At 35.7% G+C, this 72,089-nt stretch overlaps 1 protein-coding gene across 1 annotated transcript; it reads right to left on the bottom strand.

Annotated features, from left to right (window-relative positions):
- Positions 1 to 45,256: 45,256 nt before the first annotated feature.
- On the bottom strand, positions 45,257 to 70,466 carry LOC131162005 (GCN5-related N-acetyltransferase 10, chloroplastic). The gene is made up of 4 exons (XM_058118096.1): positions 69,886 to 70,466; positions 47,290 to 47,342; positions 46,929 to 47,102; positions 45,257 to 45,635 (listed from the first exon to the last, which is right to left on the bottom strand). The coding sequence occupies exons 1-4, from the start codon at positions 70,255 to 70,257 to the stop codon at positions 45,395 to 45,397; spliced, it is 840 nt and encodes a 279-aa protein (XP_057974079.1). The 5' UTR covers positions 70,258 to 70,466; the 3' UTR covers positions 45,257 to 45,394.
- Positions 70,467 to 72,089: the final 1,623 nt, after the last annotated feature.

The following is a 72,089-nucleotide window of genomic DNA, read 5'->3' as shown; positions in this document are numbered from 1 at the left end:
ACTTATTTTAACTAAATGAATTCAAGTGTCTAAACTATGATGGTGCTATTAACTTCATCTTTACTGTATGAAATGGTAACCCTAGCTTAGCCGGGTTTAGCTCCTCTCCCCTACCAAGTGCAGAGGATCATCTTACTCTGCACACCCTCAGATTCTTGACACCTGTTTAATTAGACCCTACAGATAAAAATTTAAGCTTGTCATTATTCACCAAAACAACAATTTCTTGTAAAAAATGTCATTTGCCAAGAGAAAGTATATCATCCACGTATCAACTACTGCTGCCAACAAGATCTAACCTTCATGCACATTCACAATAATATTTTTTTAGGAGAAATTCCATTAGAGCTTGCAATGCAGCAAAATTGAAGTTCCAAATATTAGGCTTGGAACCCAATTGTTGAAAAATATACGGAGTGCGAGTCTACAAATTTTATTTGAAACAAACTTACAGAGAAAATTCCAGAATGAAATTTTCCTTTTGGAAATCAAGGATTGTCGCAGGAAATTCTCTACAAATTTTCGTTCCGGAAAGTTTTCTGCAAATTGTCCTTCTAGAAAGGTTTCTCTGCAAATTCTCCACTAACAGCAACTTCATCCTCGTTGCCAGAAGTTGGTGCTTCCAGGTGAACCACACGGCGCTTCGCCAAAGAAGCCGGATTTTGCAATAATGACCTATTGGTCTCTAACAAATGGAACAAAGAGTCTAGAGAAACCCTTCCTAAAAACACACACGTTATAATACTGTTTTCATTAAAATATTATTTGCTCCCATCAGATCAGTATGTATTGAATCAATAAATACATTTTCAAGATACAATGAAACTCAGAATATAATCTAATATCAGTTTACGTTATACACAAACGAAAACTAATCACAAACACCCTTAAAAGAATCTGAACAAATTTTTGGAATTCTATTTCTATAGAAAATAGAACTCAGGATTGAAGAAAATATAATTTGTGAAAGAAAAGAGAGAGAGAATGATTGAATATTTCTATATATTCATGGAATAAATTATGTCTTTAAATAGACAGATTTATGCCATTTCCAAAAGGTTTTATATGTTCAAATCTGTGTCATTAACAACCATTCGCGAAGCAGATTTCTGAAAACGCACGGGCGTCGACCTTGTTGCGCCCTAGTTGAGCCTTGGTTGACACATCCTGAAAAATCATTTATTTCTCCATGTTCAGACGATGGCACCGTCAACCAGGTCACACTTCCAAGGTCTCCTCGTTGCGCCCTGGTCGAGATATTCTGGAAAATCAATTATTCTGACTATTAGATTATTTATATAGTTCAGATTGCATCACTTGATCTTATAAAAAAATTATAAGATTAATTTTAAGTCATCCGATCATGATCAACGGTCACGATCTCGCAACAATGCTAAGTGTTAAGTGCTTATGCGCCAACTAAATGCGACACTAGTGCCCTACAGCTCACGTCACGCGCGCGTGCGTGCTTGTGCATGTGCAGATGGTGCGAAGCACTGTCCTTGTTAAAATCAGAGCAAAACAGACCAAAGGAATAAAAGAAATATAAAATTAGAGGAAGAAGAAGAAAAAAAAAAAAAACTCTATTCAATTATATATATTTTACAACAACTTACAACCCCTATTTAGACTTGTAATTTGGGAACGATGGAGTAAATACAAAATCAATCCTAAATCAATTTCCATGCTTCTTTCTATAATAAGAAGATTTACTTACTTTTCTTAAAGGAAATATCACGTAATTGGAGCCTTATGTTTGCTCCTTGATTTGTGGTCTTCCTCAACACTTCCCCTCAAGTTAGTGTGGATATTTATAATACCCAACTTGCCGAGTAGGTAGTTAAATTGTGTAAGTCCAAGAGCTTTGGTAAATAAATTAGCTGGTTGCTGGCTTGTCTGTATATGGATTGTTTGAATGATCCCATTTTCGACTTTTTTTCGAACCACATGACAATCTATCTCGATATGCTTTGTTTATTCATGAAACACTAGATTTGAGGCTATATGTATAGCAGATTTATTATCACAGTACAATCTGACTGGTTGAGAATATGTCACTGCAAGATCTGAGAGTAAAGATTTTAACCAATTGACCTCACAGTATGTAAAGGCCATAGATCTATACTTTACTTCAACTGAGGATCGAGAGACCGTTGTTTGCTTCTTAGTCTTCCAGGAAATGAGAGTGATTTTCCGAGCAAGATGCAATACTCGGTGACTGATCGTTTAGCGTCCATGCAGCATGCCCAATCTACATCACAGTATGCACAAAGTTGGATTTCACTAGAAGTTGACAAGAAAAGCCCTTGGCCTGAAGATTTCTTAATGTAACGCAAGACTCTGTGTGTTGTATTCAAGTGTGGTATACATTGCTTGTCCATAAACTGGCTGGGTACATGTACTGAATAGGCTAAGTCTAGTCTTGTGACAGCCAAATAAATCGGTCTTCCAACAAGTCGTCTATATGATGAAGGATCTGTAATGAGTTCACCTTCACTCTCTCTGAGTGTGAGGTTTTGTTCCATGGGGAAGTTGCTAGGCTTAGCTCTAAGGAAGCTAGCGTCTTCCAGTATCTTAAGGGCATACTTCCTTTAAGATAGAAATATTGCCTTGGTTGAATGAGCCACTTCAATTCCCAAGAAATACTTGAGAATTCCCAGATCTTTGAGCTTGAAGTGGTCGCTTAGAAATTTCTTGACCACATTGATCTGCTCCAAATTGTTTCCTGTAACGATAATGTCATCCACGTATACTAAATGGTAGGGAAATTGTTCTTATGGGATCAAACGAAAAGTTAGTAATCTGCCTTGGAATGTGAATATCTTGCCTCAATAAGGGTGGATGAGAGCTTGGCATACAATTGTCTCGAGGCTTATTTAAGGCCATAGAGAGACTTAAAGAGCTTGCATACTCTAGTCTCCCCTTTTTGTCCGAATCTCGGTGAAAGTTACATGTATACTTCTTCTTCTAGATCTCCATAGAGGAAAGCGTTGTTGACATCAAGTTGATGAAGATGCCAGTTATGCATAGAAGCAAGAGCTAGAATGGTGCGAACAGTGGTCATCTTGGCGATCGAAGCAAATGCCTCGGTATAGTCAATGCCTTTTTGTTGACTGTAACCCTTGGCAACAAGGTGAGTCTTGTATCGTTCGATGGATCCATCTAGATTGTATTTTATCTTATTGACCCATTTACATCCAGTAGGCTTCTTACTAGGAGGGAAATGAGTGAGGATCCAGGTATTGTTGAGCTCGAGAGCATCAATCTCAACGCGCATAGTAGTACACCAGTTTAGATCGATCATGGCCTACAAGAAAGATTGTGGTTCTTTGGCAAGAGAGATAGCTGTGGGGAAGGCATGGTGAGAATAAGAAAGGTAATCAGTGAGAGGATAAGGAGTACCTGATGAACGGACCAACACATATTTAGATGATTGAGTGAGCCGAGATGGTATAACCTGTTCCATATGAAAATCCTTCAAGTATGTCGGTGGCTGAGTGGGACGACTAGATCATCAGGGCACTGGAGAAGGAGATGTTGATTGTGATAGTGATGATGACATAATGGGAGATGGGTCATCTAGAAAGGGAAAGTACAGGACAAGGTAGGACATGTTCTATAGGTTTAGGTTTAAAAGAGGCAAAAGGAAAGATATCTTCATGAAAAATGACATCTTGGGAAACAAAGACTTTGTGTGTGCTAAGATTATAGAGCCGGTACCCCTTTTGACCATATGAGTAACCAAGGAAGACACATTGGATGGCCCGTGGGTCGAATTTGGTTGGGTTTTGAGAGTGAGTAGAAGCAAAACACAAGCATCCAAATACTTTCAAGTGATTATATGTGGGTTTGACATCATGCAATCTTTCATAGGGAGATAAACCACCCAAAACGGGAGAAGGTGTGCGGTTAATGAGATCTATGGCAGTAAGAATAGCATCCCCCCAGAATACTGTATAGCCATGACACTATAATAACTATATATCTGTCTGTTTATATATTCTGTAATTGTAATTCTGTATTCTGTATGTCATTGTAGAGACCCAAACCTGTATAAGCTGGATTCGTTGACGAAGAGTCACGTTTGTTGACAAAGTCTTTCAGAGCCTCGTCGACGAGCAAATACCTAGCTGATCAGAGAAATATCCGGAACTTGAACTCGGCGACGAAGGGATAGCCTTGTCGACGAGCTGTGTGGCGGATTCGTCGACGAAGATGCTGCCTCGTCGACAAGTTGGACTTGGTCAAAGGCCTTATAAATATCCGTCTTGAGTTGCTTAAGAGCTAAGTTTCTCCCAAAAGCTCTCTCCCTCTCACTACCAACGAAATCTCTCTCTCTCTCTCTCTCTCTCTCTCTCTCTCTAAGATTCTTCGTCGTTCGTTGTCCGTTTCTGAAAACGGAGGGGACTGCGTGGATTAGAAGAGGAAACTCTACAATTTTAGAGGATTGGATCGTCGTTTTAAGGATTTTTGGGTTTTCCTAAAAATCGAGGTAGGCATCTGATTTCAATTTTTTTTGGATATTTGGATAGTAGTCGAAAATATAGTAAGGTTATGTTCTGTGGTTTTAGGTTTCCAGGATCCCGAGTTGTCGGTTTGGATTGTTTTCGTACGAAGTTTCGTTTTGAGTTTAAGGTAAGGGGAATTTGATTACAACAGTCATTTTTGGAAAACTAAACCGCTGAAAAACTAGTTTATACTTATATGTATGATTTAACTACTTAGTTGCTAAATTCTACTGAGTAGAAATGCTGGTTTTACGATTTTACGATTTTTGGTAAAAACAAAGATTTTGGCATATGATCTCCAAACCTTACGAAAATCACTTATTTGCATTTATATTGTAATAAGATATGCTTGAATCCTTTACTTTTCCTTTCACATGATGTTTACTACATTTATATCATTTAGTGAATTTTTGAACTAAACTCGTGTGATATATGTTGAAATGGAAATGTATGAATTTTCTATACTATTGATATAGATTATGGGAACGGAGTTCCAATTTGTTATACTGAGTATGTGGAAAACAGAGGCCGGTGATACACTGAGCTATATTTGTGAAAAGGGGTAAACTGAGTGGATAAGCGTCGGTTTGAACCCAATGTGATTATTTGAATTTGTGAAAATACTAGAATTGCACACGTTACTTTATTTTGTTATAAATTATATATATGATAAATGAAACCACATCTTGCTACTAAAGGAGTTGAAAGATACTCCAGTAATAGGGGTTGAAAGATACTCCAATGTAAGAGGTTGAAAAAGCTTTAGTAATAGGGGTTGACAGATACTCCAAATGGCAGAGAATATTCCTCACCTGGAAGGGTACAGTGCAACCATTCATGTTTAAAATCAGTTTGGGTACATAGATAGTCGGCTAGCAGGTGTAAAGAAACCACTGGTAAAATAATAAACCAGATGGGGGCAGTCGGACTATATATAGATACTTGACATATGTCTGCACGAACAGGGCATTGTTGGAGATATCAGTGCATAACCCGTGCCATGGGGTAAATAGGCAATACATGTATGACAAGCTGGTTGTTGTTCTAATATTTATATGCATCATTTAAATACTTAATGTGTAGATAAATGTTATACGAAACAGTATTATAAACAAATGTTTCAAACGTATGAGTTTGTATGAAAATGTGCATATATGCAGTCACACACTGTTGTAACACTTTCTTCCTTACTGACATGTGTCTCACCCTATTATACAACCTTTATTTTCAGGTCCATTAGTACGTTGGTCCTAGTAGCTAAAGGAACTGGGGAGATTAGTTTTGGTTAGGTTACATAAGAATTTGAATCTTGTATTAAACTTCGACGAAGTTCCTTTTTGGAGGGTTGTAATAGCAGGATTTATTCTATGTATGAATTTATGTAAATGGTGTGGATGTATAAGAAAACTCTGGTATAAGACTGATAGAAATCCCAATGGTTGTTTATGTTTTTCCGCAACATTTACATCGTAATCATGCATGATTCATACCCGTATGTCCTTGATTAGGGTGGGTTGTTTACGTATCTTGAAAAGGTACAGGTATTTTGTATGAGTGAGTGACACCTGGGTCTGTATAAAGGGCCGGACCGTTACAATCATGACTCTATATTCTATATAATCCATATTTCTGTATATCATGGTTCTATATTCTGTATAATCATGGTTCTGTATATTTCTATATAATCATGGTAAATGAAAATACTGTATAATCACTTTGTAAAATATTGTACAATCTTGTACTAGAATATACTACGTAATCATAATTTTGTAAAATATTGTATAAGCATGATTCTGTAAAATACTGTATATCATATAAACTATATTTCTGTATAATTCTGTATAGTCATAGCTCTATATGTAAAACTGTATAAGCTATGTTTCATAACTCTGTAGGCTATATAATCATGCTTCTGTAAAACTGTACAACATATTTTATAATATTCTAGTATTTCTCAAGCCACACAATTCAATAAAACTCTATATATATGTTCTGTAAAACTGTATAATTTTCATGCTTTGATCAAATACTATACCATACTGATAAAATATCTAATAAAGTTGGTATAACATGTATTCCCCTTACCTGGCTATCTAGCTCTAAATACTACTCATAAATTTACGAATGCGGCGTTCATAATTTTCAACTCCCTGAAACAACACTCTTATAATTTCGAGTCACACAACTAAATTTACCAAAATAATTATCACATTCATATTTTCCCCAACTCCACATATTCAACATTTCTAAACTATAATTTACCCAAGTTCCTGGAAATATATCCGTTGGGGTCCTCAACCCATATCCGTAGGGTCCCAAAAACACCTTAATCCTGAAAACACAATACCCCAGTTTTACTCCATAAAACACCAGTATATTCCTATACAACACACAATCTAAACTCAAATGAGCTTGGTAATACTAAAAATGCCCAAAAAATCAACTTACCATGGTTTTGGGATGGTGTCCAAGTTGGCTCAACCAACAATCTACTCCAACAAACTTGAAGAGAATCTTCCCAAGAGTAGTGTGGCGGCTTCTGATCGTCAAACCGACAAAGACTGAATCCAGAATCGTAGAGAGAAGGGGAGAGAGATGGGTTTTAGAGAGAGAAGGGGTTTCCTACATAAATTTCTCGCTGAAAAACCTAAATTAAGCATATTTATAAACCTGGATTCGTCTACGAGACATCACCTCGTCGATGAGTCCATGAAGGGAGTTCATCAATGAACTCGTAAGCCTCGTCGACGAACTTCAAGCCCTGCTAAACCCTTCTCGGTAAGTTCTCATCGACAAGACATGTATCCATGTTGACGATCCCAAGAAGGATTCTCGTCAATGAGAACCTTGCGTTCGTCGATGAGACCCTGTGATGCCCTTTTTTTTATCAAAAATTTCCTTTTCCTCTTTTTTCTTTTATTATTTAATTACTATAATTCTTTGAGTCTCTACAGACCTGGTCAGCTGTCTTTCCATGGTGGATAATTGGAGGTGGCCAAACCAATGCCTTCAATGGATGGTGGAGTCAAGATGCTTTGGTGGTGTTCTTCTTGCATGAGCAGGGCATAGGTATGACTTACAGTTGGAAACAGATCCATCAATAGTATTTGTTCACGAGTTGCGGCGTAGGATTCATTGAGGCCTATAAGGAAGGGCAACACATTGTCAGATTCTCGTTGGGCTAGATTGTTCTTACGGGCACCACAAGTGTAGGTACCATAGGTGCAAATGTGCGGGGATTGAGTTTTGGCCAACTCATCCTATAAGCCCTTCAACTTTGCAAAATATGCTATAATTGAAAGAGAACCTTGAACAAGATTACTGATATCTTGTTTAAGTTTGTAAAGACATGGCCCATTGACTTGAGAATCCCGATATTTTACGGTTCCAATGGCATAAGCTGATTTTCAATAGATTACGCTGGAGGAAGTATCTTTAGATATGGAATTGAGAAGCCAGGATATTACCATGATGTTGCATCATTTCCATTGTCGTGCCTCAGGTGAGGAACTAGAAGCTAGTGGAGGAACCGTGCCATCGATGAAGCTGAGCTTGTTTTTGGCCTTAAGAGCGAGAATCATTGCTTGACTCCATGAGACATAGTTGTCTTCAGTAAGTGGAGTGGTAACCAAAACCATGCTGGGGTGATTCGAAGGGTGAAGGTACAAGTGATGGGTAGGGTTATCAAATTTCTCTTCGTTTTCAACTATGAGGAAAAAGGAAACCTTTTTTTTTTTGAAGTACGGACCGGGTCAGGATCAGACCGGACCGGGGCACAGTTTGAACTGGGACTTGCATCATAGGGATCCGAGCTTCCTAGTGTGGGTCTTCTGGGCTTGGATCTGCAGCTATGGAAAGAAGGTCGTCTTCAACCTCTAATTCAGACGAACCAATGTGTTCTCTGATTTGCTGAAGACGACGATGAAGACAATCAGGAGATGATGTCAAATTGGATGGCAGAGCGGAAGGAGAATGGTTTCACGATCCCATTGCTCGAGATGCATCACTAATTCGCGAAGGCGCGGATCTAAAAGAGCAATGAGCTGATTGAGGAAGACGACATCAGAGAATGAAGTCGATGGAGACGTCGATGATGGAGATGACGATGTCGAAGACTTTAGCAAAGAATGATGATAGAGACAATGACGTCAAAGGTTGTTGATAGCAGAGATGAAGATCAGATAGGGAAGGCTTTGTTAGCACCAACGATCAGAAGTGAAGGAGTCACGGTTCCTTCATTGTCGTTGATGGCGGAGCTGGTGGTGAGCTCACCGAACAATCAGAGTAGAGGTTTGACAAACCCGCTCTGATACCATGTTAAAATTAGAGCTAAACGAACGAGAGGAATAAAAGAAATATAGAATTAGAGGAAGAAGAAAAAAAATAACACTATTCAATTATATATTTTACAACAACTTACAACCTTTATTTATACTTGTAATTGGGGAACGATAGAGTAAATACAAAATCAATCCTAAATCAATTTCCACTGCTCCTTTCTATAATAAGAAGATTTGCCTACTTTTCTCAAAAGGAAATATCACGTAATTAGGGCCTCATGTTTGCTTCTTGATTTGTGGTCTCCCTCAACAGTCATAGGGTGCACTACAGTGCACACTAGCACTATCTCTTAACCAACTTTAAGAGATTATTCCACCTTATCATTTATTAATGGCTTTTTCTTTTCCACTTTTTCCAATGTGAGACAAACCAGCATAACATTAAATACTTTTCAAGAATGCTTTAGAGAATTAATAACTAGAAGATTTTGAAAACCCATTAAATCAATTATTTTAGAAAATATTTCAATAATTACTTATTCAGAAGCATCTCATAAATGTAAATTCAAAATTTTCCCAAATTAAGGCCAAAAAAGAAGTTTACCCCATGTCAAAGCTGTTTCACACCCTCCAAACCCACCCAAAGAAAAACCCAAAAGGTCCTAACTATGGACATAAAATTCATGTTGGGTAGAAAGGTCCAAATGTGAGTATGGTGCAGAAGGAGCAACAAATCATTGCTCGATGACAAATAATTACATACACAATGTAGCCTGAATTAGTGGATCTTCCGTACACCCAAGATGGTGATGCATTAACTGGGAATTTTGCAAAGGGGTGTTTGCATATCGCTAATGGCTTGAATTACCTTGGAGTTGCATAGATTGTTTCTTGTGCAGAAGAATTTTTCTCTCACATAGGAGGGAAATGAGAAATAGAGTATGTTTAGTAGCAATAGTTATTTCCGGGAGGGTTCAAAACAAAATTGTTTGGGTAAGTGAAAGGAGTTATTTTTTGAGTAAGTCATCTGTCAAGAGTTTGCAGGGTGCAGAGAAGGATGGTCCTTTGCACCTAGTACAGAAGTAGATTAGAGTCTAACCTTAGCTATTATAAATTAAATCTAAAACTTTGAATTCATGAGTAGTATTATGGTTTTCAAGTTATTTAAGCTAGCCAAATCTTGGTTATGAAGAGAAAGGAGAATTTTATTCTCATGAGAAGCAACCTTGTTTTTGTTCTCTTTTAGTATATGCCAATTTTTTATTATTATCCCTTGGAACATTTTAATTAGGTAATTCAATAAATATATTTATTCATCTTTGAATTTTAGACTACTTGTGTAACGACCTGCTACTTATATCTTTTTTTTCCTTAATATATATATAAAACATATAGTCATTATATCTATAATACTACTAAAAACATCTCAGGCCCAAAGGAGCACTGAGGAAACTTTATACGTAGTACACTCTTAAGTAGCGGTAAAGATGCAATTGTAAACAACTATATACAATACCAGTAATCTAAGAGTCCTAAAGTATACATCAAAATCTTGGGATCTACCCCAACCCACTGACGTCATAGTAAACACCTACCCTTCTAGTAAGGGTAGCGCAAGGAATCCTCTACCTGCGAACCTGATTTGCTCACCTAGTTGGATTACCTGAAAAATGATAAGTCACTGGGATGAGACAACGTTCAGTAAGAGAAAATATGCTATTACTAGTGTGTGGCCCCTGAGTTACACATTTAATATACAGATATAATACTGATATTGTAAAATAGGTAGGCTAGTATACTGTATAAATCACATGTATTGTAATTTAAAGTACAACTGTATATTTGAGTTTTCTAATAACATATACTTCTAATATCATAATAAAACTGCTACTGTTTGGTATATCTGTATATATATATATATATATATATATATATATATATATATATATATATATGAACTCCTGTGATAATACCCTGGGAGCTGAATGTTATGATTTAACCCCTTATGACAGGGTTGTGTGGCCCGTAGGCGGGATTTACTCTAGTTGGCATACTAGGCAAGTCAATCCATATCTCTATCAACCATCTGGCCTACTGCAATCTCTCCGGGCATCTCCTACTCTATCTTGTCTAACTGGCCACCTCAACCAAGCTTTCTAGGGAAATTGCAATCTCTCCTAAAGCGATTAAACGAAATCCACATACTATCTGAGATATGTGGTTGCACTCTAATATGAAATGGCAACAGTATCGTGCTTTGCTCTTTGAATCTGACTGAATATCTCCGTAGGGTCTGATACTAATATATATATATATATAATTATCTTACTATTTTTACCATGATATTGAAATAACTAATATTTTTAACCTGCTCTGCATAATCTGAATTTCTAACTAAATAAATGAATAAACTGAATAACTGAGTGTTATGGATTTGAAATCATGGCATACTGAATAATACTTTAAATCATATTCCTGAAAACTGATATCAATATTTTCCTACTAATAAGCTGTAAAACATGATATCTGCAAAACTGCATAAATATACTAAACTGTAATAAACTCATGCCACATAATAGAGTAATTAAATCCCATGCTTTAAAATTTGCATCTCCTGATATAATAATAATAAAATTTTGGAAAAATGAATAATAATACTGATACATGTAAAATTTTTTGATAAATTTTCTAAAATTCTTAGCATAGCATATTTCCCTTACCTGATTACTGAAAATCTCATACTGTGTCTGGTCCTATACCCACAGGGTTCCCCACTCAACCCCTTGAAAACAAAATCTCCCAAAACAAAATTTCAGTATTTCTCCACGTACTACATTTCTTATAACAATGGAAAAGCCAAATATTGAATAAAAAAAGTCTTACCTTGAATTTGGGATGAAATCCAAGGCAGCCCCACCAACGATCCACTCCAGCAGACTTGAAGAGAACTTTCACAGGAGTGTCGTGATAGCCTCAGATCGTTGAACTGGTAAGAATTCGGACCGAAATCTTTGAGAAAAGATGGAAGGGACGAACATGAGAGAGAGAGAGAGAGAGGAGGAGGAGGAGGAGGAAGGTTTGCGTGTGAGAATTCTGCAGAAAAATTGAGTTTAGGCTATTTATACACTAGCCCTTGTCAATGAGACACGTCACTTCGTTGACGAGGTCAAGAAGGAAATTCGTCGACAAATGCTTACGCCTCATCGACGAAATTTAGAACTAAAATATAGCCTCTCGGTATCTTCTCGTCGATGAGACATATGTCCTTATCGACGATCCCCTCAAGCGTGTTTGTTGACGAAAGTTCTGTGTTCGTCGACGAGGTCCTGTTTAAATTCCAATTTTTGATTCCTTTTTCTCTCCTTTTCCTATCATTAAATTACGATAACTATCCGGGTCTCTACATTCTCCCCTCCTTATAAAATTTCCTCCTCGAAATTTATTATCCGTATCATACACCATTCTTTGAAGAAAATTGTCTACTTATTTTATTACTTACCCTTACTTATGGCGGAGGAATACCGTGGTTACATTCAAGGTCTTGGAAGATTACAAACATACTCAAAAATAAAATTCTCCCAAAACCAAAACATTACCTATCCTATAATCTAAAGTACAACATATAAATATCACTTTACACTAAACAAACTTTATCTTTATTTACCATACTAACTAATACTATACTTCATTAAATAAGTGTGGGTATTTCTATTTAATTTCTTCTTCAAGTTCTCACGAAGCTTCTTCTATAATATGGTTTCTCCACAAACTTTCACTAGCTGAATTTCTTTGCTGCGCAATTCTTGTGTCTTTTGGTCTAATATCTGTACTGGTGTTTCCTCATAGACTAATGAATTGTTAAGCTCTATTTCTGCATAATTGATTATTTGGGACTGGTCTGGGACATATTTCCTTAGCATGGCTACATGGAATACATTATGTATTCTAGACAAAGCTGGTGGCAGAGCTAACCCGTAATCTCTAATATCTCAAAAGGACCAATATATCTAGGGCTTATCTTGCTCTTCTTCCCAAACCTCATAATCCCTCTCAAAGGAGATACCTTCAAGAATACCTGATTCCTAACATCAAATTCTAACTCTCGGCAGTGAGTATCTGCGTAGCTTTTCTGCCGACTCTGAGCGGTATTGATTCTTTCTTTAATTAGCCGGACTTTATCATATGCCTGCTATACCATCTCTAGACCCAAAACTCATCTCTCACCTATTTCATTCCAGAAAAGAGGAAAATGACACCTCCTACCATACAGTGCCTTGTAAGGTGCCATGCCTATGCTGGCCTAATAGCTGTTATTGTAAGCAAACTCAACCAACGACATAAACTGGGTCTAGCTACCCCCAAAATCTAGCACACATGCCCAAAGCATATCTTCTAATGTCTAAATCATCCTCTCAGTCTGACCATCCATCTGGGGGTGAAAAGTAGTGCTGAATGCTAACTGTGTGCCCATAGCTTCCTGAAAACTTTTCCAAAATCATGAAGTAAATCGAGGGTCTCGGTCTGAGACTATGGATACCTGTACACCATGGACACGAACTATTTCCTAAACATATAATTTCTGCCAATCGATCCATGGAATAGCCGACTTTAATAGGGATGAAATGGGCGGCCTTCGTCAGACGATCAACGATCACCCAGATAGCATTCAACCTCTGTCGCACCGGTGGTAACCCAGTAACAAAATCCATAGAGACGTGATCCCATTTCCACTCTGGAATGAAGAGTGGCTGCAACTGTCCCGCGGGTCTCTAGTGCTCAGCCTTTATCTGCTAGCATGTCAAACACTGCTTTACAAATTCAGCAATATCCCTCTTCATACCGCTCCACATGAAGGATTCTTGTAGATCCCGATACGCTTTAGTACTATATGGATGTACAGTGTATAGGGATCTGTGAGCCTCCTCCAATATAGTTCTCCTGATCTCGGCATCTACAGGAACACATAGTCTAGTACGAAATCTCAGGGCTTCGTCATCTGATATGCTGAAATCCTCCTTTTGTCCATCTCGCACTTTCTCTATCAACTATACTAATTTTGAATCAACATTTTGCCTAACTTTAATCTTTTCTTGTAATGTAGGCTAAATCACCAAGTTAGCAATGAATGCCTGGTGATCACCCTCTATCAGCTCTATGCCTAATCTCTCCAAATCCATCAGAATAGGGTGCTGAATCTCCACTGTTGATAATACTTCTCCCACTAACTTTAGGCTCAATGCATCAGCCACCATATTTTCTTTCCCTAGATGGTAGCCAATCGTGTAGTCATAATCTTTAATAAGTTCCAGCCATCTTCTTTGTCTCATATTTAGCTCTTTCTGAGTGAAGAAATATTTTAAACTTTTTTGGTCCGTAAAGATTTCACATTTTCCTCCATATAGATAATGCCTCCAAATCTTGAGAGCATACACCACTACAGCTAGTTCCAAATCATGCATAGGATAATTTTTCTCATATTCTTTAAGCTGCCTGGAAGCATATGCAATAACCCTGCAATGTCGCATCAATACGCACCCAAGTCCCTTTAGGGTCACATCACTATATATCACAAACCCATTCTCTCCTGATGGAATAGCTAACATTGGGGTAGTGACTAACCTCTGCTTTAATTCTTGAAAGCTCTGTTCATAATCATCAGTCTATTCAAACCTCACACTTTTCCTCGTGAGTCGTGTCAGCGAACCCGATAGTCTAGAGAAACCATCAACAAAATGTTGGTAGTAGCCTACCAAACCCAGAAAACTTCTAACCTCTTGAACATTCCCTGGTCTCACCTAATTCACCACTGCCTCTATCTTACTCAGGTAAACTAATACACCTGCCTCAGAGATCACATGGCTGAGAAAAGAAACTTGTCTTAGCAAGAATTCACATTTCTTGAATTTTGCGTATAGCTTTCTCTCTCTCTCAATGTTTGCAATACAAGCCTCAAATAATGCTCGTGCTCCTCAAAACTCCTCGAGTAGACCAGTATATCGTCAATGAATACAACAACAAACTGGTCCAAGTACTGATGGAACACCCGATTTATTAAATCCATAAATACTACTGGCGCGTTCGTCAACCCAAATGGCATCACCAGAAACTTGTAATGCCCATATCTAGTACAAAATGCTGTCTTTGAAATATCTTCTACCCTAACTTTCACCTGATGGTAACCCGACCGAAGGTCAATTTTAGAATAGACCTGGGTCCCCTAAAGCTGATCAAACAAGTTGTCGATCTTGGGAAGAGGATATTTATTCTTAACTGTCAGTTTATTTATTTCACTGTAATCTATACACATCCTCATGGTCTCATATTTCTTCTTCACAAATAGAACTGGTGCTCCCAGGGCGACAGAATGGGCCTAATAAATCCTTTATCTAGAAATTCCTGCAATTGATCTCTCTGTTCTTTTAATTCAGCTGGAGCCATTCGATAAGGTGCTTTAGATACTGGTGTTGACCCTAGTAGAAGATCCACGGTAAATTCAAGTTCACGATCTGGGGGTAAACCAGGTAATTCTTCTGGAAAAATGTTTGAGAATTCTCTGACCATAGGAATATCGACTTGTTTTAATTCTTCTTTTGTCAATTCTTTTATGTAGGCGACAAATCCCTGACAACCATCTTGAATCAATTTCCTCAGTTGAATAGTTGACGCAAGCTGTGGTGAACAATGCACACGTGTACCAAGAAATCTATATTCTTGCCCACCTGGAGGTTCGAAAATTACTTCTTTTAAATGACAGTCAACACTAGCATGATTAACTACTAACCAATCCATACCTAGAATTATATCAAACCCCTGCATGTCTAATATCACAAGATCAGCTAACAGTACTTTTCGCTGAATGGCCACTAGAAAATCCCTGAGTATCCTCCTACATCTCACCACTAATCTAGTCAGCGTAGCTATAGCCAACCCAACATCCAACAACCGTGCCTCACACGCCGTCAATTTAGCATACTTCGATGAAATAAAAGAATGGATGACACCTGTATTAAATAAAACAAAGGCTATATACGAAAAAGTAATTACCTATAACTACGTCTCCAGTTGCCTCGGCATCACCTGGCGTCAACGCATAGACCCTTGCTGGTGCAGTGTTCCTTTGCTAGCCTCCATAGGGCGCCTGCTAACCACCTCGAAATGGCTTGGGAGTTGGTCCCTGTGCCAGCAATCCCTGACATGACCAAGATCTGTGCCTAGGTCTCCCACAACGATAGCAAATGTCCTCTCCTATTCTACATTCACCTGGATGCCTCTGGCCACATTTAGGACAAGTAGGAATAGCCTGTCTGACCTGAGGACCACTACGCCCCATCGCCCGTCCCTAACTACCTCCATATTGGTTTCCTCTCCATAGGCCCCAACCAGAACTTGCCTGAAAATCCTGAGGTGCAGGCCTCTTCCTTTGACTCTGAGTTGCAGTACCTCTTTGCATACCGCTCTCTATAACAACAACTCTATCCACCACCTCCAAGAACGTCTGAGCCTGAAAACCGATGACTTGCTCAAACAAATTCTGCCTTAGAACTTCCTCAAATTTCTGTGCCTTCTTCTCCTCGTCTGGTGCCAAATGTGGGGCAAATTAAGACTACTCTATAAATTGTGCTACATGCTGTGACACCTTCATCTGCCCTTGAACTAAATACAGGAATTATGCTACCTTCATACTCTGAGCGATAGTAGGGAAATATTGCTCGAAGAACAACTTCTTGAATCGACTCCATGTCACTGGCACGGGATCAGGCCTCTATTCCTCAATCAATCATGTTGATCTCCACCAACACTTTGCCTCTCGTGTCAGTTTAAATGATGTAAATGACACCTTCTTCTCGTATGTACATGCAAGCACTGCCAAAATCTCCTTGATGTCCTAAACCCACTTTTCAGCTACAATTGGGTCAACTCCTCTAGCAAAAGATGGAGGCTTCATCCATGTAAACTGCCCGATCGTGTAGTGACGCGCTCCCCTGCTCCTAGCCATCTCAGTCATCACCTACTGGGTGATGTTGCGCAATACTACATATGTATCTCCACCTCCCATACTGGAGGGTCCTGGTCTATCACCTCCTATATCCATACCACTGCTCAATGGATCCATCCTGAAAATAAAAAGAACACTATTTCAGGATCCTATCTCCTGTATAGATCTAATTTATTTCATTCAACTAAAACTTCAGATTCACTATTAACTACCCTTTGTTCCTAACCCCAAAACCCAATCCTGCAACCTAAACACACAACTCGTCAATAGTATACTATGACTTTCCTGAAATCATCACCCCAGGAAAGACATAGAAACCACCACGAAAGTCTTGTACCCAGACCATAGAACAAAACTTCAAATCCTTTTCCTATATTCTAGTATTGTTTTCACAGCACTCTAGGGTCTACAGAACCTAGCAACCTAGGCTCTGATACCAAACTATAACGACCTGGTACTTATGTCTTTTTTCTTTCCTTAATATATATAAAACATATAGCCAATCTATGTATAATACTACTGAAAACATCTCAAGCCCAACGGAGCACTGAGGAAACTTTATACACAGTACACTCCTAAGCAGCGGTAAACATAAAACTGTAAACAACTATATGAAAATACCAGTAATCTATAGAGTCCCAAAATATACATCAAAATCTTGGGATCTACCCCAACCCACTAACGTCACAGTAAACACCTACCCTTTTAGTAAAGGCAGTGCAAGGAATCCTCTACCCATGAGCTTGATCTGCTCGTCTAGATGGATCACTTGAAAATTGATAAGTTGCTGAGATGAGACAACGCTCAGTAAGAGGAAATATACTATTACTAGTATGTGGTGGCTGAGTTACACATTTAATATACAGATATAATACTGATATTGTAAAACAGGTAGGTTAGTATACTGTATAAATCACATATATTGTAATTTAAAAAAGAACTATATATCTGAGTTTTCTAATAACATATACTTCTAATATCATAATAAAACTACTACTATATGGTATATTTGTATATATATATATATATATGAACTTCTGTGATAATACCCTGGGAACTGAATGTTATGATTTAACCCCTCATGACAGGGTTGTGCGGCCCGTAGGTGGGACTTACTTTGGTTGGCCTACCAGGCAAGTCAATCCATATCTCTATCAACCATCTGGCCCACTATAGCTGTCTGAGCATCTCCTACTCTATCTCGTCTAACCGGCTACATTAACCCAGCTTTCTAAGGAGACTACAATCTCTCCTAGCGCGGTTAGACGAAATCCACATACTATCTAAGATATGTGGTTGCACTTTAATTTGAAATAGCAACGGTACCGTGCTCTGCTGTCTGAATTTGACTGAAAATCTCTCCAAGGTATGATACTTATCTATATATATATATATATATATATATATATATATATATATATATATATAATTATCTTACTATTCTTACCATGATATTGAAATAACCATAACATTTTTAACCCGCTTTGCATAATCTAAATTTCTGACTGAATAGCTGAATAAACTGAGTAATTGAGTGTTATGGATTTGAAGTCATGGCATTCTGAATAATACTATAAATCATATTTCTAAAAATTGATGTCAATATAATAAGTTGTAAAACATGATATTTGCAAAAATGCATAAATACTATACTAAACTGTAATAAACTCATGCCACACAATAGAGTAATTAAATCTCATGCTTTAAAATTTGCATCTCCTGATATAATAATAATAAAATTTTGGAAAGCTGAAGAATAATACTGATACATATAAAATTTTTTGATAAATTTTCTAAAATTCCTAGTATAGCATATTTCCCTTACCTGATTACTGAAAATCTTCTATTGTGTTTGGTCCTACACCCGCAGGGTTCCCCACTCAACCCCATAAAAACAACATTTTTCAGAACAAAATTTCAGTATTTCTCCATGTATTACATTTCTTATAACTATGGAAAAACCAAATATTGAATAAAAAGTCTTACCTTGAATTTGGGATGAAATCTAAGGCAGCCCCACCAACGATCCACCTTAGTAGACTTGAAGAAAACTTTTTCAGGAGTGTCGTGGTGGCCTCAGATCGTCGAACTGGCAAGAATCTGGCCCAAAATCTTAGAGAGAAGATGGAAGGGATGAATAGGAGAGAGAGAGAGAGAGAGAGAGAGAGAGAGAGAGAGAGAGAGATGAGGGCTTGTGCATGAGAATTCTGTAGAAAAATCGAGTTTAGACTATTTATACACTGGCCTTCATTGACGAGACATGTCACTTCATCGATGAGGTCAAGAAGAAAATTCGTCGACGAATGCTTACTCCTTGTCGACAAAATTCAGAACTGAAATATAGCCTTTTGGTATTTTCTCGTTGATGAGACACATGTCCCCGTCAACAATCCCCTCAAGCGTGTTCATCGAGGAATGTCCTATGTTCATTGACGAGGCCCTATTTAAATTCTAATTTTTAATTCATTTTCTCTCCTTCTTCTATTATTAAATTACGATAACTATCCGGATCTCTACAACTTGCTTTTGAAAACATCTAGATATTTTATTTAGTAGAACCTTTGTGAGAGGATTCATTACAATTCTATATATCGGACACTTGTATTATTATTATTGATGTGAGCTCCCACAATAACACCATTTTTGGGATAGAAATAAATTTTTTCTGGTAAAATTATTATTTACTCTATTAATTGCTATTCGATTATCACAAGGTCTTAAATATGTGATACTAATTGATATATTCCACATGTTTTTGACGATAAATATGGTATACTCAACCTTTATTGTTGAATTAGCTATTAATTAAATTTTTTTTAGCTTTTAACTAATAGAAATACCTCTTTGGGTCAAAGTATAGTTAATGATGGACATGAATGATTAGATAATGTGTTAAACTTAGTATCACTTTATTGTTCAAGCACGATAGGATACTCTTATAATATATTAGACATTAACATCCACTAATATTATTTCTTAGTGCAACATAGTAAATGTAATAACATAAAAAATAACTACAAATTTTTAACCATGTGATACTGTTCAAATACAAGTTATTAGAAAACAAATCTAACAGTAGCATTGGCTTGTTTTATGGAAGAAATGACTATTAGGTAAAATAAGGATAAACTTATTTATCTTTTTAAAGCTAATACAATTCATTTAGGCATTTTAATAAATTGCAAGTAGATAAAGTAAGGCCAAGCTCACCAACCCCACAATCCCATAATCAATATCCAATTACCATAAGTCATAATAAGCAATTGATATCGAACAAAATATTATACCTAATGCAATGGGTTCGTTTGTCACATACCTTCTGATATAATATTGAAAATCTTCAAATTGTTAGGTGTTGTGAAAATAACGCCTCTTCAAACAATGCACAGTGGAATAAACATTGTCAAAGATCAAACAATACCATATGCAACAATCTAAAATGGTGAAATATAGAATTATTCTACAACCATAGCAATATAAAGAAAGTAAAGATAATAGCAGCGACACTAGGAATTACGTGGGTCGGCAAAGCCTACATCCACGAAAGTAATCGGCAAGAGATTTCACTATGAAAATCAAAGATACACACTCAATGATCTTCTCTCCTTCTCTCACCCCTCTTTTACTCTCTTACATGTCAAAATATGCCCAAAAGAACATATATAACAAGCTTTTGGAAGCTTCCCTCTGAATTCCCAACTATCACACCATTTACATTCAAAATTCAAATATTTTCTCACAGCCCAGAAGCACTCGTCGATGAGAATAAGGCACTCATCGACAAGATAGAGAAGACCCCTCGTCGACTAGTCTATCCACTCATCGATGAGTATTTAAACTGAGATTTTCTAGCTCTGGGTATCTCTTTGTTGACGAGCACTTTGTGCTCGTCGATGAGTCTTTGCTGTTTTCCTACTCCAAGAACACATCCATATGTTTTTCTCCCTTTGTTTATAAATTTCCAAAGTATAAGAGCTACACCATAAACAACAATCTCCATCTTGGTGATTATACGCCCCTTAGGAGAACTCGAAAAAACATATCTAACTACTCCACCTTAAACTCGGAACACTCAGTTGGGATTGTCTCCCTTTTAGCACTTGGCGACATGCACCAAGTTCAAACAATACCGCTTGAACTTGTCGATGGCAGTTTTAGCTTCTATCATCAACCCCGATACAGTTGTAAATGTAATACCCAAAGACTTCACCTTAGGCTTCCAATAAGACCATCGCATAATAGTAAACACAAAAGATGCTGCAAGTCTTATATCACCAAAATCCTCTACATAGTCTTCAACAAAACTAACAACTGATGGTTCACTCTATTTCCTGTTGAAATACCCCATTACACAATCATGGGAGACTTTTGACATATTCCAGACATCACAGTTCATCCTTGGGTATTGAGCGGTAGAAATTTCACAACGATTCTCCACAGAACCCCATTGAGACGGCAAACAAAGTCTCCCTGCAGTTCCGTCCATAAAGCCACACTAAGATAATACCAATCTCCTTGTACCCTTGTCCACAAACCACCCTGAGATAATACTAATCTCCTTGCAATTTTGCAGTTTTGTCCATGAAAATCAACAAACCAAGACCCATCGTGGCCGTATCCAATACATTCATATCAAAACCTTTCAACAAAGTATCCAATTGATTAGCCTTAGTCAAAGCCTATCCAACCAATAACATGTTATTCAAACACAACTGATACATCAATCCACGACATCCTATCACCCTCTTCCAAATTGGAAGCCTCACTAACTCACACATCTAGTACATATGCAATATCTTCATTTTCTCCACCATAGCACTCATCCACCTATTTTTCCCTTTTCCATGCATTGCAACTTGAAAATAGTAGAAACCTTGCTACTGGTAGTAATGAATACATGAAACACTAGAATGTCAAATTTATACCTGAGTAGTGGTCTAATAGTGCACATGAGCCAACCGTGATCCTTCTGGTCTCTCGAGCTAAAACTCCCTGCAATGTGAACTATGTCATTTCTACCCTGAGTCCCTAACTCCACCTGAATAACATAATTGTTGCTAGTGCAATTTTTTGGCATTTGTTTCTCTTCCTTTACTTGAGTACATTACCCCATGACTTTAGTACCAAAAGCCATGTCCTTGATCACCCCTTTGTTTGCCATAGGATAACCCAGCTTACACCCACCTTTCTTGTAACCCCGAAAGATGTACTGTCTGAACATAACACCAAGCCTAAATCCTCTATCACTAGAATATTGCACCAGTGGACATCCACTCATAACTGAGTAGTCTACCGCAAAACCTGCGCACAATTCACTTGCAACTTTCCTATCTAACGATACCTTTGGCGATTGGTCACACGAGAAATGCACCATACTCACTGACTTCACCAAGAAATACCCTGCAAGCCCTGCATATAACCTGTCCTACTCACAAAACTTCTTGAATGCAACTAGCATACTCAACCTCAATGTTTGACTTGAGAATCTCTCTCTCGGTTTGGTTCTTCACCTTAGCCACTACATGAAGTACACCAAGACCCTTCGTGGTAACTTCACAAAATTCATATATGTCTATCCCTTTATGCTATCATCATCAGTTTCCAAACATTTGAGTACATGTAGTCACCCATATGATTTAACCACATATGTGACAAGATATCCAACTCAAATTTAACAATTGTGACTCCACCTACAACCATAACATCCTGTAGTGCATAGGTATTTCCCGCTACTTTATCTCCTTTCATCACTATCAAGTTACATTCACACAATTTCATTCCTCCACATTCAGACTCGTAACAATATCTATTACAGTCTAAAGTTCCCAATGAAATACCATTCTTCCTTAGAATCGATTCATACTTTACATCACATATGGTTCTTACAACACCATTATACATTTTTATTTTGACATTTCCAATAACAAACAATTTGCATGAAATATCATTTTTCATCAAAATACAACTAGTATAAATTGACCTATAGATGTCAAACCAATTTTTTTGGATAAAAGCATCTGGTATTTAAGATCCAAGAATCATCCGTGAGGCACTTCGAACCTAATAAAACGCGTAGCATTTCTCTATCACTACATTCTGAGTTTTCCTCCACTACTCTTGTAGATTTTGACAAACCCTTAGACATATATCGGCATTCCTATTTTCACCAAACTAATGTCAAAGAATTCTTATCCATGACGTGATACGACACGTCCTTAGTCAAACAAAAAAAAACAAGTGATTGCTCCTAATTCATTCCAATTCGTTGCATCTATGCTATCTGGTTGAAATTCTATATAAACCTTTCACCAAACCTTGTTGCATTAAGAGATCCTTTAATTCAAAGGCCATACAACACGCTCTCTGATACCAATTGTTGTGAAAATAATGTCTCTTCAAACAATGCACAATAGAATAAACATTGTAAAGGATCAAACAATACCATATGCAACAATCTAAAATGGTGAAATATAGAATTATTCCACAACCATAGCAATATAAAGAAAGTAAATATAAGAGCAGCGACACCAAGAATTACATGGTTCAGCAAAGCTTACATCCACAGGAGCAATCTACAAGAGATTTCACTATGAAAATCAAAGATACACACTCAATGATCTTCTCTCCTTCTCTCACCCATCTCTTATTCTCTTACTTGTTAAAATATGCCCAGAAGAACATATATAACAAGCCTTCGGAGGCTTCCCTCCAAATTCTCAACCATCACACCGTTTACATTCAAAACTCAAATATTTTCTCGCAGTCTAGAAGCACTCGTCGATGAGACAGAGAAGACCCCTTGTTGACTAGTTATCCACTCGTTGACAAGTCTTTAAATTGAGATTTTCTAGCTCTCGATATCTCCTCATCAACGAGCACTCTATGCTCGTCAACGAGTCTTTGCTGTTGTCTTGCACCAAGAACACATCCATATAATGTTTTCCTCCCTTTATTTATAAAACCTTGAGATATAAGAGCCACACCATAAACAACATTAGGACTCGAGAAAGCTGCCAAATTGAGCCTTTTTGCAGCAAATAATATTGGAAATTTCTTGAACAACCACCTTCGGATAATTGCTTCCATTACTGACCAAAAGACACCAAATCCTCTTTTGGAATGTGATGGTTGGAAAATGAAGAACATGGGGAAGAGAAACTTTGTGTTCAAATTTAAACTCCAGAAAAATTAAAATTATATTTAGTTTACGAAATGTCTTTTTCAAGAATGGATTAATTCTAGTAAGTTAGTTAATTACTTATATAAGAAATTATGTTGTTATTATAAAATAAATAAGAATTTAAAATATTTTATGAGTCCATGATAAGGAATAAATAAAATAAATAACCATTTCCAAATTTTATCATTAAAATATCTATTTTTTTATTATAGATTAAATAAAATAATTATAAATATACAAGGAACAATTATTATTTTGATTCTCAAATTATATTTCATTTTATTCAAATAAATAATTATTCACTAAAATTAATTTAAATGGGGAAAAAAAATTAAACTATATTTCATTGTATTCCAATAAATAATTATCCCCTCAAATCCATCCTAAAACTAAAAAAGACACAGACATCATGTTGAAGAATAAAATAGGAAAATAAAAAAGGACACTGCCACATGAACATGCTAAATGCTCACAAAAAGATATATATATATATATATATATATATATATATATATATATATATATATATATCCTATTAGCGAAATGTTGTCTTATGCAATTAGTTGCATATCGTGGAGATGAAGAAAAACTTATGGGGAATATTGGGCCATTTGTTTAGCGACATCTTTTAACATTTTGTGAATGTGATGCTCATGATATTTTATTCTGACGTTGTTTGAACATAAGAACTTGATATGGTGATCATATTTACATTTCTAAAGGTACAAAGATTCTTATTAAATATGACATTGTATTTCCACCTTCCCATATGAATAAGTTTCATAAGGATTCTACTTTCATAAAATTTTATTTTTTTAATTAGACAATATATGCATAATATGTTAATTTAATATATTAATTAAAATGTAATTAATTAGGAAATTATTAAAATTTTAATTAGAAAATATTGAAATGGCAATTAAAAATATTAAGTAACATAAATTTTAGTTAATTTTTTAATTGAGAATATTAAAAATGTTAGTTACAAATACTAATAAGGAAATTTTTGATTAATTTTTAAAGTAGACAATATTTAATGTATTGAATAAGAGAATCACTATTTATGATAATTAAAATTTTAATTGATATTTGTAACTTATTAAAAAAAAGTGATATAATTATTGTTTTATAAAAATTTAATATAATAGTGAATATTTAGACATTATATTACCCATTTATTAAACAAAAGTGATATAATTATTGATTAATAAAAAATAGTATAATAGTTAATATTTAGACATTATATTACCCTCAATTATTTCAGCTAATCAATTATTAAATGTTTTAAATTTATAGTTTTTGAAAATTTAAGATTAATTAAGTACACATTTTTAATAGACTTTTGTTTTGAAAAATTTAATTGTTCATCATATATTTATTAACACACATGTCAAGAGTATAATGAATATTAACCCCCACAGTGTGATTCAGGTGGTAGTGCGGGCTGCAGGAGTGTCTCTCACGAGGTTAGGTGTTCAAACCCCCTTGGGCTCGTTTTCGCCTCTAGACTCCTGAATTTACCCTTCCTTTGGAGTTGTGGGGTCAACTTCAAGGGACGTAAGATTAGTCACATGTACCGTAAAACAGATGCGTAGATACCCGGTGCGTAATCCAAAAAAAAAAAAAAAAGAGTATAATGAATATCTTCTTAAAATACCTGTGAAGCTTCTCATATTAAGCCAAACATTGACATGAGAATTATGTGTACATTTCGAAAAATCTTGCAATATGAACCAAACAAAAAATACTCCCATGGAATAGGCATCCTATACCTATGATTAGAATTCTTGAGAATGTCATTTCATGGGAATATTTTTTATGGCACGAACCAAACGACCGACAAAAAACTAAGGAAGAAAAGCTAAAATTTATGTCCACCAAAAAATTTCAATGGTTAGGTTATCATAAGGCGTTCAACATCATGTTTGGTTTGCGAAATTGGATGGGGTAGGTGAGGAATGTAATGAGATTTTAAATGATAAATTTGATTCAAGTCCCTTCAATTCATACATACCAAATGTGCAATTAATGCTTTCTACTAATAAATGTTCATATATTAATTGATGAATCATTTCGAAATCTAATTTGAACTAATCATTTTAAAATTCAAGAAGACTAATTTTGTTATTCAACTAAGTCAATTTCAAATTGATTGCACAATAACTATCATATATTTATTTTAGGGAGCATTTCAGCAATTAATGTTTAGAAATTTTTTATTGAATACATTATGGTCAAATCTTAAAAAGGTTAGGAAAGAGTGTGGGATGAGAGATGAGTTGTCTTCTGTTTTGTAGCTTAAATTTAATGTGAGATTTTAATAAATAAAATAAAAGGCTTTATGTATGAGTGCTAGTGTATATAGAATATATATAAGAAGGAAACTAAGAGTGGATAAAAGAATGATGCTAAAGAAAGTGGGTTGAGTTCAAAAAAGATGTTAAAAATGTATGCTGGAAAAACATTGGAAAAGGGAAAATGAATTTTTTAAGGGCCAATTTAACTTTAAAAATTAATGTCATTTGTACCCAAAGAGCAACCCTTTAACAATTTTTATTTTTATTCAATAAGATTTTATTTTTTATAATTATTTGTTTGTAATTATTAAATTATTAATTCAAATATAGCATTGGTGTAGCATGAAACAAACATACAGGGAAAAAAAAGTCAACTTTTTTCTACATTCACTCATTCAAAAAAAAAAAAAATTATTATTAGAAATTGTATTACATTTACATTTGCATTTTATTTACATTTGTTTTCACTAGTTCTTATACATACTTGATGCTCTTGGTTTTACGAAATTCTCAAAAGATATTGATCGAGATCTATGAATCTAATTTTATTTAATTGAATTGGTCACCAAATTTTAAAAATTAAATTAGCCCACAAATGCCTTTTTATTGGGCTTAGAATCCCTACTTTTAGTTAGCTCTAGCCTCTAAGCCTATTATATATATAAATTGAGTGGGGCTACACCCACACACATCGATGCGGATCTACCCAACTTATATTAATTAAAATTAAGAAATAAAATAAAGTGTTATGAATACTGTAGGGATTCGTTTGGTTTGTGAAATTACACCCATTTGAAAATTCGAATGAGCATATTTGTAAAATCTATGAATTGGAGGGTCTAATAGGTTATTGATAAGAGAATTTGTATGCCAGTAGAAAATGATATTAATTTAATGCATACAAATTCATATGCCATGAATTTATTATACTGTGCTTTAGAAACTAATATTCGTCATGAGATTATGACATATAGTAGTGCACAGGAGATCTGGATTTAGCTTGAAAAGAAGTTTGGAGAGACCTAGGAAAAGGAGACCATCACTTTGGAAGCTTCAAGCTAAAATGATCTGGAAGTGGTAAATCATGGGGTTAGTGCATTAACAGAACAGGAGATATATGATTCTTACTCTAACTCGATTGATGATTCATGTGTTGAATGTTGTGTTGCTACATGTGTTGTTACATATTAAATAAAATAATTAGAAATATATAAGGAATAATTATTCTTTTGATTCTCAAAATTTAAATTATATTTCATCTTATTCAAATAAATAATTATTCACTAAAATCAATTTAAATGGGAAAAAAATTAAGCTATATTTCATTGTATTCCAATAAATAATTATCCCCTCAAATACATTCTAAAACTGAAAAAGACACAGACATCATGTGAAAGAATAAAACAGAAAAAAAATGTTGTCACATGAACATGCTAAATGCTCGTAGAAAGATGTGTATATATAGAATATAAATTCATGACTTGGCTAATCGACAGCCAAACAAACTAAACAAGACACCTCCACTTTAATCTACCAGCGAAGAGTCGATACATTCCAATTCCTTCTCGATCCCTCCCAAGGAAAATCCCGAATTGGATCCCAAATTGACGAGTTAGTGTGAGCTTATCCATGCGGTTATGCACTCTTGATCTGAGGTGCGAAGATAAAGATCTCTTTTTTATGACTTCCACTAATCGATCCCGGCTCGTAAAAGTGACTGACCAGGGCCCTATTGCTGAATGAAAGATCCCAGGTAAGATCGGTTCAGGATCATGGGATCCTCCTAAGAAGGAGCTGTGACACTTTTTGGATCAATTGCTGAGGAGCAAACGATCTTGGCTTAAAGAGATGCGCCTTTTAGCTTGTTATCGCTTTCTTTTTAGGACTCAAATATAGTAAATCAAGAAGGTGGTAAGACCATTGCAGAGTTCCCCAATAGCATAGAGCTTGGGAAGCTCAGACCCGGTCAAGATCCGAACAACAAGGAGCACTCAATGTTCCTCATTATGCACATAAGGGAGGAGCCGTGGGGCGATTCAGGTGAGATCCAATGTAGATCCAACTTTCTATTCACTCATGGGATCCAGGCGGTCCGGGGGGGATAGCAAAATCTCGAATTAACTTATTGGTCTTATGGTATATCTCAGTATAGAGGATGATACCAAAGATCTTTATTTATTTATAAACTCTCCTGGTAGAGTCGAAAAAGGTCACTTCTTTCTCTCATTCAAAACCGTGCATGATACTTTCATCTCACACGGCTCCTAAGTGATAAAAGAAAGAAGAACTCGCTGTGATAATGAAAAAGATTTCTGCATATACACCAAAATCGATCAATAATATCAGAATCTGATAGGTTCCCTATGAAATGAGGCATGGAACGGAGTCACTACGAAGAAAAGGTTTTTTTTTTGGATTGGATGGGAATGAATGAAGAAATACTAAATCATCCCATATCGTAGTCACACATGAAGAAAAAATAGTGGACGATATAAATTTAGCAACACTTTTCCCACAAGATTTGTGGTAGAGAGGGAATAATGTGCAAGTAAAGAGATCTATTCAGTGATAAGAAAAAGAAAAAACGTAAATGGTGAGTTATGAATCCTCTATAAAATGTCGAATACCAATACCTTTAAAATGCAAAGTGCATTTTTATTCTTGATAAAGAGAAGGGGGAATATTGGACTGACATAAAAACTGCACTGAATCCCTGTAGTAAGAGGAATAGTTATGAACCCTGTAGACCATTCCCATTGGAGTGGTGAAGGGAGGGCCCCAATTGGTAGAAAAAAACCAACAACCCCTTGGGGTTATCTTGCACTTGGAAGAAGAAGGGGTAGAGAAAATGCTTCGAGCCAATGTTTGCTCACTACATCCAAAAATTTCCATTAATGAAAGATGTAAATCCATTAGAAAATCAAAAATACGCATGTCTGATGAAATGGTTGTTGCTATCTACTCCAAGAATGAATTATCACTTTTCCGGGCTGGGATCGATAAATGGATGTCATAAAAAAGAGATCTTTATATTCGCACCTCAGATCAAGAGTGCATAACCACATGGATAAGCTCACACTAACCCGTCAATTAGGGATCCAATTCGGGAGGTCGGAACAAGTTGACAAGTTCCCCCTTTTTACATCCACACGTCCCTCCCGTGTGGCGACATGGGAACGTAAAAAGGAAAGATTGGATGCAGTTACTAATTCATGATCTGGCATGTACAGAATGAAAACTTCATTCTCGATTCTATGAGAATTTTTATGAAAGTGTTTCATTTGACCCTCCTGTTCTAGTTATGGAATAGATGAAATAAATCCAAAAATGGATATCACCCTTTAATTCAAATTAGCAAAAGTAATGTCTCCTTGCATAATATGGATTCCAAACATTCATGATCTGGATGTGAATGAGTTGAATTACTTATCCCTCGGTCACCTTGATGTCGGCTCTTCGCCACCTGGGGCTGTAGTATGTTCCAAGGGTTAGGATGTTCGCCCATTAAAGCGGTACGTGAGCTGGGTTTAAAACGTCATGAGACAGTTCGATCCATATCCGGTGTGGGCGTTAGAGACACCTATTTTCATATTTTCCATTCCTTACCTTAATTCCGAATCTATTTTTTTTGGAAGAAAATAAGTTTCTTTGAAATTTTGAACTTTGAATTGTATACCCATGAAAGAAATGTTGAAGTTGAAAAAATTAACTAATCATTCGAATCCTTGTTGCGTAGTCTATAAATTATACGTCCATCACCATCTTCAAATAAAGTATTTTCTATGGTAGCACCATAAATAGCGCATAGCAGAGCAGCACCCAATACACCGGCAACTCCCATCATATGAAATGGATTCAACGTCCAATCTCATCTCATAATTATCCATGATTGTTTATGTCTCTAGCATGACCACTTGATAAAATGTGGAGGGAAGTGGGATAAATGACTGATACTACTGGAAGGATTCCTCTTTGGCTAATACGAATCAGAGTTTGAAGGAGCCCTCGACCCACAACAGCTAGAGGAGGATTTATTCAATCACATAGTTTAGGCTCCTAGAATATGGTGCCCTTGGGGCTTTCTATTTGATTGTATCGAAAGGCCCATTGAATTGGGATTTCCCTATTGAGCCAGGTCAGATTTGCATCTGGCTTTGCCTTCGCTCTTGCTATTTATGGTTCGGGTGCTGGATATGCTGCTAGCGTAGGGTCTGGATCTTCACGATTTGGAATAAGCTCTTAATAGCTTTTTTCATTGCCTTTCAAAATGAAACTCTATTCTTTAATTGGCCAGTTATAAATTCCACTTTTCTATCTTCATCCATGGATCCTTTACTCATACTCATTCAATTGAAATTATTGATCCAATTCAAAAAAAAATTCTCCTATTAGCGAAATGTCATCTTGTGCAATTAGTTGCATATCGTGGACATGAAGGAAAACTTATGGGGAAGGTTGGGCCATTTGTTTAGTGGCGTCTTTCAACATTTTGTGAATGTAAAGTTCATGATATTTATTCTTACGTTTGTTTGATTGATATGGTAATCATATTTACATTTATGAGGGTACAAAGATTCTTATTAAATATGACACTGTATTTCCACCTCCCCATATGAATAAGTTTCATAAGGATTCTACTTTCATAAAATTCTATTTTTTCAATTGGACAATATATACATAATATGTTAATTTAATATATTAATTAAAATGTAATTAATTAGGAAATTATTAAAATTTTAATTAGAAAATATTGAAATGGCAATTAAAAATATTAAGTAACATAAATTTTATTTAATTTTTTAATTGAGAATATTAAAAATGTTAGTTACAAATACTAATAAGGAAATTTTTGATTAATTTTTAAAGTAGACAATATTTAAAGTATCAAATAAGAGTATCACTATTTATGATAACTAAAATTTTAATTGATATTTGTAACTTATTAAACAAAAGTGATATAATTATTGTTTTATAAAAAATTAGTATAATAGTGAATATTTAGACATTATATTACCCATTTATTAAACAAAAGTGATATAATTATTGATTAATAAAAAAAATAGTATAATAGTTAATATTTAGAGATGATATTACCCTCAATTATTTTAGTTAATAAATTATTAAGTGTTAAATGTTTTAAATTTATAGTTGTTGAAACTTAAGATATAAATTTAATTAAGTACACATTTTTAATAGACTTTTGCGTTGAAAAATTTAATTGTTCATCATAGATTTATTAACATAAATGTCAAGAGTATAATGAATATCTTCTTAAAATACCTATGAAGATTCTCATATTAAGCCAAACATTGACATGAGAATTATGTGTACATTCCGAAAAATATTGCAATATGAACCAAACAAAAAATACTCCCATGGGATTGATGAGTGGAGGGGACACTCAGTCAGTGGTTGTGACTGAAACTTAGTGAGAATCAATTACACAATAAACACCTTCAATTTATTTCAAACTGAATTGCAGAGGAGAATTAAAATCAAGCTCAGTGGTTATACACCCTCTCTACACCACATAATAAATTGCACACACACACACACACACACATTTATTTATAGAAAATCATAGAACAGTATAATCAATAATGGTGAGAATTAATCTTCAGCAGAGGTGGGCTGGTAGGTGGAGTAGGTTGCTTGTCGACTCCAGAAAAATCAACAGCGGTGGGCTGCTGGCCATCTCCAGTCAAGTTTAATTTCCAACATCCCTCTTTAAACTTGACTATCCTAGTTTTGTCATTCTGAGTATTGTCTTCAGTCTTGCAAATATATCATGTCTGAGTGGCTTCGTAAAAATGTCAGCATTCTGATCATGTGTTCTGCAAGATATCAACTCCACTTCTTTCTTCCTGTAGCCCTTGGCGACAAGTCTTGCTTTGTATATCTGGACTTCTCCTTAAGCGTTCTTCTAAGTCTTATAGACCCATTTTATACCAATAGTTTTGCGGCCTTTCGAGAGATTCGTCAGCTCCTAAGTCTTGTGCTTCTCGATGGATTGAATCTTTTCATCCATCGTTTTTCTCCATTTGTTTTCTTCGTTAGCCTTCTCAAAGCTAATCAAGTCGCTAGTCAGCAACAAACAGTTTAGAGCAACATACTCTTCCATTGGTTCTGTATTTTCATACAGATCAACTAGGTTACAGGCTCCTCTAGGCCTCATGTCTGAGATTTCATGCTCAATTGGTGATGAAACTCCATTCCTCTGTGGTGAATGGTAATTGTGTGGAGGTGTATGCACTTCGGGAACTTGTGACTCAATAGTCACTTCTCTTGTTTGTATGGGTTCTTCTCCTTCAAGCATTAATTTTGTATCTTTTGAAGTTTCAGCCTGATCCCACTTCCATGGGTGGAAGAGACACTCAGTCACTTGCTGTGACTGAAACTCAGTGAGAACCAATTGCACAATAAACACTTTCAATTTATTTCAAACTGAATTATAGAAGAGAATTAAAATCACGCTCACTGGTTATACACCCTCTGTACACCACATAATACATTGCACACACACACACACACATTTATTTATAGCAAATCATATAACAGTACAATCAACAATGGTGGGATATAATCTTGAACAGAGGCGGGCTAGTAGGTGGAGTAGGTTGCCTGCCGACTCTAGAAAAATCAACAGCGGTGGGCTGCCGGCCATCTCCAGTCAAGTTTAATTTCCAACAAGGATAGACATCCTATACCTATGATTAGAATTCTTGAGAATATCATTTCATGGGAATATTTTTTATGGCACGAACCAAACGACCCATAAAAAACTATTGAAGGAAAGCTAAAATTTATGTCCACCAAAAAATTTCAATGGTTATGTTATCATAATGTGTTTAACATTCATTTGATCTTAACATCATATTTGGTTTGCGAAATTGGATGGGGTAGGTGAGGAATGGAATGAGATTTTAAATCATAAATTTGATTCAAGTCCCTTCAATTCATACATACCAAATGTGCAATTAATGCTTTCTACTAATAAATGTTCATATATTAATTGATGAATCATTTCAAAATCTAATTTGAACTAATCATTTTAAAATTCAAGAAGACTAATTTTGTTATTCAATTAAGTCAATTTCAAATTGATTGCACAATAACTATCATATATTTATTTTAGGGAGCATTTCAGCAATTAAAGTTTAGAAATTTTTTATTGAATACATTATGGTCAAATCTTAAAAAGGTTAGGAAAGAGTGTGGGATGAGAGATGAGTTGTCTTCTGTTTTGTAGCTTAAATTTAATGTGAGATTTCAATAAATAAAATAAAAGGCTTTATGTATGAGTGCTAGTGTATATAGAATATATATAAGAAGGAAACTAAGAGTGGATAAAAGAATGATGCTAAAGAAAGTGGGTTGAGTTCAAAAAAGATGTTAAAAATGTATACTGGAAAAACATTGGAAAAGGGAAAATGAATTTTTTAAGGGCCAATTTAACTTTAAAAATTAATGTCATTTGTACCCAATGAGCAACCCTTTAACAATTTTTATTTTTATTCAATAAGATTTTATTTTTTTATAATTATTTGTTTGTAATTATTAAATTATTAATTCAAATGTAGCATTGGTGTAGCATGAAACAAACATACAGGGAAAAAAAAGTCAACTTTTTGCTACATTCATTCATTCAAAAAAAAAATATATGTATATATATTATTAGAAATTGTCCTTATAAATGCTTGTTGCTCTTGATTTTACAAAATTCTCAAAAGATATTGATCGAAATCTATGAATCTAATTTTATTTAATTGAATTGGTCACCAAAGTTTAAAAATTAAATTAGCCACAAAATGCTTTTTTATTGGGCTTAGAATCCCTACTTTTAGTAAGCACTAGCCTCTAAGCCTATTATATATATAGTACTTATATATATATATATATATATATAAATTGAGTAGGGCTACACCCACACACATCGATGCGGATCTACCCAACTTATATTAATTAAAATTAAGAAATAAAATAAAGTGTTATGAATGTCGTGACGTCGAGGACCCTACCTAGGGAACCGCTCTCTAGCGAAAAATGGGGTACGACTGCGAACTGGGAAAAATGGATGTGTGATTTTGGAAAAAGATATTTTTGTGAAAAAATAATGTGTGATGGAGTTGCCACTAACCATTTGAAGTGCGGTTAGAACACTTGATTGCTACCCCGTTAGGGGTAGAATCGGTTTGCATCACCAGAGTCGAGTTCGGGAGTATGGTTACACGAGGAGAAGGTATTAGCACCCCCTACACGCCCGTTCTTACGAACGATATCAGATTAATAAAAAATTATCCCAAAATAAATGTAATAAGTCTTTCAAAATTACTCCCTTTCGAAAACCAAAAGAATGAAAATATTTTATAGATATTCGCTCAGGATTGGGGCAATCCGATACTTTGAAGAGTCTATGCCCTTGGTTGCAATCATCGGGATGGAAAGTCAAGAAAATGGGGTTCAAAATACGCTTCTGGGGATTTTGGAATCCGTAAGTTTTTCTAAGTAAGAAAATACTATTCTGGGAGGTTTTTACAGTTTGTTCAGGATGAAAATGATTTTTTGTGCCTAAAAAAATATTTTTGTGAATTTTTTAAGTGTGAAAATATTTTTTATGATTTTCTAATATTTTTCCCGAACTTCAAAATAATGCAGATAAAATCAATGGAATTCAAAGTATGAAAGTGCCTTTGGGATTTTTGAGAATTTTGTGATTTTTTATGAATTTTCAGGATATCTAAATAATAATATACAAGTGAAATGGGGAAAATTGGCATGAATCGGTTCCGGGAATGATGAACCAGTCAAGCGTTGACTGATCCGGGGGAAAACCAGTTTAAGGTCTTGTTTAAGACCATGAATCAACACGCGTTGCCTGACGCGTGGGCTGTGTGTGTCCAGGTGTATGCTAGCGTGTATGAATGATGCATAATGCATGTGTGATCACAAATGCATTACCATGTGTATGCATGGATAAGCGCGTGCGTGAAAAAGCGTCCATGCATGAATGAGCATGTGCACGAATGTGTGTGCGTGCGTGACATGCATGTGTATGAATGTGTACGTGCATGAATGTGCACGTGTGTGAATGAATACATGCATGAATGTGAATGCATGCATGAATGAGCACGTGCATGAATGTGTGAACGTGCATGTATGTGCATGCATATGAATGTGTATGTGCATGAATGAGTACATGCATGAATGTGCATGTGTGTGTATGGATGATGTGCATGGGTATGAGTACGTGCAAGAATGAGCATGCGCATGTGCATGAATGAAGTGCACGTGTGTGAATGAGAAGTATAAATTTTGATATGATATTGATATATGAGTATGAAATTAATTCTTGACCATGTATGCGTATGATAGATCACAACGATAAATTGAAAAATTTGCATCTAATTAATTTAGTATCCATGAGTGGTGAATAACATGACATTAGCATTGGTATCCATGAAGTATATTGGTATCCATGAATATATAAATTAGTAATTGAGCATGTCAAGCATAATTATATCCATGAGCATGTTATGACATTGATATGATATTGGTACTCGATATTAGTATTCATGAGCACATACATGACATGAATCAATGTTTGAAACATGGGATGATAAACTTAGAAAGCATAATTGGTATCAAATCTGAATGCATTAAATTCAGGAGGAGTATTATGACTCATTACTTGTATTATGATTTTTTCCTAATTTTTTAATTGGTATCATATGAAATTTTCAAATTGGTATCATGAATTAGTTTTTAATTGGTATCATAAATTTTTAATTAGTATTATTCTTTAGTGTTTCAATTGATATCACAAATTCAAAAGATCAATTGGTATTAGAATTAATGAAAATCTCAATTGGTATCATATGCTTGATATGTTTGTTTGATATTCTTATGCTCAAAATATGATTTTATTTGAAGTTAATCATTTTTGATACCTTACTCTTTTAGATTGATGTTAAAAGGGGGAGAAATTTTGAGCAAAAATTGAACATGGTATTGAACAGGATATTATTAAAAATAAAAAAAAAAACATAAAAAACATGATATATGTATAAAAAAGGGGAGAAGTACTACTTGAACTTGAATGATGATCTTGAACTTGAATGATGTAATAAGCATATTGAATGATGTAATGAGCATACTGAATGATCTTATTGTTAAGATGATGTGATGAGCATGATATTGCATGATATTGAAATTGGTATTGATATTGATCTTGAAATTACAAATTTTGTTAAGAAAGGACTTATTGTAAGGGGCAGTCTTTTTAAGACTTATTCATATTTTTGCTCCTTGTTTGTCATCATAAAAAAGGGGGAGATTATTGGTCTTACAAGGCTTAACATCTTGCTTTGATGCTAAAAAAAACAAGAGAAACTTATCATATTTGGTTGACTAATAATATTTCAGGACTCACAAGGATCAAGCATGTAAATGCAAGATCAATGATCCATTGCAAGTTTATACTTTAAAGAAGGATGATCATATGAAGCTTAAAGCATGAATTTCAAAATGATTTTTTAAAGCTAGCTTGAAGAATATGAGAGAAAGCTTAAAAGTATATCAAAGCTTGAAGAAAAGCAAGAGAGGCAAAAGAAAGAAAAGCAAAGAGAGAGAGCTCAAAAGACAAGCATGAAGACTTAAACGCGAAGAATGTTCAAAGTCTTAGAAGTCTTTATCTAAGTGCTTCATATTTTAAATATCTTTTGAAATATTGTTGAAGCTTTTTTAGGGTTGAATATGGACTTAGATACCAGATTTTAAAACCCTTGAAAATGTTTTTGACAAGTCACATTTGAGCCTTTCAAATAATAAAAGAGTTTAAAAATAAAAAATGAAAGTTTTTTAGAAAATGAAATTGGTTAGCCGATTGACCTGAACACACTAAAATTGGCCAGCCAATTGAAAAAACACCAGAATTAATAAATCTGCCTAGCTCATTGACATTTTGAACTGAGATCAGTCAGCCGACTAACATACCCAGCCGACTGACCTTTTTTGAACGTGGTTAAGCCAGCTGACTAAAAAGTTAATAAAACTTATTTCTGGCAGACAGAAAGGCCTCTGTCTCCTGTCTAGCGGACTGACTCTAAGAAATGAACTACCCAGTCGCCTGTCCAGCCAACTGATTCCACGGGATTTGAATTTTTAAACTTCAGCGGGAAAATTCTAAAAATTAGATTTTCAAATCCGAACGTTATAAAATCTTGGTGGACACTCTAAGTAACTTGGGGAATAAAGAAACTAATCCTAAAAATTCTATAAATACTACCTTAATCCCAAGAAATTAATAACCAAGGCAATCACACAGCATTCTTGAAATCAATTTTTCAATCTCTCTCAAAGTTCTCTATTGCTTATACTCCATCTGGGAGATACCTTCTGAATTGCTGCTGAATCACAAGCATACAATTATAACACTTAGTTTTCTCAATCACTAAAAGAACCCTTGGTGATCTCTTTACTTGAGTTTCAATTCTATTTCATATTGTTATATAAATTCTTGAAGTACATTGTGCTGAATATTGTACTAATCTGCTCTGTTTGAGAGTGTTCTTGTATGCAGTGTTTACTTTATAGTTTCTTGTAGCTTTTGCACGATTCAAGGTATTTGGATCGTTGATCAAGCATGGGGTTTCGCTTGGAGAGGCGGGAGTGATCGAGTGAGGGTATCACTTGGAGAGGCGGGGTCTAGCCTAGTGAAGGAGTGTGCAACAATTTTATTTTGCTTGGAAAGGAACTGATTTAGTAAATCCTTTGGTGGTTTGCCAAAGGCGATGATGTAGGTTGGAGATAAGTCGAACCTCGTAAAAGCCCGGTGTCACTCTCTTTCCCTTGTTCTCTTTAATTTCAAACATACATATAAACTACGTGGATGTTTTAAATTCTTAATTATAAATACTACAAAGTTTGGAAATTGAATAAACTAAAGTTTAAATTTTTTTTGGGCTTGGGGAAACCGAAAGGAAGTACATTGGTTGATCCATACTTTACGCAAACCGTAAGGAAGTACGTTGATTGGTGAAAAACCCAAAGACTCTTTAATTGAAAGTTTATTTAAAGTCTAAGCTAGCTTTTGGAAAAGAGTGTTTGATTTTATATTGCACTTCATTTTTAGAAAGCAAAATCATTAATACAGGGCTTTATATCAGCAAACTTGCATTATCAATCTTTACTTTAAGAGGTTGAATCAAAATCATATATACAGGGTTGCAAACAAACAAAAGCTGAATTCTTGTAATAAGCTGAATCTTATATCTTGGTTAGGATATTGTGGTTGATTGGATAATTGATTGGTTTGGTTGATTAATTGGTTATTTGATTGTTTAAAAATTGTTCGGTTGAGAATTGTATAAAGACTTAAGTATTTGTTGTGTATTGAATAAATCAACAAGAAGTCAAGAATTCATTAGAAGAAGTAAAATAGGTTAAGGATTTTTAAAAGGAATTGAAAGAAAAATTTTAAACCCAATTCACCCTCCTCTTGGGACTACACCTTGGTTTTCAAGGTAGAAACTCAATTGTTAGACGCCGAATTATCCGTAGCCACACTGACAGGATTAGTAGTGATATGTAGAAGGATGCTCAAAAACTGTCCAGTGGGTATTCAAGGAAGAATACTACCAGCCAATCTAGTGGTATTTGACATGCATGGGTTTGACGTGATTTTGGGAATGGACTGGCTAGCCGCCAACTATGCTAGTATTGATTGTTATAGGAAAGAGATAGTATTCAGACCTCCTGGGCAGTAGGAGTACAGGTTTTTCAGGTCGAGCATGCGTTCTTCTCCACAGATCTTATTAGCTATATAGGCAAGGAGGCTACTCTTGGATGGATGTTAGGTGTACTTAGCTTGTGCGAAGGAAGTACTAGGGGGAGAGTTAAAGTTGGAGGATATTCCAATTGTGATGGAATTCTTTGATGTGTTTCCAAAGGATTTACCTAGGTTGCCTCCTGACCGTGAAATCGAGTGATCTATTGATTTACTTCTAGGGACGACACCGATCTCTAAAGCTCCCTACATAATGGCTCCAGTAGAGCTGAAGGAATTAAAAAAACAGTTGCAGGAATTACTAGAGAAGGGATTTATCTGACCTAGCGTGTCACCTTAGGGAGCATTGATTTTGTTAGTTAAAAAGAAAGATTGGTTGATAAGGATGTGTATCGAATATCGTAAGATAAATAAAGTGACAATTAAGAATAAATATCCGCTTCCTCGCATTGATGATCTATTTAACCAACTTTAAGGTATACAAGTTTATTCTAAGATTGATCTCCGATCAGGGTATCACTAGGTGAAAATTAGATCGGAGGATGTTTCAAAGATAGCTTTCTAAACTAGGTATGGCCACTCTGAGTTCCTGATTATGTCTTTCGGATTTACTAATGCTCCTACGAAGTTTATGGATATGATGAACAGAGTCTTCCATGAATATATGGATTAGTTTGTGGTGGTATTTATAGATGATATCCTGGTTTATTTGAGGAGTCCTGAGGAGCGTGAAAAACCATTTGAGGCTGGTACTTTAGTTGTTAAGGGAAAAGAAGCTTTATGCTAAATTTAAGAAATGCGAATTCTTGTTGGAGAAAGTTGAATTCCTTGGACACATAATATTCAAGGATTGTGTTTCGATGGACCTGAGTAAAATAGGGGCGGTAGTGGAATGGGCACGACCAAAAAATGTTCAAGAAGTCAAAAGTTTCTTGGGTCTCGCAGAGTACTACTGGAAATTTGTGGAGGGATTTTCTAGACTATCGGGTCCTCTGACACGGTTGACGAGAAAGAATATGAAGTTTCAATGGAAAGATTAATGTGAACAAAGTTTTCAAGAATTAAAGCAACTTCTCGTCAGCGCCCCAATTTTGATCATTCCATCAAGGGAGGGTGAATTTGTGGTCTACAGTGATGCGTCCTAGAAAAGGCTTGGATGTATTTTGATAAAATAGGGAAAAGTGGTAGCTTGTGCTTCTCGAGAACTCCAGGAGTACGAGAAAAACTGCCCTACGCATGATTTGGAGTTAGCTGCAGTGGTTTTTGCATTAAAAATTTGGAGGAATTATTTATATGGTGAAAGATGTGAGATATTCACTAATCAAAAAAGCCTTCAGTATTTCTTTACACAAAAAGAACTGAATATGAGGTAGATGAGATGATTGGAATTGATAAAGGATTACGATTGTACTATCAGTTACCACCCAAGGAAAGCTAATGTGGTAGCCGATGCCTTGAGCTGAAAGTCATGGGATGCCTCAGTATCAGCAATGGTAACCCAACATCATATCAAGATGGATCTAGAAAGGCTTGGTGTGGAACTAGTAGGGGGAAGTCCTTAGCATTCATTGCAAGTTTGGTAGTTCAACACACTTTACTAGAGACGATTAAAACTACTTAGATGAAAGATACAGAGCTCGTAAAGATTGTAAATAAAGTGCAGAGCGGGTTGGGGACAGATTTCAATATTTCAGATGATGGAACTTTGAGGTTTCGTACTAGACCATGTGTACCTTATGACGTCGAAATTAAAAGAACTATTCTGGAAGAGGCACATCGTTCCCTCTATACAGTGCATCCAGGAAGCACTAAAATGTATCAAGATCTATGAGAATTTTTATGGTGGAATAATATGAAGAGAGAAATTTCTCGCTGCGTTGAGTAGTGCCTGACATGTCAGTATGTGAAAGATGAACATTAGAGACTGGAAGGACCATTGCAACCACTTCACATTTCCTAATGGAAGTGGGAGCATATCTCCATGGACTTTGTCATGGGGTTGCTAGCAGCACTGCATAGGAAAAATTCCATCTGGGTAGTAGTAGACCATCTAATAAAGACTGCCCACTTCCTTCCAATCAAGGTTATAAACTACATGAATAGATTGGTAGAATTGTACATTCAGGAGATAGTAAGACTTTATGGTGTGCCAGTATCCATTGTATCAGGTTGGGACCCACGGTTCAAGTCCAAGTTCTGGAAGAGTTTACAGAGGGCTTTGGGATCTCAGTTGATATTTAACATAACTTTTCATCCCCAGACTGACGTACAGTCAGAAAGGACAATCCAGATACTGGGGGATATGTTGCGATTGTGTGATGGATTTTGGGGGCAGTTGGATTCAATATCTCGCACTGGTGGAGTTTGCTTATAATAATAGCCACCAGGCCAGTATTGGAATGGCACCGTATGAAACATTATATGGTCGAAGATGCCAAACTCCACTATACTAGGATGAAGTTAGTGAAAGGAAAATTTTGGGGCTACATTTTGTACAGGAAACTTATGAGAAAATCAGACTTATTCAGGAAAGAATTAAAACAGTTTAGAATCAATAGAAATATTGTGCAAATACTCGCTGATGGAAGCTGGATTTTGGGGAATGAGAGAATGTGTTCCTCAAAGTTGTACCTATGAAAGGAGTTATGAGATTTGGGAAGAAGGGTAAGTTAAGCCCTAGGTATATTGGGTTGTTTGAGATACTGGAAAGAATTGGTCTAGTGGCCTACCGGTACTGTCTAAGATCCACGATGTGTTTCATATATTTATGCTAAAAAAATACATCCCAGATCCGTCACATGTGATAAAGTATGAGTTGCTAGAACTTGGAGATACCTTATCATATGAAGAGGTATCGATTTGGATCCTAGACCAGAAAGAGTAGGAACTATGCACCAAGAAAATCCCATTGGTGAAAGTACTCTGGCATAATCATGCAGTTGAAGAAGTTTCATGGGAACTAGAGGAGGAAATACACCAAGGTTACCCACACCTTTTCAGCGAGGCCCAGTATTAATCAAATAATTGTGATGGTTCAAGTGAATATTTATTTAGTGTAGGTTGTATAGTAAATTTGTTTAGTTGTAACCTTTCTGTTTTGGTTTTAAATCTTAAGTGGTTTTGGGAGAGTTTTGATTTGACTATTTGTAATCTCCTAGAACTTGTATATGTAACCACGATATTTTTCTATCATAAGTGAGGGTAATTAATAAAATTTGGGATGGGGCCGCTATGTGGGTGGCCGTCGGCTCTTCTTGGAGTCGAATAAACATTTCAGTGATTCCGAGAGGAGGTTGTGATAAGTGTAAGTTAGTAAATTTCAAAGATGAAATTTTTATAAGGAGGGGAGCATGTAGTGATCCTAAAAAAAATTATATTAAATTTAAATTACATGATGTTATATGAATGTCCATCTAGTAAGGGGAAAATCCTTTATGTATAGATATAACAGATGATTTACGTGCACAAATGAATCTATTATGATAAAGTATGCTTAAGTAGAAAAGAATTTATATTTCTATGTGTGTGTGTGTATATATATATTTATCTGTGTGTGTGTGTGTGTACAAATTTAAATGATTTACTAGTTAAAGTTAATTATTAAAGGTTATATGGTATGCTACACTCGAACTCATGTTGCCACACACTGACAATAATCTATTCCGTCTTATTGAGAAGTGTCTCACTCCAATAAATTCTAACATTTTAGGAAATCTAGGGAGTCGAGGTTAGGGAGCTTCGTGGAGGAACTAGTCTGGTTTTTGATTTAAAGTTAGTAGTGGTGAGACACTGATGTGCATATGTTTTATGGTTTGTATTACCTTGGGAGATATTTGTGTAATATGAACGTTTAGAACTCTGGTATTGTATCTGGGAATTTTGTATATTTATGTTTCTGTTGTGTTGTTAGTATGAGTTATGGACAGGTGTACCCGGTTCCCCACCTTGGGTTCGGGTTATAATAATTCTGGTATCGTAAATATACGTAGGCAAAATAGCACTCCAGGGCCCACTGGGTTTAGGGCACTACAAATTTGGACAAATCAATGTGAATATGGTGTCAGGGCATCCTTAGATTTAAACTTTGATTGCAATAATATCACATTTCCTCAGTCTCATCGCTAGGATGGAGAGTAGTTGAAGATCACCATCAAGTGCTTTGTGAAACTTGATTGAAAAAACAAACTGCCCTAGTATTCGCATTGTTGGCAACTATTTTGATATGCTAAGGATAAGTTGATTCATCCACATTAAAACAAAACTGTCCTAGTATTATATGATGACTTTAATTTTTTTTCTCTCTCTTTTTTTTTTTCATTTTTTTTTTCCTCAAATGCCTATTTTCCCTCCTGGTGCCGTTCTAGCTTTCACCAAGAGTTGGCTTATGTCTTCACGATTATCTATGATTCCAAAACTTGAATGTATGACAAGAATGCTAAATTCATTGCAAAAAATTTGTTTCTCTAGATGGACTTTCGATAGGACGAAATGTGGCCATGAGCTACAAAACACTAAAAAATGAATGGGTGATAGGCTCAACAACTTCCCATTGTTCATGTGCTCCAATACCCTTAGATGGTGATAGTTTGGATTGTACCTATTGTTGAGTAATAGGTTGCCTACATACTTATTGAGGGATCAAGTCTCGACATAATTCATTTAGGACTTAATTATAAAAAAAAAATGACGAATCCAATTGAAGAGGACTTTGCTTTTGGTTGTAATGAGGCTAGGGTTTGGGGTAGCACAACAAAATGTATTACAGGCATAAGACAAAACTTTAGGTTGCTGAAAACAATCAAAGATCACCCTTTGCTTTCACTTTCTCGATTTTGATCATTTGGTCTATTTTCCCTTGCATTCTTCTTTTGTCCTTTTTCCATTCTTGTCTTATCATCAAAATAAAAAACTGCCCCAATGTTAGGGGGATTTTTTTATGGAATGCCCTTGTATGGGTGTGATCCTTGAGTTGGGTTTCATGAAAGAATAATTCAGGATAAGCAATTAATGTGATGTTTCAATATGAGGGTAGTTGATGGAAGAGAGAAAATAAACGAATCTAGTTATGTGTTCTTCAAGTAGAGCCTCGATTGTGAAAAAGTATTTTGGAGGTCTGAGTTTAATAATGAAGATATGGGAAGGAGGGGAGGGGGAGGGTTGGAGTGTTACATTTTTATGGAGGAATGAGAGGATTTTGGTGCATAAAGGGGAGGGTATGAGGAAGGTTGTGGAGCAAGGCTCAACCATATTGGTAGAATTTTACTATTGATGCTTGTATAGATCTTGCGAGTAGTAGCATGCAAAAGGGCCAGAAGTGCAAGCGCAACTAGGAATATAAGTGAGTTAAGCTTATTTGTGCTACTCGTACTCAACTCATTTTGCTGCTCTACTCAGATTCCTTCTATAACTTGACTTGACTCAATTATACTCGAGTTTGAATGAAGTTCAAACTATTGGTAGGAGTAGTTTAATGAGTCAAGTTTGAGTTTTGTAATACTACTTTTTTATTTGTACTCATTTTGTATTTTTTACTCTTATTTTCCATTGTTATTTAAATCAAGAAATAAATGAGCTTTGTTCAATCAAGGTTTTAATTAATCTATTTAAAATTTTAGAAATATCAACTTGACTATTTTTTTTTTTTTTTCTAGTTTTTAGTTTTTATTTTCATAAATTTTGTTTACGATGCCAAATGAAGCCTTAAAAACTTGACAAAGGTAGACACTGTAGGGAACTGAAACTGAAAAGAAAATTTACAAAAGGATACGTTTAAAACCCGGTAAAAAGGAGAAACCATATGTTGGTTTTATTGGGAATTTTAGTTAAGTAAAAATATAAAACCCAATAGGGGAGAACTTGCATGTTGTAATTACGAAAAAAAAAAGGTTAGCAGAATAGCAATCATGCATTATTTGAAAAATGGTGATCTAGGAACCAATAGAGGCTTAAGTTGGGGTTAAGTCATAAGGCTAGAATCTATGATGCAAGTAGTCACATTAATGAGGAATGATCATGCAAAAATTTTGATTATGGGCATGATGAATGTGACACTAATGACCAGTCAATAACAACCAAACTTGGTGGAGGGCTAAGGAATCAATCTTTATCTAGATGGTTGTTGTCAGCCCCTTGATCATATTGACATGCATCCTCAAAAAACATGCCGTCCCATTAACCTAAATGCTAAACCATATATCCTGCCCACATAGAATTGCACTTCCAAGATGATCGATTTTTGAGATAATTTTCTTAGTTTGGCTCAGCATTTAAGCCTCCAAACTAATCAATGGGGGACCAAATACGTTACGCATACACACACACACATGCATTGTGTGAGGCTAGTTGAATATTATTCATGATCTGAATTAGGATGGAGATTAGCCCGCTTGACCATAAGAACGCGACGTCTTCTGCCAATCCAAGTAGTCACCCAGACAGGATCTCTGGACACAACTTTATAACCAGCGTTAGCATATAGGGTGCGAGCACCCCAATCGTCTTCGTATGCTCTTAGCGCCAGAAACTCAAATCCCCATACAAAGGACAGCGCTTCGCAAGCCTTCAGCAGCACAGTTCCTACTTTCTGCCGCCTGCATCCATGAAAGCAAACTGGATTAAGGTGAAGGCAACTCTCGTGCCCACCAACCCAAATCTATACCATCGTGTGTGGAAAGGAAAGGCATCTCTCCCTTGATAATGGTCCAAATAACCCGAATTTCTATGTTTGAAACGAAGAGTAAGTCTGATAATTTAAAATGACAAAAGAAATTCACTTTCTTTTTTTTTTTAGATTTGAAAAAAAATATAAACAGCAAGTTAAAGAGGCGTTACATTGTTGGCCTATAATTTAATAGCTTAAGGGTTGTTTGCTATCTACGTTAAAAATTATGAAAATATAAAGTAGAAATGAAAATTTAAAGCTAAAAATAGAAATTAAAACAAAAAATTAGCAATCCATTTGGTTAATATTTATAAAGTTACAAAAAATTAAAAATTTAATTAACAAATAAATTTTTTTCTTGCCTTTAAATCAAATAATACTATAAAAATATGATTAAAACAATAAAATTGCAAAATAATAATTTTTTTAAAAAATGATAATAAAAATAATTTTTTAAAATAATTTTATTAATTGTTATATTTTTTAATTTTATTTTACAATATTAATTTTATTGTACATGGCAATTGAAAAATAGTAAAAATATTTTTGTAATTGGATTTATATTATGCTAAAAAATATTATGTATATATTTATTTTAATTATATTTAAATTTATTTGATCATTTTATTTTAATTTTAATTAAAAAATGTATATGTAATGAAGGTTTTAATATAAAAAATTATTTCTAAATATAAGATTTTTGGCAACAAGTTATCAAAACAATTGAAAATTATAAAATTTGATTTTTAGTCTCTCACAAACAGTTAAAAACTAACAATAGAAATAGAAAATTGAAAACATGAACAAACGCATTTTTATAAATTGTTTCTACACTGTGCAAAAATAAAAACAGAAAATTGAAAACAACAACAATGTCAAATACCCCCTTAAACTTTTAGGTAAAATGATATTCTAACATAATATTAGAATCGGATTGCAAAGAGATCCCGAGTTCTAGGTGAAATTATTAGTGTATACATAGACCATTTGTATGTATTTTAACAAAATAGGTAATTTTTTTAATATTTTCTTGAGTTGTATTCTTGGGTCTGAGTTCATTATTATTTTATTTCTTAAACTGGTACTCGAACATGAAATCAAAGATATATATTTCCCATGAAGGATGTTGTTTATCCTTTGTTTAACTATCATTGCATCTATGTCTTTTGTCCTCTAAACTTAAAAATAAAAAATGAATAGAATTATGTTGCTGATGTGGTACCTGTAATTATTCCGAACAGCAATACCAGACAGATAAACATATTCGTCAGCTCCTTGGACGTGATGAAGAACAGCTTCGTCCCTCAAAATGGTAGCGTCCACCACACCCACTATGTTCTGTCGTGACTCATCACAGCATTCATCAATGGAAGACACAGCTACCAAACATGCATACCTGTATATCATAAACAGCTAGCCACATTTCTTGTAAATCACCAAACTAATAAAAATTTATTTTCGACTGAATGCCGCAAACCAAAGATCATGGGGAAGGAGGATTTTTTCTCTCTTTTTCCTGTTTCTTTTCCTTTTAAGAAGTCTAGTTTTCACAAAGTAACATTGATAATCAAATTAAAATTTACCTATTTGGAGGTGAGTTCCTAAGTTTGTAGAGCAGCCCAGAGAGCACTTCAGCCTGTAGTATTCAAGAATTCATATTAGATTGCAAGAATCCTGATGATGATTATCTCATAAATTAAATATGGATTCCTGCTTTTATTAATAACTAGTAAATATGGCATGTGTATTTCATGTGATTGTATGTGAGTAATAGTTTAAAATATTTTTATAATTTCTAAGTCTACATAGTCAATTTTCACGTCCCAAAATGAAGGACCTTTCGAATGTATGAAAAATGGAAGAAAATAAAAAGAGATGAGACACTTTGCTAGAGGTAGTTAACTAGCCTCCTTGGGTGGCTGATCGACCCTTTCTAAAACTAGTTGTTTGCGAAAGACCACATGCAATCGACCGGCCCCTCAAGGAGATCGATTGGCTTGCTCTTAAACTTGATTTTTATAACTTGTCTTCACGTGATTGGCTGGAGATCTTGGGCCACCATGTGTCCCCTTATTGCCACATGTTAACCTCTGACATTTGCAGCTAAGGGTTGGGGATTATTGGTGGTGTTGGGCTTTGTGGAGCCTAGTTGTGTATGATCCAAATGATGACCCAACCCGAAGTAATGATTTATGGTTTTTTTAATGGGAGATTCTTTTCACTTAGGCTTAGTCCATGGAGCAGAGGCTTGTGCTCATGGACGAGCCTCCTGGGGGTCCCCACTCTTTTATCTTAAAAAGTAGAGTTGTCACTTTATTCCATTTTCAAAAAGGTAAAATAAAGGAAAACCGTTTTCAAAGATATTAGGTTCGGGAGTAGAATTCTACACAGAGAAACTTATTCTTGAGAATCCAAAAGGTTACTACCCTAAAAAACTCATTCTCTTGAATGGTTGTCGTGCTTATCTTGTATGTGTATACATCCCTTGAAAATGTTTATCTTTTGAAACTACATAACCTTTTTTGAAAAGCCTTTCATAGGACTTATGCAAAGGTATAGGCCTTATGAAACTAATACTACTTTAATAACAAATCAAAGCATAATAAAAAACACATAACACATATATAAATCTACATAAAACATGCTAAACAAATGAGATGCAAAGGGAATTTGAGTTATTGTTTGTTATGACTAAATCTACCAGAATAAATTGGTTACATATCTTTGAAAGAGGAATCAAACCATATGTATTTTGAAGATTATTTTCAAAAATAACTTTGAAAAGCAATCAAATAGATTATCATTTTACAAAATCATTGTTGAAAAACTCTTGAAATCTTTGATTATATTGAAACCTGCATTTGAAAACATTAAGTTCTTGATTAAGAAATATGTTTCCTAATGAACTCTCTATGAAATAAAGAGTGAGAAAACAAGTTTATACTTAAAAAATCATTCTTCCACCCTCAATTCTCTTTATGAATGATTGTTATGAAATGATTCTCATTTTGTAGAAATTTACAAAACAATGTGGATTTTGAAAAGCAATCAAATAGATTATCATTTTACAAAATCATTGTTGAAAAACTCTTGAAATCTTTGATTATATTGAAACCTGCATTTGAAAACATTGAATTCTTGATTAAGAAATATGTTTCCTAATGAACTCTCTATGAAATAAAGAGTGAGAAAACAAGTTTATACTTAAAAAATCATTCTTCCACCCTCAATTCTCTTTATGAATGATTGTTATGAAATGATTCTCATTTTGTAGAAATTTACAAAACAATGTGGATTTTTGGAAGGAGAACCACAAACTTGATTTTAAATCCCTGTTAAAGGCTTAGAGAATACCCAAAAGTCTCATCACGGATGTTCGACTCCAAGGTTTTTTGAGAAAAAAATATTTAAAAAATCTTTGAAAGTTTGGAAGAAAACATGAGTGATTATGTTTAATCTCATGAAAATTTTACTTTTATGGAAAAAAATCACAAAACCCTTCCAATCTCATCTTAATCAAGACACATTGATTTACGCTTAGGAAAGTCTTAGAATAAATAACAAAGAGAAATCCTGGAGAAAATTGAAAAAAAGTACAAAATTTGCACCTCTTAGGATTTAGCGGTCAATTGCTTACTAAAATTGAGAAGGTCAGTTGACCATGTCTAGCTCCAACGACTACTTTTTCAAATCAACGCATACCAGGTCAACCATCTGCACTGAAATTTCTTAATTTTGTGCATTTTTAGCACTTTCCCATAACCATACATATACTGAAGAAGAAGAGAAATACTATAGAACCACGTATAAAACATCATAGAATTCTAGAAGATATGGAAGAGAATGCATGTGAATCCTAGAACATGCTTCTAAGGATCATGACACATCTTGCATGGAAAATATAAGAAAATAATATTAGAAGAAGAGAAGGGTACTAACCTCTAAATGTTATCCCTTTCATAGACAAGCGGATGTCACTTAATGAAAAATCACTCTTCTAAATACTCCTAGAATGATGAAGGACTTAAAATGCCCTTCTCTTCTTCTCTTGGTGATTCCCTTCTTGCAAACTACTTTTGTTTTTGTTTTTGTTTTTGTTTTTGTTTTTGTTTTTCACAAACTATCCTTTCTTTGCCCCAACTTCAATCTACCCTAAACTCCACACCACGGGGTTCTTTTATAAACCTCTTAAGAATGGAGGGAAAACCATTTGCAAGTTCGAATTTTAAAATTCAAATTTGAAAATAACCAACTGTAAGGAAATTATCGTGAAATTCCCAAAAAATATGTGAGAAACAAAATAGAGAACACACCCCAAAGAAAAATAATCACATGCACAAGACAATATTTACTTGGTTTGACAATTTGCCTACGTCCACGGAGTTGTAGAGATTTCACTATTATTAGGGAAAAATACAGAGTGCGGCAATATAGTTTTTCTCTCTCTCAAAACTATGTCAATGCACAAACTCTTGGGAATTAAAAACAAATTCCGAAACCCGTGAGAAACAATAGAGAAAAAATACACGCCAAAGAAAAATGAATCACACACACAAGACAGTATTTACATGGTTCGACAATTTTGTCTACGTCCACGGAGTTGCAGGGATTTCACTATTATCAGGGAGAAATATTACAGAGAGTGCAGCGGTACAAAATTCTCCCTCTCACTCTCTCGCGAAGTTTGATCACAAAACTTAATCACCGAAGCCTTTGCTCCATGGACTAAGCCTTAGGATAGAAATTTCTCATTAAATAAATGTTAGGTTATCATCCAAATTTAACACAACTAGGCTCCACAAAAGCCCAACACAAATCCTAATCACCAAAACAACGACTTTTATATCCTGTGCACAGGATTCACAATGGGCTACAAAGTGGGCCAAACAATTTTTCCTATATCAATGTTTGGTAACTTATTTGATTTCAAAACAATCACCAAATATTGATACTTCAAATGGGTCCTCAAAATATGATGTCAACATCTAAAATTTATCTTTATAAATTGTACTATTATTTATCGTATTGATGTGGCAAGTTATTTTAATCGTATTACAAGATATAGAAGAGTTTACCTTTTTATTTGAGGATGAACACTTTATTCAACATCTATAATACCATTGCTTTTATTTTATTTATTTTTTTAACAAAATGGATTTTTTAAGGATCAAATCTTCAAAGATTTAAAATAAAATTTTTAAATGTAGATTTATCTAATATATTTAATTTATTTACTTTTTTGTTTTTAAAATAATAATATTTTTTCCTATAAAATTATTTAAAATATTTGTACTTTCATATATGATATATATGTGTGTGTTTGTGTGTTTATATATATGTTTGTGTGTGTGTGTGTGTGTGTATTTTTTTTTTTGGGGCTAAATGAAGTTTCCTTTTTTAGATTCAAAGTTTAACATGTCTAAAATAGATTTTACAAATATAATTTTATCTAATTTTAGTTGAATTTATTATATAAATTTATTTCTTTAAAGAATATTTGGTCTTAATTTTAAAAGAGAAGAATTTTTTTTTTTTTTTTGTCAATGAGGTGATTTAAACAATCCATACATCTACATATGATATAGAAATTTAATTTTTTAAGGAATGTTGGTTTTATAGAAATTTACTTTTAAAAATAAGGAAACATTTGTCCACAAGTTGATTTAAAAGTATCTTTTACAAGTTTGTAGCCTTTCTTTAAAAAAAAAAAAAAGAAGAAAATTTTTTTTTGTCCATTAAAATGCTTATATAATAATAATAATAATAATAATAATAATAATAAATAAATAAATAAATAAATAAAGATAATGAATTTCCTTTAATAACTTTTTGTTGAGTTTCCTTTTGATGAACCCACCGTCGAATTATTTTACCATCTTACTCTTGTCATGTGACACAATGATCAAAGATGAATAACTATCTCTTTGAAAGATTGCTTGGAATTAAAACTTAATACTTCATCTAAAGTAAAATAATTGGCGATTTCAACGTCAAAAGACTAAAAGTGCCTAATTAACTTGATTTATGATAGATTTAAAGCGTAGTCAATACATCTAATTTAACAATGGGAATGTGAGACTGACTCAAATTATAAGAAAAAAATTATTGAAAGGTCTAAAAATTTTATGAGTTATACATTTGGTTTGACTTCTTTTTAGGTCACCATGAAATGAAAGAATTTTCTGTATGAGACCTTGAAGGCATACTTTGTTGGATTTAGCTTCATTTGGTATGTCCTTGGAGGTCTCTTAAAGATTTGAGATGAGGTTCTTCATGTCACGACTCTTTAGCATGATATCATATATGTATGCTTGGACATATATATTGTCCTAGCTGAGTCATAAAAATTTGAAATAACTAATCTACAGAATGTTGCTTTGATGTTTTTGAGCCCAAAGGGCATATAATTCAATAATGAAAAGTTCCTTTTTCCAAGATGAAATAAGTTTTCTATTCGTGCTCAGAGGCCACAAGTAGTTGATTTTAACCGAAAAGGCATCGATAAAATTCAAGAAACTTAGCCTCAAAGAAGCATTGATATTATTGATTTAGTCAAGTATACGTAGAAGGCTATGGTTTCCTATAGAAGTTCTTGTGATTATTGTGATAAGGTATACTCCGGCTCCCAACCGTGCTCCGGATGGTTGGTGCACCCTTGCTACCCTATGCCATTGAATGGTTCCTTTAACCATCTAGCTTGATAAGGATAATTGACCAAACATAATTTACGCATACGACATCCTAAGTCTGATTTATACTTAAGCACTACTTTGTAGGAGTAGAGTTAATTTGGACTTTACATGCTTTCATTAGGATTGTTAGAAAAATCTCACCTTTACACTCTCTTTTTACACAAAGCTATAAGAAACTAATTTGGAAGTGGTTTGATAACTACGTTTTAAGTCCCTGTGGATCGAAACCCGACTTCCCCCACTTTCTACTAAACTTGGGATTAGTTAAGTTCTATAAATATTATTTTTGGTAGTTAAGGACCCAAACCTTGACAAACCTACCAAAATCTATGCGCATTCACCATTTTCTTGATGCCTTTTTAGCTGTACACATTAACTAGCCAATCTTAGAGACTTACTATTAGGACTTAGATGCTTATGAACTTTCTACTTGATGTCTTCGTTCCTTTTCAATGCAAAGGTCCTCTTGGCCTACTATACAATATTATGAGTAGGATCCAATTAAAGGTAATGTGAAATAACTTAAGGATCTATCTTGAGAATATCCTTCATTGTATAAGTGAATGCATCTACATTGTTCATTAAAAACTCAACTAGTTTACCCATTTACTTTGGTATGACAGTAGTTATAATATTTCAAACCTTCTTACTCTAGTTGACTTTATCTAAAGAAACTTATGTTGACCTTACAAAGTTTAACATCTTATTTTGATGCTAACAAATAAGAGAAACTTAACATATTTGATTGAATAATGATATTTTAGGGTTTAAGAAAGAGAATGTGCTAAAAGGTTATATTTCAAAGAAGGTTGATCATATGAAGCTTAAAGCATGGATTTCAAGATAATATTTTAAAGCTTGAAGTATATGAGAGAGAGCTTGAAAGTATATCAAAGCTCGAAGAAAAACAAGAGAGGCAAAAATAAAGCAAAGAAAGAGAGCTCAAAGAAAAGACATGCATGAAGACTCAAGCGCCAAGAATGTTCAAAGTCTTAGAAGTCTTTATGTAAATGCTTCATATTTTAAATATCTTTTGAAATATTATTGAAGCTTTTTAGGGGATATTTATGGACTTAGAGACTTATTTTTAACAACCTGGAAATTTTTTTATGAAAGATCAAAGCAAGAGAGTAAAACTAATTTTGAAAACTAAAAATGAAAAACTAGAAAAATAAACACTGGGTTTACTTAGTTGGCTAACAGGAATACAACAGTTAAATAAACTGCCCAGCCGACAGACCAAAATAACTGACCTTACTCAGCCGACTGACATTTTTTAGTGTAGTTGAGTCAGCCAACTGATGTTTTAGTGGAATTAATTTCTGGCAGATAGAAAGGCCTCAGTCGCTTGTCTAACGGACTAATCCTGTGAAAATTGCTTACCCAGTTGTCTGTCCAGTCAATTGACTCCATGGGAATTTGAATTTTTGAACCTTAACAGGAAAATTCTAAAAATCAACTTTTCAAATATGAATGTTATAAAAACATGGTGGACACTCAAAGTAACTTGGGGAATAAGGAAACTAATCCTAAAAAGTCTATAAATACTACCTTAATCCCAAGAAATTAATAACCAAGCTATTGCACAGCAAACTTGCATATCTCTCAATCTCTCTCAAAGTTCTTTATTATGACTCATACTCTTGCTGGGGGGAAATCATCTGAATTGCTATTGAAACATCAACCTACGGTTCTCATACTAAGTTTTCTCAATCACTAAAGAACCCTTGGTGATCTCTACACTTGGGCTTCAATTCTATTTCATATTGGTATTTAAATTGTTGAAGTACATAGTGCTGAATTTGTATTAATCTACTCTGTTTGAGAGTGTTCTTGTACGCAGCTACTCTTTTGTATTCTTGCAGTCTTTTTGATGATTCCAAGGTGTTTCGATCATTGGCTAAGCGTGGGGATATCGCTTAGAGAGACCGACTCTAACCTAATTGAAGGAGTGACCGAGTGAGCGAATATAACTTGGAAAGGCAGGCTCTAGCCTACTAAAGGAGTGTGTAACAGTGTTGTTCCACTCGAAAAAGGAAATGATTTCTAGTGAATCCTTTGGTGGTTTTCCAAAGGCAAGGACGTAGGCTGGGGATAAGTCGAACCTCGTAAAAACACGATGTCACTCTCTTTGCCTTACTCTCTTTATTTCTAGCATATATATAAACTGCGTGGCTGTTTTAAATTTTCTAATCATATACACTACATGGATTAGAAATTAAATAAACTTAAGCTTAATTTGTTTTTGGGATTGCGATAACTGAAAGGGAGTACGTTGGTTGATCCATACTTTGCAAAAATCGTGAGGGAGTACGTTGATTGGTGAAACACCCAAAGACTCTTTAACTAAAATTTTATTTAATGTCTAAGCTTTTGGAAAGAGTATTTGATTTTATATTGCACTTCATTTTGAGAAAGCAAATTCATTAGCACAGGGCTTGCATCAACCACAGGACTTGAATCAAACTTTCATATATACAGGACTGCAAACAAATAAAAGCTGAATCTTATATCTTAGTTTGGATATTGGGGTTGATTGAAAAACTGATTGGTTTGGCTGATTGATTGGTTGCTTGATTGTTTAAGTACTTGTGTTGTGGTTGTGTATTAAATTTTGATTTAAGTATTTATTGTGTATTTGATAAATCAACAAGAAGTCAAGAATTCATTAAAAGAAGTAAAGGAGGTTAATGATTCTTAAAAAGAATTAAAAGAAAATTTTAAATCCCATTCACCCCCGCTCTTGAGACTACACCTTAGTTTTCAACTTCTTCCATGTTCTTGTCTTCCTTACTTATTTTCCCTTTAATGGCGAAAAAGTAGTACCTTCGAATCTTGATTTGGTCTCTTTGTAAGTTACATCCTCAACTAAATTTTGGAAAGGTCTACCCAACATTGCACTATATATAAAGGGTGTTTTAACAAATACGAAGTCCACCATTATTGCATAGGTTTACCAATAAAATCAAGTAGGTAGATCGCTGCTTATATCTATGTTGATTTTCATTTGGAGGAAAACAATCTGAATAAGTATCTTAGTTGAACTTCCATCATCAATAAATACTCTCTTAACTTCATAGTTTGTAATGATTAGACTGACTAACAAGGTATTGTCAATAAAGAATTGTAAATTGACAAGATGTCGATTTAAAAAGATAATTACTTTCTTAGAGCTTGAGTTGTTAAAGTCAATCCAACCTTCTTTCTTTTCTTTTCTTTTTTTCTTCTTCTTTTTTTTTTTTTTTTTGGCATTGCTCAAGGTCAATATGCTTCCAATTGATGCTTTCCATATTGCTAATGAGTCTCCTCTCCCTAAGCCTTAAAACAATATTGTGTTCCCTTGCTTCAATTTCTCTTGTTGTGGTTACATAACACAGATGAATCTTATTAATGTGCCCTTTTGAATAAACTACTTGAGGCATCTATGGAATCTATTCAATAGATTGAAAGAGAACAACGTTTATGTGTGAAGAAAGAGATGTGCACTTGCACTTAGATTAGCATCAAATTCCATGGTTAGGTGATCGAGCAAGTTCGTATCTAGATGGATATGGATAATGTGAGAACTATTGAAGACTAGATGATCCCAAAAATAGTGAAGAAACTAGAAGATCCCAACAATAGTGAGGAAACTATGTTCCAAGAAGGAAGACACTATTGAGAGAGTGTCATTACATCGTATTAACATGCTATTTAGTATAACATCACACTTTGGTACTGTTGAAGCAAAAGTACTACTAGCCACACTTGTGTGATGAGGTGATCAAATATACTGAACATGTCTCACTTTTCAGCAAGATAAGTTGGAGTGGAGAAGATTGCAAAGTTGTTGGAGCCTCTTGAAGCACTAGTAAGACCATAAGAGAGTGTCTTACTTGACTTCATCACTAACTTGCTTAGAGTTGGAGATGCAGGTTTTATACTTTGTTAGTCCCAAGGTTTCATTAACTTGATTTTGATGACAACAAATTATTATGGACTAATGACTTTATTGTTGTATTTGTGTGTGGCTCTTATACTTGGTGGAGTGCATAGACAAAGGAAGAAAAGCTTATGGTTGAAGTTATAGGTGCTCTGCAGTGGGGACTCATTGATGAGTGTGTATCACTCGTCGATGAGGAGATACCGAGAGTCAAAAAATCTTAGAAATTCAAAGACTCGTCGATGAGTGGACTTCTCTCTCTCTCTCATTAATGACTACTCTTGGGGCTGCGAAGAAAATTTCAAATTTTAAATATGAACATTGTGATGGTTAGGGATTAGGGGGAAGCTCTGCGGGGTTATTAAATATACTATTTTGAGTATATTGTAGGATGTGATAGGGTGAGAGAGGGAGAGAAGATCATTGTATACTGTTGTAGTGTGTATCTTTAATTTTCATAGTGAAACTCTTGTCGATTGCTCCCGTGGATGTAGGCTTTGCCGAACCATGTAATTCCTAGTGTCATTGCTCTTATCTTTGCTTTATTTATATTGCTATGATTGTGGAAGTGTTCGATTTTTCATCATTTAGATTGTTGCAAGTGTATGTTTGATCGTTTACAAAAATATTGTTGTTCTGTTGTGCATTGTTTGAGATGCATGTGTTAATTTCACAACAAATGGTATCATAGCATTGTTGTTCTAGCCTCTACATCGAAGGATCTCTTGATGCAACAAGGTTTGGTGAAATTTTTATACAGAATTTAACCGGATAACATGGATGCTGTGACTTGGAATGAATTTGGAGCAATCATTCGTCTTTGTTTGGCTAATGACATATTGTATCACGACATTAATGATAATTCTCTGGCATTAGTTTGGCAAATTCGGGAATGCCAATATATGTCTAAGGGTTCATCAAAATCTGCAAATGTAGTGTAGGAAGATTTAGAATGCAGTGATAAAGATATGGAAGAAACTACGACCCCGCCCACGGAATAAGTCTATGTGTTTCATCGGGTTCGGAGTGCCTCATGGGTGATTCTTGGATCTTCGATACATGATGCTTTTATCCTAGAAAATGGTTTGACACCTACAAGTCAATTTATGCTAGTTGTATTTTGATGGAAAATGACATTTCATGCAAAATATTTGTTATTGGAAATGTCAAAAATCAAAATGTATGGTGGTATGGTAAAAATCATATGTGATATACAGCATGAACTGGGTCTAAGGAAGAATGTTATTTCATTAGTTACTTTATACTGTAATGGATATTGTTACAAGTCTGAATGTGGAGAAATGAAAGTGTGTTAAGGTGACTCGATAGTGATGAAAGGAGAAAATGTAGTGGGAAATATCTATGCATTGCAGGATGTTACGGTTGTAGGTGGAGTTAAAATTGTTGAATCTGAGCCGAATATCTTGTGGCATATGTGGTTAAAGCATATGGGTGACTACATGTTTTTAGATATTTGGGAACCGATGATGATAGCATCAGGGGATAGACATATGTATTTCGTGAATTTATCACGATGGATCTTGGGGTACTTCATGCTATGGCTGAGGTGGAGAACTAGATCGGGAGAGAGATTCCCAAGTTAAACATTAGGGCTGAGTATGCCAGTTTTGTTCAAGGAGTTTCATGAGCAGGGCAGATCATATGTAGGGCTTATAGGGTACTTTTTGGTGAAGTCAGTGAGAATAGTGCATTTTTCATGTGATTGATTGCCAAAGGTATCGTTAGATGATAAAGTTGCTGGTAGGTTTTGCGGTAGACTACTCAATTGTGAGTGGATGTCCACTAGTGCACTATTCTAGTGATGGAGGATCTAGGATTGATGTTATGTACGGAAAGTTCATCTTTCAGGGGTATAAGAAAGGTGGGTGTTAGATGGGTAATCCTGTGGCAAATAAAGGGGTGATTGAGGACATGGTTTTTGGTAATAAAGCCATGGGACAGCGTACTTAGGTAAAGGAAGAGAAACAAATGCTAGAAAGCTGCAAGAGCAGTAATCATGTTATTCAGGTGAATTTAGTGACTTAGGACAGAAATGCGGGGAGTTCTAGATGAGGTCAATAGTATAACGGTATGAATAGGCATGTGATGTAGGTGGAGCAACAAACTCAGGGCAGAGATGGCATTTGTCATATTGTATGGATTTTCAGCTCGGGAGACCAAAAAAGTCATGGTGAGCCTATGTACACTCTTAGACAACCACTTAGGTATAAATTTGGCATTATGGTGTTTTATGTATTCATTACTACCAGCAGCAAGGTTTCTACTATTTTTCAAGTTACAATGCATGGCAAAGGGAAAGATAGGCGGATGAGTGTTATAGTGGAGGTAATAGAGGTATTGCATATGTACCAGGTGTGTGAGTTGGTAAGGCTTCTAGTATGGAAGAGGGTGATAGGATGCAGTGGAGTGATATATTTTTTGTGTGTGAATGACATGTTATTGGCTGGAAAGGCTTTGACTGAGGCTGATTAGTTAATAACTCTGTTGAAAGTTTTAGACTTGAATGTGTTGGGTACGAACAAGATGAGTCTTGGTTTGCTGATTGTAATGGACAAGAGCTACAAGGAGATTGGTGTTATCACAAGGTGGCTTTATGGACAAAACCGCAGGGAGACTTCATTTGCATCTCAAGGGGGTTTTGTAGAGAATCAATATGGAATGTCTACCGCTCGGTACCCAAGGATGAGCTGTGATGTTCAGGATATGTCAAACGTCCCTTATTATTCTGTAATGGGGTGTTTGAGAAGGCAATCGAGTGAACCATCAGTTGTTAGTTTTGTTGAAGACTATGTAGGGGGCTTTGGTGATATAAGGCTTATAGCAACTTTTGTGTTTACTGTTGTGAGATGGTTTTATTTGAAGCCTAAGGTGAAAATTTTCAAGTATTGCATATACAACTGTATCGGGGTTGATGGTAGAAGTTGAAGCTTCCATCGGCAAGTTCAAGCAGCGTTGCTTGGACTTGATGCATGTCTCCAAGTGCTAGAAAGGAGACGGTCCCAATCGAATGTTCTATGGTCAAGGTGGAGCAATTAGATATGTTATTCATGTTTTCCTAAGGGGTGTATAGTCGCCAAGGTGGAGGTTGTTGTATTTGTGTGTGGATCTTACACTTGGTGGAGTTCATAAGCAAAGGAAGAAAAGCATATGGTTGAAGTTATAGGCACTCTGCAATAGGTACTCATCTACGAGTGTGCATCACTCATTAACGAGGAGATACCAAGAGCCAGAAATTCTCAAAAATTCAAAGGCTCGTTGACGAGTGCCCTACTCTAGTTGACGAGTGGACTTCTGTAACGCGCTGACCAGCCACGTCGGCCTGGAGTGCTTACTTTAGTGACATCTGTGTATCTGATACAATAATTAATAATATAAATGCAGCAGAAATAAATAAAATAGTCTCCAAAATCAATTACTAGAGTTCTATGTTACTAATATACATCAGAGTCTCTCAATGCTTATAACAAAAACCATGGTACAATACCAAAACTAACTCAGTCCACACACCCATATTACATACTCAGGGGCTTCAAACCCAACTTAAATAAAGTAGAGTTCTTATTGACACTCACAAAAACTAACTTGGTATCATCCCGCCCTGGAGTTCGCTAAACTTGACCTCGAGATGGTCCTGATAAAGAAGATTAAGTTAACATCACTGTGTGGTCAGGATGCATTTAGTGTTTACAAAAAACATTCATCCTTCATTTAACCGAAAATAACTATTTTACATTGTATTCACTTTATACAATTGAAAATACTCGTATCGTTTCTATAGTATACCCAATTTACTAAATATTAACATCATTTAGATATATCTACAAATATGCATAAAAGACACTCTGTGGGACTAAAAACCATTTATTTCCCCCATGGTATGGGTTATGCGGCTCGAAGGTTGGACTAAGCTCTGGGGAATCAATTCAGACAAAGTCAAAATGATCCATCTACTACTAACTACGACTGCAAGCATCCACAACTTGCTTATGGGTCTGATTGTCTTACCACTTCCTAGTTCGGACTTCCAGGGAAGATGCCACCTCTCCGTAGGCTAATCGGCTAAAACCACCCTACATTTCTATCTAAAATAGTGTGGGCGCACATGGTCAACTGCTGAATCTCTAGCAACGATACCGTGCTAATAACATAACTAGTCCTCAGGGTTCCTAAAGTATATCATGTAATTTAAGTAATAAAAACTGTATTTCAAACTCATTGCGTATAAAACCTGTAATATTATAAAATCCCAGCCCTCGACCGTCATATAAAACTTGGCCTAAAGCCGCTAAAAAAAATCCCAGCCTCTAGCCATCAAACAAAACTCAGCTCATAGCCACTGTATCAAATCTCGACCCTCGGTCGTCATATAAAACCCGGCTCACAACTACTATATCAAATCCTGGCCCTTAGCCGTCATATAAAACTCGGCTCATAGGCTCATTTAACAAGTTTTATGCTAGACAAATAGCTCATTTCTACCCTTACCTCAACTTTGGGGCGATGCCTAGAAAGACCCCATCCAAAAATCCACTCCGATAGACTTGTAGAGAAACTCCCCTAGATCCTCGTGGTAACTTCTGATTGTCAATTCGGGTAACGAACGACGAGATATCGTAAAGAGAGAGAGAGTAAGGAGCACAATTTTAAAGAGAGATAGGGAGAGGGAGAGAAAGGGAGAGAGAGAGAGAGAGAGAGAGATTTTCTGATTTCTTAATAAAGAAGTAATTAGAATCCTATTTATAAGCCGTTGACCCGGTCACATTCATCAACGAAATGATGCCTTCGTTGACGAATTACAAAAGGATGTTCATCGACGAAAGGAAGAGTTCGTCGACAAACCTTAAGCCTAAAATTCCTATCATTTGGGATTTATTTTTCAATGATGCCTGAACTTGTCGATGAGAAACAGAAGGGCATTCGTCAATGAAAACAAGGGATTCATTGATGAACCCTATTGTTTTTCCCTTTTTAAATTTCCTTCCTTCTTTCTTATTTATTTCCTTTATTTTTTGGGTTTAGGTTTCTACAATCTCCCCCTCTTATAAAAATTTCATCCCTAAAATTTTCTTACTAATATCGATCACATCATTGTCTCACAATCCATCTTTACTAAAGAGTCGGTAGACACCCATATAGTGGCCCCGTCCCAAGTTTATTAAATACCCTCACTTATGGCGAAGGAATACCATGGTCACACCTATGCCTCGAAAGATTACAATATTATACAAAACTCTTCCAAAGACCATCCACATACAAAATCATAAACAACTAACAAACTAAACAAACCTACCTTACCTGACCTGCAAATAAAACTAACACTTACTTGTCTAGAGTTGATACTCTCTAAAAAGTTGTGGGTACTTTTGGTGTATTTTTGTCTCTAATTTCAAGAAACCTCCTCTACTGCATGATTCTGCCACAGCACTTTCACCAATGGTATGTCCTTAGTGCGCAGTTTCTGTATTTTTCGATCCAAAATATGAATTGGTACCTCTTCGTATGCGAAAAAATACCCAATCTCCAAAGGCTCACAACTTATCACGTGTGAATGATCCGACACGTGCTTCCTCAGCATTGATACGTGGAACACATTATAAACTCTAGACAATTCTAGGGGTTACGCCACTCGATAGGCAACTGGATCTATTGTTTCCAAGATCTCGAATAGCCCAATGTACCTAGGACTCAACTTGCCTTTCTTCCCAAACGTCATCACCCTTTTCATTGGGGCAATCCTCAAAAATATCATATCACCAATTTTGAACTCCAACTCCCATCGGCGAGTTTCCGCATAACTCTTCTGCCGACTCTGTGCTGCTTTAATCCTCTTCCTAATAAGCTCGACCTTTGCAGAGGTCTGCTAAACTAATTTTGGCCCCAAAATCTACCGCTTGCCTACCTTATCCCAGTACAACGAAAATCGACACCAATGACCATACAAAGTATTATATGGTGTCATCTCAATACTGGCCCGATAATTGTTATTATAAGCAAACTCAACGAGCAGTAGATACCGAATACAACTATCCCCAAAATCCAGCGCACACACCTGTAGCATATCCTCTAGAATCTGAATGGTCCTCTCAAACTGCCCATCCATCTGTGGATGAAATGTGGTACTGAAGGTGAGTTGAGATCCCAAGGCGTCCTACAAACTCTTCTAGAATCTAGAGGTGAACCATGGATCTCAATCTGAAACAATGGAAATCGGGACGCCATGAAGTCCAATTTCCTATACATAAAGCTCTACTAGCCTATTCATAGAGTAACTGACTCTGATCAGAATGAAGTGCGCAGTCTTCATTAGTCGATCCATAATTACCCTAATGGAATTCTGTCCATGCACTGCTAAAGGCAACCCTGATACAAAGTCCATTGAGATATGCTCCCACTTCCACTTAAGGATATCAAGTGGCTGAAGTGGTCCCGCTGGCCTATTGTGCTCTGCTTTTACCTGCTAACATATCAGACACTGCTCTACAAATTTGGCAATCTCCCTCTTCATGTTACTCCACCAGAATGATTCTTGTAGATCTCTATACCTCTTCGTGCTTCCACGATAAACAGTATAGAGAGAGCGATGAGCCCCCTCTAGAATTGTCTTTTAAATCTCTGCATCATCAGGTACAGACAGCCTGGTATGAAATCTGAGAACTCCATCCTCATAAACATTGAAGTTTGGTTGCTACTCACTTCGTACTTTCTTCACAATTTCCATTGGCTCTACGTCTTTTGTTTGAGCGACTTTAATTTTCTCCTATAAGGTTGGCTGAATGATCAAACTGGCCATGATTTCCTATGGATTCCTATCCACTAACTCTACATGCAACCTCTTCAGGTCCATCCTGATCTGATGTTGTGCCACAACCGCTGAAATTGATGCACCACCGACTTACGACTCAAAGCATCAACTACCAAATTCGCCTTTCCTGGGTGGTAACTAATGGTACAATCGTAGTCCTTAATCAACTAAAGCCATCTCCTTAGCCTCATGTTCAATTCTTTTTGGGTGAAAAAGTATTTAAGGCTCTTGTGATCCGTAAAGATCTCGCACTTTTCATTGTATAGGTAGTGCCTCCAGATCTTTAATGCATAAACTGCTGTTGTCAATTCCATGTCATGTGTAGGATAGTTCGTCTCGTACTCCTTGATTTGGCGAGAAGCATACGCAATGACCTTTCCCTGCTGCATTAAGACACACTCCAGTCCTTTCTGAGATGCGTTATTGTAGATTACAAGTCCACCATCCACTGATGGAATGGTGAACACTGGGGCAGTGACTAGTCGCTGCTTCAATTCCTAGAAACTCTACTCGCACTCCCCAGTCAACTCAAATTTACTATTCTTCCTCGTAAGATGCATCAAAGGACCCGACAACCTAGAGAAACCCTCGATGAACCTGCGATAGTGCCCTACCAAACCCAAGAAACTTCTAATCTCGTGCATGTTCTTCTGTTTTGCCCAATCAACTACCACCTCTACTTTGCCTAGGTCCACTAAAATTCCCTCACCAGACACTACATGTCCCAAAAATGCAACCTGTTCTAGCTAGAACTCGCATATCTTGAATTTAGAAAATAACCTTTTCTCTCTGAGTACTTGAAGTACCAGTCTCAAATGAGCTTCATGCTCTGCAGGACTTCTCGAATAAACTAAGATGTCATCAATGAATACTACCACGAATTGATCTAAGTACTTATGGAACACCCTAATCATCAGGTCTATAAATATTGTAGGCACATTCGTCAAACCGAACAGCATAACCAGAAATTTGTAATGGTCATATCGGATTCAAAAGCTGTCTTTGATATATCCTTTGATTTCATCTTCAACTGATGATACCCGCATCGCAGATTGCTTTTAGGGAAAACCTGAGTACCCTTTAGCTGGTCAAATAGATCATCAACACGAGGTAACAGGTACTTATTTTTCACTGTCACCTTATTAATTTCCCGGTAGTCAATGCACATTCTCATGGACCCATCTATCTTCTTCACGAACAACACCGGCGCTCCCTAGGGTGATACGCTTGGTCTGATAAAACCTTTGTCTAGAATTTCCTGTAACTGCTCCTTTAATTCAGCTTGAGCCATTCTTTATAGAGCCTTAGAAATTGGCGCTGTCCTTAAAGTTAACTCAATGGCAAATTCCACCTCACGATCCGGTTGCAATCCCGGTAAGTCCTCAGGAAACACGTATGAGAACTCCCTTATCACTAGGATATCCTACAACTTCAGTCCTTCTTTTGGTGCTTCTTTCACACAAGCCAGGTACCCTTGGAAACCCTCCATAAGTAACCTTCTTATCTGCATCGCTAAAAGAATTTGTGGTGCCGAGTACACACACGACCCGAAGAATTTGAATTCCTACTGCCCTGGGGGTCTAAACCCTACCTCCTTCTTGTGGTAGTCGATACTCGCTTAACTGGATGCTAGCCAATCCATTCCCAAAATAATGTCAAATCCTTGCATATGAAAAATGATTAGACTAGCAGGCAGCCTTCTCCCTTGAATCTCCACTGGGAAGTCTCTAATCACCTTACTGCATACAATAACTGACCCTATCGGCATGACCACAGTTAACTCGACATCTAACGGCTATGCTTCTACCCCACATAGTTTAATGAATCTCCGAGATACAAATGAGTGTGTCGCACTAGAGTTAAATAACACAATAGCACTATTTGACATAATGGAAATCATACTTGTCACCACATTGCTTGAGTGCTCCGCATCTCCCGGAATCAATAAGTACACCTACACTTGGGCGATGCCCCTTTAGTGACCTTCTTAAGGTACCTGGTTACCTGCCCCACACTAATGTTGTGGAGGTGCTTAATTCAATGTCGCGCAACAATCTCGTGCCTAATGTCTTGCCCCATCATACCAATAACAGCCAACTGATTTAGCCCTACACTCGCCCCAATGCCTCTTGTGGCATCTGGGACAAGTAGAATGCTGAGAATTCCCTTAATGGGACCGAGATCCCATCTCCTGTCATTGGCCTCCATGAACTCTAGATGGTGCTAGATTAAAACCCCTGAGACAAGGGCCTCTTCTTCTGGTTTATTGCTCTCCCCCCCTCCTGAATGCTGGTCTCGAATTTCATGGCCCTGTCCACCAACTTAGAAAAACTATGAGTCAATAATGCCACCACCTGTATGCGTACACCCTGCTTTAGACTTCTCTCAAACATCTGAGCCTTCTTTGGCTCATCTAGGACCACTTGTGGAGCAAAATGGGATAGTTCCACAAATCTGGCCGCATATTACTGCATAGTCATAGGCCCTTAGGTCAGATGTAGGAAATCCTTTGCCTTCACCTCTGGGGTGGTAATAGGGAAGTATCTATTGAAGAAAACCTTCCTGAAATGGCTCCAGGTAATAAGTGCATGTTATAGGCATTGTTCCTCCACCAGTTTTGCTGATCTCCACCACCTCTTTACTTCCCCCACTAATTTAAAGGTGGCAAACCACACCTTCTGTTCCTCTGTGCACTCCAACACACCTAACAACTCCTCCATCTCCTGAACCCAATCTTCAGCTGCAATCGGGTTCGCTCCTTTTGGAAATGTAGGTGGAATTGCCCAGGTAAACTGCTGGAACGTGCAGCCCTTATCAGACATTAGCCGATCCTGCTCACTAGAATCCCTCTAGGTTTCCTTCCTAGCCTGTCGTGCTATACTATGCAGCATTGTCGAGGTATCAACTTCATCCTCACTAGAGGTATCCATATGATTATCCCCTCGAGCCATATTATCCTTTCCCATGGAATCCATCCTGAAAATAGGATAGAAACCGACTTAGAAATTCCACATTTATCATGGTTGATGAAATTATGGAATGACAAAATAATATCACATTTGAGTTTGCAATTAAAGGGATCATTTACACAATTTTTCTACAAAGTCGTCTAGGTACTGACCTTAATCCATAACATTGACACTTCACATATACTCAACCGACCTAACGTTCCCACTTACATTGCCAAGTTCTAGTCTCTCAATCCAGAAACGAAACCATCAATGGATTTATCATGGTTTTACTGAAATCTTCATTTTAGGAAAAACACAGAAGACCATCAACGAATCACTACTTCTAAGCTTCCAGACTAAAACCCCACCTAACATACCCACTCTTATCCTATCTCAACCTATACTCTGGTAATTATAAACTATCAAACTCTGCGGAACCTAGCAAACCTAGGCTCTAATACCACCTGTAACACCTTGACCTGCCACGTGGGCCCAGGGTACTACTTTAGTGACATTTGTGTACTTGATACCATAATCAATAGTATAAATGCAGCGAAAATAAATAAAACAGTCTCCATAATCCATTATCAGAGTTTTATGTTACTAATATACATCAGAGTCTCCCGATGCTCATAATATAAACCATGGTACAATACCAAAACTGATGCTCATAATATAAACCATGGTACAATACAAAAACTAACTCAGTCCATGCACCCTATAGTTCGCTAAACTCGACCTCGAGATAGTCCTGAAAAGATAATTTGTATACAGGGGTGAGACACTGCTCAGTAAAGAAGATTTTGTTAATATCGATGTGTGGTCAGCATGCATTTAGTGTTGATAGAAGACATCCATCCTTCATTTAATCGAAAATAGCTATTTTACATTGTACTCACTTTATACAATTGAAAATACTTGTCTCATTTCCATAATATAAACAGTTCATTAAATAGTAACATCATTTACATAAATCTATAGATATGCATAAAAGATACTTCCAGAGACTAAACACCATTTACTTCCCCTATGGTATGGTTTGTGCCGCCCAAAGGCTGGACTAAGCCCTGGGGATCAACCTAGACAAAGTCAAAATCATCCATCTGCTGCTAACTATGACTGCAGGCATCCAAAACTCGCTTGTGGGTTCGATTTCCTTACCACTTCTTGGTCCAGACTTCTAGGGAAGGTACCATCGACTAATCGGCTGAAACCACCCTACACTTCTATCCAGAACAATGTGGGCACATATGGTCAACTACTAAATCTCTAGCAACGGTACCATGCTCTTAACATAACTGGTCCTCGGGGTTCCTATCATGTAATTTAAGTAATAAAAAATGTATTTCAAACTCATTGTGAATGAAACCTGTCATATTATAAAATCCCGGCCCTCAACTGTAATATAAAATTCGACCCATAGCAGCTAAACAAAATCATGGCCTTCGGCCGTCATATAAAACTTGGCTCATAGTCGCTAAATCCCGACCCTCAACTGTCATTTAAAACTCGGCTCACAACCGTTATATCAAATCTCGACCCTTGGTTGTCATATAAAACTCGGCTCACAACGGCTATATCAAATCCCGCCCTTCGTCCGTCATATAAAACTCGGCTCGCAACCGTTATATCAAATCCCTGTATTTTTCACAAACAATTCCAGTATTTCACATTCACAAACTCAGTTATACAATAAGCTCAAAATATTATTCATCTGCCACACAATTCCAATATACAATATATCCTGTTTATATCGTCAAACCAAACTTTCCACTGTTCATTTTTACTCAAAATGTCATATCATATATCCTAAGTTTGAAAAGTCTATTTTGAACTGCTAGTTTTCAAAATAACAACTGAAAATATAAATATACATATATAGCATTTCAATCGATTCAATTTAAAAAAAAATCCTGACTTAACTTAATCCCTTTACAAGTTTACTGAGAGAGTTCCTACAACGTTCATATAGCCCACCCTACGGCGATATGACTTCAAAACCCTGAATACACACTTTCTCAGTTTAATCAACTCAAATCCCAGATTAGCAACCATTAAAAATTCCTAGGCCCACACACCCCATTTAACTAGTTATATGCTAGACATATAACTCATTTCTACCCTTACCTCAACTCTGTGGTGATGCTTGGAAAGACCCCATTCAAAAATCTATTCCGCTAAATTTGTCGAGAACTCCCCTAGATCCTCGTTGTAACTTTCGATCATCGATTCGAGCAATGAACGGCGACATATCGTAGAGAGAGAGAGAGAGAGAGAGAGAGAGAGAGAGAGAGAGAGAGAGAGAGAGAGATTTTCTGATTTCTTAATGAAGAGGTAATTAGAATCCTATTTATAAGTCATTAACCCGATCACCTTCGCCGACGAAATGGTGTCTTCGTCAACGAATTGCAGAAGGGCATTCGTCGACAAAAGGAAGGGTTTGTCAATGAACCTTAAGCTTAAAATTCCTATTGTTCAGGATTTCTTCGTTGACGAGAAACAGAAAGGCATTCATTGACGAAAACAGGGGATTCGTCGATGAACCCCACTGTTTTGCCCTTTTTAAATTTCCTTCCTTCTTTCTTATTTATTTCCTTTAGTTTTTGGTTCGGGTTTCTACAACTTCTCTCTCACATCGTCAAGTGCCATGATTGTCGATGAGTGCTCTCAGGGTTACAAGGAAAATTTCAAATTTTGAATATGAAAGTTGTGACAGTTGGGGATTAGGGGGGAAGCCTTCGTGGGGTTATTAAATATACTATTTTGAGTATATTGTAGGATGTGAGAGGGTGAGAGCAGGAGAGAAGATCATTGCATACCATTATAGTGTGTATCTTTTATTTTCATAATGAAACTCTTACCGATTGCTCTTATGGATGCAAGCTTTGCCGAAACACGTAATTCCTGGTGTCGTTGCTCTTACCTTTGTTTTCTTTATATTACTATGGTTGTGGAAGTATTCTATTTTTCATCATTTAGATTGTTGCAAGTATATTTTTGATCATTTACAACAATATTGTTATTCTTCTGTGCATTGTTTGAGAGGCATTTGTGTTTAAATTTTTTCTACAAGACTTAAGCCATTATGAAGAATTGAGAGACGATGGTTGAAAACATTAATTGATTCATTTTGCTTTTTTATTTTTCTCTCATTCGTAACGTTCTTCAACTTGTAAAATTGAATGAAAATATAAAGCATAACACTAATAGATCAAAATTAGAAAGATGGGGACAAATAGTAGATCGAACTCCAGCCTTGTGCTAGGGGCGGCGAGATGAAATGAGTTTAATGAAAATCAAATATTTGATACAAAATTTAAAGTAAATTAAAACAAGCTAAACAAATTACACAATATCAAAGAGTAAAGAATGCACCTCATTCACCTAAGCAATGTTTAACTTGTAGAAAAGAAAAGTCACAATACTTATCGTGCATTTGCAAGCATGGATTGTAAGTCTTAAATTTGAATTTGTGTGAAATGGAACAGAATATAATATGCAATCAATATTATCCACAAATATCAAATCCATGATCCAAAATCCATGTTTATAAGCTCTACCAACTTATGAATTTTTGTGGAATGGGAGTTAGAGAACCCAATAAAAAATTTTATATTTCATCTTATTCAAATTATGTATTTTGATGTTTAGGTTGTGTTGAATTCAAATGTTTTAATGTGGGTAAAGGAAAATTCAGCCAAACAAGAAGAATAAGAAGTTCAAGGGGAAAAATAAAAAAGGTAAAGTAAAATGGTGCAGGGAGCATGCAGCAGTTCATTAATTAAAGAAACCTGAAAAAAGTGGAAGAACAAGTGATTGAAGAGGGGGAGTGGGACGTGAAACGCCTCAGCTTGAACTTGAGCTGCCCTCCTCATCTCATGCATCTTCTCCTCCAACCTCCTCACCCTCCACCCATATTCCCTCACAAAGTAGTACCCAACCTCATCTGCCACCTGCTGCTTCCCCCCATATCCACTTTCTCCCCCCGTCAATAACGCCGATGTCGAAGGACCATAGCACTGCACCGTGTGGAAACACTTCTTCTTCTCTCTGAGTAATGTTCCATCAATTTTTCCAGAAGGATGCACAAGGGATCCATATTTACAGGGAGACTCTGAAACAAGGATTTTCAAGAACTGAGACCCTATTTGCGAGTACGCCATGTTAATTGGATTATTATTTTCTTGAGCGGATATGCTGACACTTAAACGCGGATGTGTGTGAGATCATCTTCTGGATCGCTAACTACCTAGCTAGGCGAGTCTGTGAGATGGACGTCTTGACACCTGTGAAGGAATGTACGTAGTCGATAAAAAAAAACAGGATAAGATGTGGACAAGAATGGCTGGCTGGCTGGGAACTTAATTTGCTTAAGACCACAGAATGTGCAGCCATACGGGCTTTTGATGTTGAATGACACGTTCCGGCGGTCCGGTTAATTGGTGGGACAGCTTTGAATGCTTGCAATTAATCTGCCATATAAAACTAGACAATTGGTGTGTGGGAGTCCTCTGACCACAAATTTTATGTTTGATTCAGAAAAAAATAAATAAATAAAATAAGAGTAAACAAGAGTCTTATTATGTCTCTTCTCTCGGAGGAAAACTAAACAGAGCCCCTGTGTTAAAACGGAATGACAATATATCTCTTTATTCATAATAATAAATAATGCTTACACAATGCCTTTTTATACACATTATAATAACAGAATTTGTACAATTGAAGAGTATAATTTATAACTGAAATATTCTTCTGTAACTGTTGCTGCTGTATGACGAACTGAAGACCAGGACTGCTAACTGCTAATCTGATAAACAGCTGCTGCTGTGTAATTGCTTTACTGAAGATGAAGACTGCTAATATGCCCCCTCAAGATGGTGATGGAGAATAAATATTCAACACACCCATCTTGCGCAAAATATGGTGAAAAACATCAGAACCTAAAGCCTGCCTTTGTAAAAATATCTGCTAACTGGTGATGGGTGGATGAAAAAGATTTAAAAAATCAACTTGAACCTTCTCCCGAACTAAGTGGCAATCGATGTCAATGTGTTTTGTTCTTTCATGAAAAACAGGATTAGAAGCAATATGCATAGCAACCTGATTATCACAAAATAATGAGATGGGTAGAGATGCTGAAACACCCAAATCATTGGGAAGATTAACAAGCCAAGTAAATTCACAAGAAGTAGTTGTCATGGCTCGATATTCAGCTTCAGCAAAAGATCTCGAAATGGTTGTTTGTTTCTTAGATCGCCATGCAACAAGAGAGTTACCAAGAAAAATGCAAAAACCAGTAACGGATCGGCGAGAGTCGGGACAACTTGCCCAATCAGAATCAGTAAAACTTGTAAGTTTTAGAGATGAATGAGCACTAAAGAACAAGCCTTGGCCAGGAGATGATTTCAGATATCGAAGAACACGATAAGCTGCATGAAGATGGGGTAGCCGAGGCGTATCCATGAACTACGTAAGCACTTAAGCTGAGAAAGCAATATCAGGTCTTGTGATAGTGAGATATAATAATCTTCCAACAAGACGTCGATATGGTAAAGGATCCGGTAATAAAATACCTTCAGTACGAGAGAGTTTGAGATATTGAGTCATTGGAAATGAAACAGATTTAGAACCAAGAAAACCAGTGTCCTATAAAATGTCCAAAACATATTTTCTCTAACAAAGAAAAAATCCTTTAGAGGAACGAGCTACGTCAAGGCCCAAGAAATATCTCAAGCATCCAAGGTCTTTAATTTTGAAAGCTGAATAGAGAAATTGTTTAATGGCATTGATGGATGATATACTGGAACTTGCAAGAATAATATCATCAACATATACTAGAATAACTGTGAAAGTTGAAGATTTCTGAATAAAAATACACGATATCATATTTTGACTGATAAAATCCATAATCAATTAAAGTCATAGCAAGCTTGGAAAACCATTGCATGGATGCTTGCTTTAAACCATAAAGGCTTTTATGAAGTCGGCAAACCAA

This window comes from Malania oleifera, chromosome 8 (genome assembly GCF_029873635.1).
Source record: "Malania oleifera isolate guangnan ecotype guangnan chromosome 8, ASM2987363v1, whole genome shotgun sequence".
Lineage (NCBI taxonomy): Eukaryota > Viridiplantae > Streptophyta > Magnoliopsida > Santalales > Ximeniaceae > Malania > Malania oleifera.
The sequence above is the reverse complement of the archived record's forward strand: the minus strand, read 5'-3'. Positions and strand labels throughout refer to the sequence as shown.

Coding starts and splice junctions, on each gene's coding strand:
- LOC131162005 (XM_058118096.1), bottom strand. CDS start 70,257: ATGGCGTACTCGCAAATAGGGTCTCAGTTCTTGAAAATCCTTGTTTCA. Junction 47,103..47,289: donor AGGAACTCACCTCCAAATAG/GTAAATTTTAAT, acceptor TATGATATACAG/GTATGCATGTTTGGTAGCTG. Junction 45,636..46,928: donor GCTGTTCGGAATAATTACAG/GTACCACATCAG, acceptor TCATGGATGCAG/GCGGCAGAAAGTAGGAACTG.